Source organism: Malania oleifera, chromosome 7, assembly GCF_029873635.1.
Source record: "Malania oleifera isolate guangnan ecotype guangnan chromosome 7, ASM2987363v1, whole genome shotgun sequence".
In the NCBI taxonomy this organism is placed as follows: Eukaryota; Viridiplantae; Streptophyta; class Magnoliopsida; order Santalales; family Ximeniaceae; genus Malania; species Malania oleifera.
Window position 1 is genome coordinate 4,441,420 of NC_080423.1, and position 65,193 is coordinate 4,506,612.

The 65,193-nt window shown below is 36.7% G+C and overlaps 2 protein-coding genes across 4 annotated transcripts; both read right to left on the reverse strand.

Moving 5' to 3' along the window:
- Positions 1–4,066: 4,066 nt before the first annotated feature.
- On the reverse strand, positions 4,067–29,301 carry LOC131160641 (farnesylcysteine lyase). The gene is made up of 5 exons (XM_058116491.1): positions 28,571–29,301; positions 15,627–15,800; positions 7,624–7,983; positions 7,327–7,502; positions 4,067–4,505 (listed from the first exon to the last, which is right to left on the reverse strand). The coding sequence occupies exons 1-5, from the start codon at positions 29,087–29,089 to the stop codon at positions 4,247–4,249; spliced, it is 1,488 nt and encodes a 495-aa protein (XP_057972474.1). The 5' UTR covers positions 29,090–29,301; the 3' UTR covers positions 4,067–4,246.
- A 1,651-nt stretch (positions 29,302–30,952) lies between these two features.
- Positions 30,953–37,124, reverse strand: LOC131160642 (F-box protein At5g39450). Of its 3 annotated transcripts, none has more exons than XM_058116493.1 (3): positions 36,748–37,124; positions 34,523–36,433; positions 30,953–31,448 (listed from the first exon to the last, which is right to left on the reverse strand). In XM_058116493.1, exons 1-3 carry the CDS (start codon positions 36,761–36,763, stop codon positions 31,396–31,398), a joined length of 1,980 nt encoding a protein of 659 aa, XP_057972476.1. In that variant the 5' UTR covers positions 36,764–37,124; the 3' UTR covers positions 30,953–31,395. The 3 variants fall into 3 exon arrangements, with proteins under 3 accessions (XP_057972476.1, XP_057972477.1, XP_057972475.1); XM_058116494.1 differs by having other exon boundaries at positions 34,523–36,598; positions 36,748–37,025; XM_058116492.1 differs by having other exon boundaries at positions 34,523–36,455; positions 36,748–37,021.
- Positions 37,125–65,193: the final 28,069 nt, after the last annotated feature.

The window sequence follows — 65,193 nt, forward strand, 5'->3', positions numbered from 1 at the left end:
AAGCTACTAGTGCACTCGCCTTACTTAGCAAGCCCTCAGGCAAAGAGCATGCCTCGCCCAATCGTAACATGTTCTACATACATACATACTTCTATTATCATAATACATCATAATGTTCTGTTATTATACATTCATGCACATTCATTCTTGTTCATAACTTAACTTTGCATTTCGTTTCACTTTAAGTGACTCTTTTCCATTTACATCATTTACCTTTGTCATTTCATTTCACTGCCTTTTCATCGTCATTTCATTGCTTATCATTTCATTTCATTTCATTACTTCGTACTACAGCTGGTTTTTAACCATCATCAGTTAGTCTACGTAGAAACGTGCTAGATCTACTAACACAGCTCCTTTTAGTTGTCATCAGTTAGTCTACACAGAAGTGTGCTAAATCTGCTAACATGACTGTCTTTCAGCTGTCTTACATTTACATGGTTGCATTTAACATACACAGGCAACATTGTCCATATCATATTTTATTCTCATTGTTTTACTTACTTAGCCTGCATCTCATACATTTAACATATAATTTGCACAGATTCTCATGCCACACAATTTAGCAGTAAAATTCATACATATTTCTCATAAAATGAGTCAACCCACATTTAACATTTACATGCTCAAAATACACTTCATTTCTTACATAATTTCTTAGAAAATTCCTTTCACTTTCGTTTGTTTACTTTCACACATACATAACTATATCGACAATCCTAGGCTCAGAAAACATAAATTTCATGGCTGGCATTTTAAACCCACATAAAATCATATATACATAAATAACACATGTTCATTTTTTATTCATAAAAAACCTGATTTAATATATAAATTTCTCCCTTACCTTATTTCTTGAACTACACCGACAGGGACTCCGAAAAATACCTGCGGTGCTTACCCGGATCCTGATTCAAAAATTCTAATCCCATGTAATTTATCCCGAATAAAATATTATTTTAATATTTTCTAGGCCCATAAATTTTAAATAAATAAATATATCCTTAAATATAACCAAATTACCAAATTTCCCAAATTAATTAATTCATTTCCCCAAAATACTACTCATCTAGCCTTCCCTAGACTTCACACAGCTCCACACACCTCAAATTAACATTTAAACTAATATTTAATACTCCCACTTAATTTTCTAAATTATGCCTGCGGGGCCCAAAATTACACCCGCGGCGCTTACCCAAGTCCTGAATTAAAAACCCTAATTCCATTTAAATTATTTCTAAATAATATATATTTAAATATTTTCTAGGGTCATAATTTTCAATTTACAATTATACCCGCAAATTTAACTAATTTGCCAAATTTCTTAAATCTCACTCTCGCTTTGGAGTAGGGCCTAGAAAATCTCAATTGAAAAATTACCTATGTCAAAATAACGATGACGATGATTAGGATCACGTGGTGATACCCGTTCGCTGATTTAACAATAGATTTAAAACAAAATTGAGAAAATGGATAAAATTACCTTTCCCCAGGAGCAGTGCTTAAGTCGTTCCCACGATCAATCTGCTCCAATAGAAATGTCGGTAGCGGAACCAGGAATCCAACGGCACCTTCCGTTTCCCGATCTGCTACAAATTTACTGAGAAATTGAGAGAAACAGAGACGGAAACGGAGGTGGCTGCGGCTGGCAGGAATGAAATTTCAGGGGGTGGGGGGCCGTGCTGCTTCTGCTTTTCCTTCTTTCTTTCTTCTTCTTCTTTCTTTCTTCTCTTCTTATCTTCAGATTACTTTATATATATATATATATCTTATTTTAATTATTATTATTTTTTTAAATCCAATTCAATAATATTTAATTTAACAACTAATAATTTAGTTACTTAATTTAATTTAATTTTTTTCCCACGTCATTCCTTTTATTTATTTATTTGTTATTTTATTTATTTATTTTTTTCTAAATTATTTTAATCCTTTTAAATTTCCAGGTCTTTACAAGGTGGGCAATCATACTTATAATCTTTATGTTTGACTTAGCATGGTAGGTCAGCTAGTGCTAAGTCCAACTTATAAGTCGCACAATCCGATTATGCGGGGTTATTGCATGACAAGATTTATGAAGGTCCCAAGGATAATTTTATGTATGTATAGATATATTAAACAATTTACCTACACAGAAGAATCTATTATAATAAAATATGTTTATGAAGAAAAGCATGCATGTTACTAAATATATAAGTATATATATATGAGTACAGATTTACATAATTTACTAGTTAATTATTTAAAGGTTATAAGTTATGCTACTCAAAACTCATGTTGTCACACACTGACAATAATATATGTCATCTTATTGAGAGGTGTCTTACCCCAATAATCTTTTAACATTTCAGGAGATCCAAGGAACTGGTCTTATTAATTAGTGGGGTTTGAAGATAGTGTTGGTGAGACACTCGTATATATATGTATATAGATACATTTGATATTACTTTTGCCTGTAGTATTATCCTAATTTTGGGGGGACATGTGTATATATGATATGGTAATTCTAGAACTCTAGTATTGTATTCGGAATTTATGAATAAGTTTCCGCTGCATGTTTTAGTTGAAATATGGACAAGTCAATCTAGCACCCACTTGGGGTTCGGGATATTATAGCATGGTATCAGAGTTTAATATGTGGAAAAAATAATAACAATAATAATAATAATAATACAGCAGGATTTTTCAAATCATGACAGTATCATCTATAGATTTGGTCTATTAAGAGATTTTGACAGCTAACAAGTGTTCATCAAAGGGAAAGTGGAGAAGTTTATGAAGGAATATGATTATAAAACCACACATTCCACTCTTTGTTAAGCACATCCCATGCTAATAGCAAAGTTGAGTCGACTAATAGGTCACTCAATTTAGAGTTCTAAGGATGTGGCAGGAGCTCCTTTTAGAAGTACAGAATGCTTAAATAACTACTAGAAGAACCCACACGATGAGGATTCTTGTGTGGCCAATGCCTGTCCCTAAGCTAGCCTGTGTTTTTAGCTCACCCAGACCCAAAGTTACATTTTGCAAAAAGATAAGTCATCAGGAACACTATGCCTATTCTCTTCACATCGAAGCTAGGCATTGAAATATTCACCAGTTCTGCAGACAACTCCTTTGCACTTGAAAAACCTGAATCCACTAATAAACATTATATCAGAGGAAGAGGAGCCTAGGAATATGAACACAGGAACCCATTTTAGTGCATAGAAACATAAAACCACTACTCGTTGACCAACCCATTTAATTGCAAAAAAATATTAGCTGGTACTAAAATTTATTTTAGTAGAGAGACTAGAGAAAATTTTATCATTTGTTTAGTTGTGGGAAATAATTTTCACTTTCTCTATTTCTAGGGTTTCAAAGAATTTCGAAAGAGACAGTTTGTTTCTTCAAGTTGCAACATTTGTATAAAAAAAAAAGGGAAAATAATGATAAAATAAAAAATGTTATCACTATTCATTTGTAGAAAATAATATTTTTCATATAATTACAAAAATGTCATTTTATTTTTCAAATTTTTAAATTTGTATAGAAAAGTTAGAAACATTTTTTTATTATTTCCTAAATTTCTAATTTCTTATATAATATTTGAAATTGTGAAAAACTAGGTTTCTTTTCTTGTGCATAATCAAAAATGTAGAAGTGAAAAATGAAATTTGTTTTTCATAACTAATCAAACCCTTTATTTTCTACCATTTCAACAAATCTTGAAAAACTAAAAAATAGGTTGGTATGCTTATAACTCTTCAAATAATAAAAAAATAAAAATAAAAAACAGCAAATGAATTCCGCAACTAAACAAGCATTTAGCTGTTCCATTGTGAAATTGTCGAAACTTATTGGTTTAGCAAAAATATTAGGACAAAAGCACCTCTCGTTTTTTAATTATTGCTTGGTCATCTAAGTGAAATATTAGAACTCAATTGCATAAATATAGTCTTATGGAAAGATGATTAAACAACAACCATTCTGAAATCTTCCCCTGCAAAGCACATAGCATGGGTAAAAAAAAAAATAAGACACATAAAGAGGGTAAAAGCATGAGAAAATGATAAGTCAGTCATTTCTGGAAGTGTCATTGCATTTTAGATTAGTTACATATGAATCTAAGAAGGGATGCATGATTGACTAAATGCATCGTTTTCGTATTCTTTTGTTGAATTATAAAAACAAACTATTTGTTTAAGTACATGTTATTCAATCCCAAAAAGTCTTGCACATTTTCAACAACTATACGTCAAAATTACAAATCTAAATGCAGACCCCCTTCATCAGGGGTGGAGCTCTTCAAGTTTGATGGCAGCTGACCAAAAGACCTTGAAAGGATGAGTCGCGCTATATTCTCAGCTGCAACAGCACTTGTCTCTATGGTGCTGGCCGCATTCTCAAAAGCATTAATATAGTAAAGATGCTCACCATCCAATATAAATGGTGCAAACACTTCAGGAGCGCTGTAATGAGGGTATGCAGCCCAATTTATTCGAATTGTTTCCCTCCTTGCACTGGCAATGGTAGCAAGCAAACAGAATCAGCAAACTTATGCATGCCATTCAGAAATGCCATATGGCATACCAACAACACAGAATAAACCTACAATTGGATCTGTCAAGGAGAAGAAAAATGTCCACTCCCTCAGAACCAGCATATAAAGCTGCCCTGATAATCTGCTGACTTGCAGCAACATTTCAGATTGATAATTTTTGACCTCTAATGCTCAAACTGTTAGACTGGGGTAGCTTCAATCCATTCATCTCCAGAGAGATCTACTACTTCAAAAATCAGGATTCATAGCTTAAGGTCGTGCTACACTTGAAGGACATTTTGCAAGTAGAATGCTGCTCAGGCAAAGAGACCCCGTCTCCTTGTTTATGGTAATAATGGAGTAATTGTCCAGAAGCTTCAAATTTCAATAGATTTTAAGCTCCAAGAAGGTCTTCAAGGTTTTTGTAATGCTTTGGGTTTATCTGTTAATATTGCCAACAGTTTCCAATTTTCTTGGCTGGTTTTGATGATACTGGAAAATTTGATTTAATTTCTGTATATGGGAAAAAAGATGGGATGCTGTTCAAGCAGTATCCTGGAATGCCTCAAGACTCATTGCTGCTTCCTGTAAAGAGCTAGAGGATAAAGTCAACAAAATTTTTTTCATTGACTAATAGATTCTTGCCAGATGCTCCAATCACATCCTTTTTTTTGTGGGGCAGAGGGAGAGGGGGTGTTCTCGGTTGAGATTTTACCCAGGAATCTTATTGAAAGAGATGTTGATGAGCTTACAACTTTGCTCGAAGTTATCAACTCTTTTGCTCCCCAAATGAGGAGTGACTCAACGGTTTGGCTAGGGGATATTTCAGCCCAGATATGTGCATTTATATGCCTAGAGTCTTCTGCATTGCCAGTTGGTGAGACAGCTTTGGACTACCCTTTGCACTATTTATGGTGAATTAGGGTAGTGTCATAAAAAGTGGATGACTTTGTGCTAGCATGATTTTGGTGCTTTGGGAAAAGAAAAAAAAATGGTTTTATGAACTTGTGCTACGCATACTATTCTTTGGAATTTGTGGCTTGAGAAAAATGTGAGGGTTTTCAATGCCAAAACATCATCTTTCCACTTGTTATGGGATGGAGTTCTTTTCCTTGCTTCTTTTTGGGCGCATTCTTTGGCTAACTTTGGTGGGAATTTGGTTCTCTCCTCAAAAGGGTTTGGAGAGATACATTATTGGCCCACAATCTACCAGCTTTTACTTCTGCTGACCTAGCATGGCATCAGATTCATGGTTGCCATGAGGTCTTGAATTCCATTCTTGTTGCCTGCATTTATCATCAACTTGTTAAAAATTATCTTATTTCCCAAGTGGATATTGTTCATCATTTGTTTACCTCTCCACTTGCAATCAGGTTACCACATGCAGGATGCAAGGGAGTGTAAAGACTTGATATACATTGTTGCCCAACAACTTACCAACTTAAGCTTTTAGGCCAGTTGCCACTAACAACTTCTCCATGGTTTGAGGTTGGTTGCCATTTGATGCTCCCTTTGATAAATATGGGGAGGAGATTGTTCAAGAATCTGGTGTGCTAAAGGATGCTTTGGAGGCTGATATGCTCATTGGTACCAAGCTCAGATTGCCTTAAGCTACAAACTAAGAGTTTCCAAGGCCTTGACAAGCTGTGGACAGTAATTAAGTCATTGACTCTTCTAATCCTGATCCTTTTTTGAAGTTATTTGGATGCCAGCAAAAACCAGTTCATTTTCTATTCAAAGTGCTTTGAAGATAATTGGGAGTTAAGGTACGTGCTTGGTTGAGGTTGGTTTGAAGTTTAGTAATGCCCATGTACGGATTTAAGTTTTTTATATCTTTTCTCAAAAGACTGAAAAATGCAAACTCAAGTTATTTAATGGTTAAGCATGTCTCAAATACTTTCTCTTTTTGTGTGTGTCGGTCTCATACAGAAAATGGAGCTGATGGTGAGGTTGCTGAAGATGGCACGGGTTCAAGGTTCTTGATCTTTGGGCATCAGAGGTTATTTTCGCAGTTGATGGTAGATGCAGACTGTTGCAGTTGTGTGGATAGTGGAGAAGCAAGATTAAGTTCTCAGGAGGGTTTGGTGAGGGAAGTTTTTTGTATTTATGACTAGATTTCGAAGCTTTAGTACTAATCATGTGTATAGAGAAACTAAAAGGACACTAATTTTCTTGCTGGCTATTGTAAAACATATATCATTATTGTCTGTTTGATTCCTTTGTGTTTTTTTTTTTTTTTTCTTCATTTGTTTTTCAGGATTTTGGAGAAAACAAAATGATCATACATTTTTTCGCTCTCTCAATAAATATTCTAACCTACAACCTCCAAAAAAAGAAAAGGCAGTCGAATCCTCAACCTCCTCCATAGGTGCCAGGAGAGGAGCTGCTGGGCCACTAGCTTCCTGAGCATTGGCTCCCAAACCCCAAGTAATTCACAGTTCATTAATAAAGAAAAACTGGAACTTCATGTTGCAAAACAGAAACAAAACTAAGAAAAATTGAGAAATAGAAATAGGACAGGGCTTTGCATGCTAAAAGTTTTCTGGCACATCAAGACCTCATAGAAGGTCAACAGTCCCTAAAGAGGAAATTGATCAGGTATAAATTATTGAACTGAGATCCCTCCCAAGTCACTAACCTGCTAATTCTATTGCTAGGGTGAGAGCAAGCTGCACAATGGGGTACATCATACATGGGCTCATTTTGACACAAACAGTTTCAAAATAATTTCAGGGGCATTATGACTCCAGAGTTCGCAACAGCAACCAAATGGCAGTCATAAAGCTAGTTGGAAGACTTACCTGAAGATGTGATCTAGAATTGTATCGGACATCGACTCACGAGAGAATATCTTGTAAGTAATTTCTGTCTCATTGTACTGCTTGAGAACTGAAATGCTTGTGAATGGAAGGTCAGGATCCTCTATGGTGCCCACTAGCTCTGGAATTTCTGATATAGCTTCCATGCCAAAATATGCCTTCACCACAGCAAGCAACACAAGAAGGAGAGAGAGAGAGAGAGAAGGTCGAAATGAGTGAACGTGTAAACAGAAAAAGCCAACAAAGATGAAAGGAACCAATGACAGCTAGGACACACACCGGATTCAAAAGGCCCCTCACAAAGGTTGCATGTGTTCTTTGTAATTTCCTTGGAGGAATTGAAATTGGAGGGTTAAAATGAATATTCAACTCGTCCAATGGGGTACCAACCACTGTTATTCGACAAGTGTAACGGCTTCCTTTGGTAGAGTTAAGCTCATAATGGGCTCCAAGGTTAGATATAGATTCTATTTCTTCTTTAAGGTGCAATGCAACTTCTGAATTATTGATCAATCCAGCAGCTATCTGCCAGTTCCCTCCTTTAATTGACCATAATCCACCGCCAGACCCTGCCAAGGAAACTGCACCAGCAAGTCCACTAATGCTAACACTTTGGCCATAATTGATTCTTGTAATGACCTGCATAAATGAACAGGGTTTTAAATGACTACGAGTATCAGAATTTTCATTAAGTGGCTACAATTTTAATCTTAGAATTCAAAATTTGAACCAACTCCAACATTTTTTTAGAGCTGAGATTCACTTATATAGAACACTCATGAAGAATTCTTCTCTTTCAGAACAATCCAACATACCATCTCTTCCAAACAAAGTAGCCATCTAAACTTCGCCCAAGCTTGCCAAACACAATAGTTCCAAAATAAGGATTATTAGGCATGAGAATGAAGAGATAAACGATATAGTCTACTTTTCCCCAAAATTCCCCAGACAAAGCAGCAAACATTCTCTCATTTTCATATTTTATCACAAGGGCAAATAGTATTTACATTTTAGGATAAACGACTAGAAATCAGCAATTTATTTTCACAGAAAAAGTTTTGAAAACTTCAGCAAATGTTCATAGCACATTTGAAGTTATGCCAAAGTGCAGATTCTTTATTATTCATTTACTTCGGGCATAGGGGTTTTGGAGTAGGGGAGCTTCTATAGCCTATTCATTGAGGTATGAAAATAATCAAATATCAGAAACACCGACTCCATAGCCTTCCCCTACTCATTGACCATTTGAGAGCTTACAAAAGGGTGGGGTCCTCATACACAACAGAGATGGTTCACCATCACGTTTTCTCTGGGAAGGGCTCTAAAACAAAAAGACTGTTTTGAATGAACCCAGCATTGCCCTACAGGCAAGAGCCACCCCCCTTTTTTTTTCCTACATAGACCATGTCTCTATCCGAAAGGAATCAACTATCAACCTACTATAGAGAGTTCTGACCACTAGCATACAACCTTCTTTCAATACTTTTCAAACACTTTCAAGCTTCCATACATGCGTAAAGAGGCATAACAAACCTCTAACACACCACTCACTTCCTGTACATCCTAAATCATCATCCCAAGGCCATAGCGGAAAAACCTCATACATGTCTAATCAGTTCTGTTGAGTAATAGCAAGGCTGCACCTGGCATCTTAACTGCATGTATCCACCATTCTCACCGTGGGATGCTCCAAACCAGTGACTATAGAAGAGAAGAAGAGCACGACAATTGGCATGACACATTTCCATCCTTTTCATACACCTCCAAGCTTCCATACATGAGTTAAGAGGCATAACAACCTTCAAACCCAAAACTCCCTCCCTGTACACCCTAAATCATCACCTGAAGGCCTTACCTAGAAAACACTAAAACATGCCTCGTTAGTTCCGTTGATACTAGCAAGGCTGCACCTGGCATCTAAACCACACATATCCACCATTCTCCTCATGGATGCAGCAAACCAGCAACTATAAAAGAAAAGGAGGGTACATAACTCGCATAGCATATTTTGTTTGGGCTCCCCAGAACCCTTGGGTGTGTTGAGCGACCAATATTGTTCCTACATGTGTCCTTGACCTGCCAGAGCCCACAAAGAGGTTACTTTTTTATGCCCTCAATCATGTGAATTGGCAGAAAATGATTCATGTAGCCAAAGCCACCTAGTGGGACTTGAGTCTTGTTGTTGTTGGGTGTTAGAATGGTAAATTTACTTAAGTTTCTCTTTTGGTGATAATTGCTTTCCAATTGAAATTAGATTTGACAAGATTTCTATTCATTAAAATTTATTATTTTTAAGGACAGTTCCTACATTTTAAACTTTCTTAGCTCCAGAACAACTTTCAACAAAGCATTTTTATCACTGCTCTTATGTAATTTTTTTTAATAAATTCAATTGCTGTTGGTGTAGTTTCCACTATTGCTTACTACTTTTAATTATTGTTCATATCATTTTTAATATAAATATTCAAGACTCGCTGGAATTATTTTTAAATTGTTACAACACCTTAAGGCTTATGTGCAGCTTCCATGGATAAAATGCCTCTCTATGCTACTCCCTTTAAAAACACTGCTTTAGGTGCTTACACATTTTAATCCTCAACTCAGACAGTGTTCCAATTTCCACGTCATATAACGCATTTGCACTTTAATACCATACAGCTCACCGCAAACTTCTGTCAATGGAACAGCAAACAGCAAAAGATTTCTTTCCTTTTTTCAGGCCACAATTATTTCCTTATTTCTCTATTCATTATTTTGTACAGTTAGCATATATTTAGTTTACATGTATAGGGCTTGACAGATTATAGTTTACATGTATAGGGCTAAAATCATGCTAGAACTTATTTACTTTCCATGTATAGCATTCTTGTAAAGTCTATATATAATATACAGAAGTCAAGGCCAAACCATTCGGCCATTCACACAATACTTTGACAACTTCAATATTCTAATAAAAATGTACCTAGGAGGCATTGTCAGTACTTATTCATTTGTGGATAAATAGTCTGTCAGTTTAAAAAAAAACTGGTTGTAACTGGTACCAAAAAAAAGAGACATTAATGAAAAATCAAAAATACTTTGACATGGTATCAGAGCCTGCTGACTACTAATTTTTTTCCCCTCGAATTTTGTTTGTTTTGTCTTCTCGGTTTCGGAGGTGTCTCTCATTTCTTTGGCTGTTGTGGGTCTATTCTCTTCTGGAATTTTTTGGTTCTCTGTTTTTCGGTATTTCTGTGGCTGAGTGGCTGTTGGAACAGCTTTCTGTTGCAGTTCTGGACCTCCAGTGCTTCTCTGTCCTTGTGATTCTCGGCACAGCAGGTTTCTTGGTTTGCAATTTATTTTTAGTGCAGGCAGGTCGATCGGAACAGCTTTCTGTTGCTGTTTCTGGTGCTTCTCTATCCTTGTGATTCCCGGCACAGCAGGTCTCTTGGTTCAAGATTTATTTTTTAGTGCAGGAAGGTTGATCTTGGTTCTTTCTGTTGCTGTTTCTGGTGCTTCTCTGTCCTTGTGATTCTTGGCACAGCAGGTTTCTTGGTTCAAGATTTATTTTTCAGTGCAGGAAGGTTGATCTTGGTTCTTTCTGTTGCTGTTTCTGGTGCTTCTCTGTCAGGTTGATCTTGGTTTTCTTTATACCTGCGTTGATTTATTTTTGGGCTTCTTGATTTTCTGGTAGTATTTTTCTTTCAGCAGTCTGTTTTTTTTTGGCTTTTCGATTTTATCATTTATTTAGCATGGACTCCACACGTGTGTGCGCCAAGTTTACGGGCAACAATTATTCTACGTGGACTTTTCAATTTGAACTTTCCCTGAAAGGAAAAGATCCTTGGGGTCATATTGATGGCACGGATTGTGCACCCAATCCTGATAAATACAAGGATTCAGCGGCTTGTCCTTCATGGGCTGTGCTTGATGCTCAGATTATGTCTTAGCTTTTTGGCATGGTTGAGCCACATATTGCCCCCAACTTGCAACCTTATCGCACCGCTCAATCCATGTGGACTTATTTAAAAACAGTATATCATCAATATAACGGTGCCTGTCATTTTCAGTTAGAGCATGCGATTGCCATGTTTCAACATGACAATTGTTTCATCCAAGACTATTATTCAACGTTTCTGACTCATTGGAACGAATATTCTGATCTAGTTAGTGCGGATGTTCATGTTGCCTCTCTTCCCATTATTCAACATCTTCACGAGACTAATCGTCGTGATTAGTTTCTTATGAAACTCCGCCGAGTATGAATCCGTTTGCACTTCTTTGCTGAATCAGTCTCCTGTTCTTTCTCTTGGTGTTTGTTTTGGTGAGTTACTTCGTGAAGAACAACGGGTTAGTACTTGAGTTACTCTGGCACAATCTCATGGTAGTTCAGGGTCCGTCCCTATGGCTTATGCTGCTCAACGACGAAGGACTACCCGCACATTCTAGCACCTTGCAGTGTTTTTGCTACAAAGAATTTGAGCATATTGCTGCTAATTGTTCCAAGAAATATTGCTCTTATTGCAAGAAGAAGGGTCACATTATCAAAGACTGTCAAATCTGCCCATAGAATCATCAGGCCCAAGCATACAAACTTCTGTTATTGTACCCCCCCCACAGTGACTTTTGCAGCCCCTGGCTCTTCTTCATATGACTCCTCTATTCCTGCACCTCCTACAGTGAATTACTACACACCCAAAATGGTGCAATAGATGCTAATTTCGGCATTATCAACAATGGGGCTCCGAGGGAACAATTATACTGAACTCTGGTATGTGGACTCGGGTGCCTCTAATCACATGACGAATAATCCCACTACTCTGTGTCATGTTCGGCCCTACGCTACTCAATCTACTATTCAAACAGCCAATGGCAGTTCTTTGCCAATAGCTGCTGTAGGAGATGTCTTTTCTAAGTTCACTGATGTGTTTCTTGCTCCTCAGCTTTCCACAAATCTTATTTCTTTTGGTCAAGTAGTTGATAACAATCGTGCTGTTAATTTTTCTAGTGATGGTTGTGTTGTGCAGGACCAGGTAACAGGGGAGCCAATCGCAAAGGGACCTAAAGTGGGGCGCTTGTTTCCACTACTTTTTCCCGTTGCAGCACTTTCTCCAGTTTCTTCTATTACGTCTTTTGCTTGTAATAATGTTTCAAATCTTAGTATGGTGTGGCATCGTCGTTTAGGCCATCCCAATACTCAAATCTTATCTCATGTATTGAACTCTAGTTTATTTGGTAATAAAGAACGTTCTTCTTTATCTCTTGAGTGTGCTTCTTGCAAACTTGGTAAAAGCAAAACTCTTCCCTTCCCTTTGCATGCTAGTAGAGTTTCTCAGTGCTTTGATCTCATCCATAGTGATGTTTGGGGACCTTCCTCGGTTAGTTCACATGAAAAATTTAAATACTATGTGACTTTCATAGATGATCATAGTAGATTTACTTGGGTCTACTTTACTCACTCTAAATCTGAGGTTTTTCGTACTTTCACTAAGTTTTTAGCGTATGTTGACAATCAATTTTCTACTTCTATTAAGACATTACACACAAATTCCAATGGGGAATATTTGTCAACTGAGTTTCAGACATTTTTGGCTTCTAAAAGTATTATTCATCAATGTTCATGTCCTGCTACTCCCCAACAGAATGGACTAGCCGAACGCAAAAATCACCATCTCCTAGATGTGGTACGTACTCTCTTGATGGAATCCTCTGTTCCATCCTTGTTCTGGGTTGAGGCTCTGAAAGCTGCTACTTACTTGATTAATCGTTTACCTTCTCAAGTCCTACTCATGAAGTCTCCCTATTTTCGCTTACTTGCTAAGTAACCTAGTTACAATAACCTCTGTACCTTTGGTTGTGTATGTTTTATTCATTTACCTCCTCATGAGCGACATAAATTATCTGCTCAATCTATTTGATGTGCATTCTTGGGATATAATGTGTGTCAAAAGGAATTTGTTTGCTATGATCCTACATTACATCGTACATGCAATATTAGGAATGTTATTTTCTTTGAAAATCAACATTTCTTTCCTGTGTCCTTTGTACCCTTCTTTTCTACTGTGATTCTCCCCTCCTTTGAGGAGCAATTCTCGGATCCTCATCAAGTCAATTCCCATTTAAAACTAGGTATTGTGTATACACGATGCTCCCGCCCATAGTCTCTTCCGGTGGCTCATCCGATATCTGATCCTACCACGCTCCAGATTCAATCAGTTGCAGCACCTCTAGAGCCTTTAGTACGTTGCTCTCCTCGAGTGTTTGTACCCCCGGATAGGTATGGGTTTCCCTCTTCCAGTTCTGGCAATTCTGTTTCAGCTTTTGCTGCTGCATTGTCCAATTTAGATATTCCCACATCCTACTCACATGCTGCCAAGCATGATTGTTGGCGACAAGCTATGTAGGAAGAAATTGCCGCTCTAAAGGCCAATCAAACTTGGGACATTGAGCCTTGTCCTCCCACCATTGTTCCTCTATTTTGTAAATGGGTTTGCTCAGTCAAGGTCCGATCTGATGGAACTCTGGATCGTTGCAAAGCTCGCATTGTTGCACTTAGGAATAATTAGGAATATGGTGTCAATTATGAAGAGACCTGTACTCCTATGGCTAAGATGACTACTGTTCGTACGATTCTGGCTATTGCTGCTTCCAGTGATTGGTCACTACATCAAATGGATGTCAAGAATACGTTTCTTCACGGGGATCTTAAAGAGTGTATTTATATGAAGCCACCCCCGGGCTTGTTTCCCTCTCCGACTTCACATCAGTGTAAGCTTTGTCGCTCTCTTTATGGTCTCAAACAAGCTTCGAGGGTCTGGTTTGATAAATTCCGCACCACTTTATTACAATTTTCATTCAAGCAAAGTAAGTATGACACTTCATTGTTTCTTTGGAAAGAAGACATAGGTATTGTTGTTCTTTTGGTTCATGTTGATGATATTGTGATTACTGGGACTGATTCTGCTTTACTTGCTCAGCTCAAGACTCATCTCTCACTTTCATATGAAAGATCTTGGGTCTCTCACATATTTTCTTGGTCTTGAGGCGAATCTTAGTCCCTCTGGTATTTCACTCAATCAACATAAGTATGCTAGTGACTTGGTGGCTACAGCTGGTCTTCAAGAGGGTACTTCTGTTGATACTCCCCTGGGATTAAATGTCAAGTTTCGCAAAGAGGAGGGTGACTTACTTGCTAATCCCAATTTATACCGCAAGTCAAGCCAACTTCTTCAGTGTCCTTGTCATCTTCATTTGGCTGTTGTCCGTAGGATCATACGCTATGTTCAGGGCCCTTTTGCCCGTGGTTTATTCTTCCCTGCAGGCAATTCTACTAGCCTTGCTGCTTATAGCAATGCTGATTGGGCTGGTTGTGCGGATACACGTCGCTCCATCACTGGTTGGTGTGTTCTTAGGTGATGCATTGACCTCTTGGAAGAGTAAGAAGCAAGATAGAGTTTCTAAGTCATCGACAAAATCTGAATACTGGGCAATGTCTCTTGTTTGTTCTGAAATTATTTGGCTTTGAGGTTTGCTTGCTAAGCTAGATTTTTCTGAGACCGATCCTACACCTCTACATGCTGATTATACGAGTGCTATCCAGATCATGGCCAATCCTGTCTATCATGAGCGCACGAAGCATATTGAAGTCTATTGTCACTTTATCCGTGAAGCATTTGAAGCTCGTGTTATCACTCTACCACATATTTCCACTGAATTACAAATTGCTGATATCTTCACCAAGGTTCTCACTCGTCATCAACATTGCTTTCTAAGTAGCAAATTGATGCTTGTTGATCAACCCGCATCAATTTGGAGGGGGCTGTCAACAGAACAGCAAACAGCAAAAGATTTCTTTCCTTATTTCAGCCCACAATTATTTCCTTATTTTCCCATTCATTATTTTGTACAGTTAGCATATATTTAGTTTACATGTATAGGGTTTGACAGATTATAGTTTACATGTATAGGGCTAGAATCATGCGAGAACTTATTTACTTTCCATGTATAGCATTCTTGTAAAGTTTATATATAATATACAGAAGTCGAGGCCAAACCATTTGGCCATTCACACAATACTTTGACAACTTCAATATTCTAATAAAAATGTACCTAGGAGGCATTGTCAGTACTTATTCATTTGTGGTTAAATAGTCTGTCAGTTTCAAAAAAAAAAAAACTGCTTGTAACTGGCACCAAAAAAAAGATAGACATTAATGAAAAATCAATATAAGTAATAGGTAATAGAGACAGCTAACAGAATTTGAGAAAAAATTGTCCAAGAACCACACACAAGGAGTTCTTACAGTGACAAGCTCTTGTATCAGCAAGGGAGACAACTGAGCATCAATGAGCTCCTCCTGCAATGTGCGACCAGTGAGATTGTACAAACTCGACCATTTAAGCATCTCATCGACAGTCTCAAAGACTGGCCTTGATTCAAAACTAGCATAATACTTCAGGAAATTATCCACAGTCCTCTGCACCATAGTCATAAGAAACTTACAGTATGCAATATGTTGCATTTATAACTGAAAGGACCAATACACATTACATGCTGACTGTATGTTATGATGCACTTGCCCTTCATGAGAAAGTATATGCCATAGTTGTCAAATTGAGATTCGAATCTTGAATCAAAATTCCAATTTTGGTTGAGATTTGAATCAAAGTGTAAGTTTCAGTACAAATTTCCAAAATCAATTCTAAGTGACATGCATATATTGATACACAAAGAAGCAGCAAAATAATAAAATATATTTAAATTTTTACAATAAAAAAAATCATATTTCATTTGTGTGATTTCCTAAACAAATAAGTAAGATAATGAATTAGGAAATATTAATAAAATAATGAACTTTATGTTCTTTAGGAGAAGGAATCAAGAAAAAGTAATGAAAAAATGAACATTTAGTGTTTATCAACAATTTTAAAAAATAATATTCCATGCATATTCTTTCTTAGAATCTTGGGTTAAAAAAGAAGTAAATAAATAACCTGTGAAAATGATAATAGTTGAACATACTGAAAAAACAAGCTTTTGGATCTTAACAACATAACAAAACATGAGTACCATCTTAGCTGGTGAGTGTTCTGCCCCTTCTTCTCAGTGGCAGAACACAATACTCCTATAGTGAAGAATGGTTTTGTGAAGGCAGCATAAGGCTTAAAGTTCTATTTTCTCCTTTTTTTTAAGCACAAAACTGTCGTAGAAAACGAATGGAAAGCAATCTTGTAAAAATTAAAAAAATAAAAAGGAAATAAATGTTGTTTTGGGGGTTTTAAACTAGTCAGGTTTGTCAGGATATGACAAGTTCAGAATCCTGTGAATCGGTAGATTCGGATCGATTTGATGGACTCATATGGTGAATCAATAGATTCGTCAAAGATTCAACGGTTTTTAGATTCATCACTTCTGTTTTCCTTTTTTTTATTTTTGTTGATGCACAATGAAGAAATAGGCAATGACATTGCATTTGTGTATGTTGCTGGTTTTGTACTTTTTCATTCTCTGTTTTTGCAAAAAATTGAAAACCAGATTTTATGGTTTTTTAATCATTGTGGAAGCTTATTTCTCCAGTACTTTAAATATCCAGAATTGACTTTAATGGGCAAAATCATTCATTCTATAAAAAATTTTTACTTAAAATTAAAATAAAATGACCATATGAATTTAAATTTAATTAAAACAATATCCATAAAATTTCTAAAAATTTGAAAAAAAAATCACAAAAGTCATTCAAAAAAATCATTTTCATCATTTTTCAATTATCATGCAAAGTAGGTCAAACAGTACGCCAGAAGGAGGAGTGAGCTAGTTACTATGAAAGGCAGGAAAAGAGGTGGGGTTAGATCTAAAATAAATTGGAATGAGATAGTTAGGATATAATAGTCCTACATTTGCAAGAGGAAATTGCCCACAATCGTGTAAATTGGCGAAAAAAGATTCATGTAGCTGCCCTCACTTACTCGGACTTAAGGCTTGGTTTATTGTTGTTGTTTGTTTCAATTATCATTTATCATGTACCATAGAACTGTTCTTGGAGCATTAAAAAGTTAGAAAAAGTTAATTCATATTATAACATATATAATTAATTTTTATCTATTATTATAATATTTTAAAATTTATATTCTTTTATATTTTGTGTTATTTGATTCAAGGACGAAATAAACATGAGTACAACTATTCAAGTAGGTTTTTAATTTGTTTAAGTTTTGAAAATATTAACCAAAGAGGTTGTTAGTTTTCAATTTTTTAGTTTCAATTTCTATTTCTCATTTTCAATGTCCACTTTAGGTTTTCGTTCTATAATTTTTTTACAGTGATACCAATAGCCTCTAAATTAAAAGGCAGTTGTTGTACCCAAACATAAGTAGAGGTAAATAGAATCTAACTCGAAAATAAAATTTGAGTGTTGAATCACATATTAAAATTTGGCTCAATAAGAGTCATTGATTCAAAATTAAATAAAAGTGTTGTTGTTTCCAAATTAAATAAATTGGAGTCTTGTAAATGCATCAATATATGGTTTTGCTCCCACTGTGACTTTGCACAATATTAGGACTTATATTCAATTACTACTCATTGCTACCCAAAGACCAGGTTGCTGTAGGCACATCTGGGATCAGTCATACGAGTGTACAACAGGATCCCCCTCATCAATATCAATCCTTTAATGTGGCATTTGGTTCACCAAATTCAAGAACCTGGATTGTAAAATCTGGGGAATATATGATTCCCACATCTGGTTCAGAAGTATATTATTGTTAGGTTTCTGGAAATGTGACATCTTATGATTAATGATAAGGTAACTATGTTTGCTCAAAATATCCTCAAGTTGAATGAGGGATACTTCTCAAAAAAAAAAAAAAAAAAAAACATTTGTATATAGAACCTTAGCATGAAATTCAACAAATTAAAAAAAAAAGGGCAGCCCGGTGAACAAGAAGAACAATAAGTCATCAAATATATGAAGGGAAGAAAAGAAAATCTGGCATTATGTCAATAATGCCACCCAGTCTTGATTAATAATACCCTAAACAGCCAGCACTATAAGCACAAATAGAAGCCAAATACTGTGCTCTGTCCCAAAGAAGACCATTTGTCGTTCCCTTTCCAGAATAAATTCTAGCAATCCTTTCCAACCGAATTCCCCCTTCAACAGTACAAAGAGCACACCTCCACAACCTCTCTACACCCTTTCCCTTTCCAAAACCAACAAAAGAAATACTCAAAAGCTCCTCCACCAACTTGGGTATGCCCACACTTAACCAGGAACTCCCTTCCACAATTCCCTTGCAAATGAAAAGTGTAGAATTAAATGTGAAGCATCCCCAAAGCTACTCCCGCACACGAGACACATATTGGTGTTAACTCTATTATGGCCACCAGTCAAACAAATGTCTTTATCTTATAAGGAACATTAGCATCCCATATACCCCAAAAAAGAGGAAAGCATACATCAACATTAATTAGATGATAAAAGAAATATTTGCACAAGTAATCCCACGAAAAATCCAACATCCAAATTCTGACATCACTCCAATTGGAGATAAAACTACCCTCCAGCACAATGAACAAAGAAGTAAGCTCCTCAAACTCTTTATCATTCAAATGCCTTCTAAAATGAAATGAAAATCCCAAGAAGAAGAATCCCTATCAAAAATATGAAAGGAAGAAATCATGGCAAGAAGAAAAGACAACACAAACGAGGAAAGTAACAGGGCAATGCAGCTTCCCCCACCCAAACATCTTCCCAAAACCGAATACAATTGCTTCTACCCAAATGAAACTTTGTAAGAGAGAAAGAAAGGGTGAACCTGCGAAATGAACCTCCAAGGGCTCTTTAAGGAACTTCTAAAACTCATATTTGCATCCTACCCATTCTCTTGTAATTCGAATTTATTTTTTATTACTTTGTGCCAAAAGGAGAACGTGACAACCATTTAGCAAGAAGTGGTTTTAGACAACAACTAACCAAGACCCAAAACTCCCTCCTCCTTCAACCTACACACAACCTCCCACTTAACTAAATGATCCCTCCTCTCCCTACACGAGACCAAATAAAATCCATCCTAACCCTCTCCAACTTTTGGGCTACCCCTCCAGGAATCCTAAAAAGAGATAGAAAGTATAAAGGAATGGCAGATAAATAGATATGAGTACTTCTACCTATGAAAGAGAATAATGCACCTCACCACCCATCCAACCTCTTTGCTACTTAGTCACCACTGGTCCCAAAAAGCAAAAGAGAGCGACGGAGGTTCCAAAACCCTCTCATGGCTAAGATTAATTGCCCCAACGCCACTCTTGCCCAAGTTCGTTAATTGGTGTCCCCAAGCCACAGACTCCCCTCTTTGCAAAGGTAGGGGAAGGGTCATCAAATTGTACATTGCCTGACCCTTGTTTTATGAAGAGAGGCTATTTCCTTGGATTCAAACCCATGACCAATGGGTCAAAAAGGAGCAACCTTACCATTGAGCCAAGGCCAGCCCTCTCTTGCCCAAGTTAATTCTAAGACAGAAATCCTCTCAAAAATCTGCAGTATTGTGAGGATGTTGACAAAAGAGTCAACATGATCATTTGAAAAAATAAAGGTGTCATCGACAAACTCCAAATGAGAAACTACCACATCCTCCCTATCCACCTCAATACCCCTCTCATAACCCCGTATCTATCATTCCACTCAATGCATCCATGACAAGGACAAATAAAAATGGGGATGGGAGAACCCCTTGCCTGAACCCCCACCCCCCCTAGATGACCTAAACTACCCTCTAAGCTGCCCATTAAAGATTACTCATGAAGAAGCACTAGACAAATACCCCCTTTTCCAATTCCTCCACCTATCTCGAAATTCTTTCCTCCTAAACACCACATCCAAGAAATCCCACATAAGCGTCCTCATTTTGAACACAATATCCTTCTTTTTTTAATGAAGATCATGCGCCACCACCTCATTAGCCACTTAAACAGCATCCACAATCAACCCCCCCCCCCCCCCCTTTTTAAAAAAAAAGCACTTTGAGCAAGCAAATAGCATCAATAAGGACGGAATCCTACCTATTAGAAAGCACCTTAGCAATGATATGCACACAACATATTATACTAATCAGCCAGAAAATCCAACACCTTAGGCACTAAGGTGATAGATGTAGAATTTACATTCTTTCCCACCTTATTATTACCATGAAACTCAAAAACATCTTCATCAAAAACAATAATTAATATTAAAAAAAAGAGAGGAAATTAATTGAGGAGAGAAGGGAGAGAATGGGAGATTGGGAAAGAAATAGGTTATATAAACATGTGAGGTATTTTTAAAATTTTAAAATATAATAACTAGGGCTTTCTACTTTTTTGGTGGTTTGCCCAAGCTTGGAATTTGAATACCCACCTATTTAAATGGCAACGGAGATCCCAACATTTAAGAGTGTTTTGGAAATATGTACCTTCCCGAGAATGGGATTCTCAATTATAAAATGTGAACAAACGTGTAAACACCTAGCAATCAATGAGGATTCCCCAAAATCATTGGTTGAATCCCCAAATCAAACCCCAATAAGAGTTTTAGCTTGGTGGCCTCAAATCATCTCTTGACCTTTTCTTAGGCTACTATCATTCAACTAGGCATGCAGCTCTCTTTTGCACTTCCATGTGACGTCTTGTTATTGGACAATGACAGCACACATTTCGACCCCGATTCTCTCTCAAACTCCCTCACTCCATCTCCTAACGCACTTCCCACTTGAGCTTCCTAAGAACCACTAGATTCTCGTCTTGGGGCCATCTATACTACATCGACTGTCAAAGTACAACACAATCTTCCCCCTCTCAAGAACACCCTCTAACATTGGTGCCCAAGAGAAAACAAGGGAATCACCCCAAAGCTTGTAACACCCAACAAGCCAACCAAGAAACTAGGAACGTCTCATACTTAAATGATGCAATTGCTCCAGTCCTATAAAGAGAGGCCTGTAAGTGCCCTCCAAAGAAATATCAACATGCTTAACCAAACTCTAGTCACCATCAGTCAACTCCTTCCTGCACCCTATTATAAAACCTAGAACACTCCATCGGCTCCGCGTGTCAACCCCACTCTATATGAAGGCAATGGGACTGCCCTTATTCACACCACTTTAGAAGGGCATGATAGTTGAGCTACCTCATATTAGGGCGATCCCACCACTTCGAATCCTACATGAAATGCTCAATTACCACCTCCTAGCCCTTCCCACATGCTTATTTTTTGAGTCCGATCTTTGTTTTGATGCTGACTAAGCACTAGTATCTTATGTCTGTACTTAGCATGTGAACAAGACTATTATTCAACACACACATAAGGGAAAGGAAAATGGAAGCCAGAAAGGACTTAAAGTTCACATCATCTAGCGTATTCCATGAAGTATCAGAAGAGCAAAAGGAAGAAGAAGAAGACATGCTTATTCTATTTGTATTGCATTTAGATTTTGGTCTATAATAATGCATCTCATGCATGATGTGATTAAATGCTCAAAATGACCATAGAATGACCGTAAGGAATCAGAAAGACCATAGACAGACCTTAGGACACCTAAACTTTAATCAAAAATCCATTTCATAAAAACTAAAATCATATAAGGGTTTTTGGAATAACTTTAGAGTCAATTTTGGGCAAAACCTTAGGCTTTCACTAAGCTTAGTTGACCGAACCCTTCACGTTCAAATAATCTCAGTTGACCGACCATGCCATGAGGGCAAAGTTGTAATTTTATTCAAGCTCAGTCAACCTGCCAAATTTGAACTTGAAATGCTTAGCCGACTGATTACGCGCCAAAACTGCGCAATTGGGCACTTTAACCCGAGCTTTACGGCTTATATTTTTAATTAAATGTTCAATTACGTCCCATATTTTAATATAGTGCCGTATTTATCATTTTTTAGTTTTATTGCTAAATTTATGAATTTTTGGTAATTTTTCATCGCAGAAAAATTCCTGAGAACCAAAACCAGCACCTGTCCGTAATTTGCGCATAACTTTTCCGTCCGAGCTCCGATCGAGACGATTCAAATTTATGGAGAAAGAGGAAAAGATTATCTACAACTTCTGTGTTTTGGGTTTTGCGAGAAATGGGCTTCAAGAAGGTCAAAGTTGGCTGTGAACGCAGAGAGCAAAAATGAAGAAAATATATATATATATATATATATAGATAAAGTTAAATTATGATGTGACCCACCCATGCAGCCAAGTCGGGTCACTTAACTGGATCCGGGTCTAGGGCAAGCATCTGCACTTCCTCTTATTTAATCCCTTCTTTTCTCCCTGCTTCTTGTGCCCCAACACCATCTCTCTTCTCCCTTCCTTCTCTCCTCTTCTCTTCTTTCCCCTGCCCTCTGCTCTCTCTCGTTTCAGCTCTGTTTTCACTTTCTCTCTCTCATTCTCTTCTTCTCTGCTCCTCCTCCTTCTCTTCTTTCCTGCCTTACTTTCTCCCTCTCTTCTTACCCTTTTCCTCTGTCTTCCCCTTGTCCCCTTGCCGCAACACCAGCCCCAGCCTCTCCTCTTCCCTGCTACACAGCCGTGCGCCATCCCCACAGCAGCAAGCTGAGACCACCACTCCAGCCGAGAGCACCATCCTCAGCAGCCCAGCTCCACAGCAGGACAGAGCAGCCCCGAGTACAGCAACCAGATTCTCTGCACACGACCACCAGCCTCCAAGAAGAACACCCAGCTGCTCGGCCACAGTTCCTCAAGCCACACCAACAGGCACAGCAGCCCCTGCACAGCTCGGGCCTCTTTCTCTCTCACACTCTCTCTCTCTCTCTCTCTTCTTTCTTATTTTCTTTTCTTTCTTTTATTTTCGAAATTGCAACTGAATATTTCTTTTCTTTTTATTTAGTTATTTATTAGAGTTTTTGAAAAACTTGTTTGAATGAGTGTTAAGTAATTTTAATTTGTTTTAGTGAAGTTTAATTTTTATTTGTTTATGTTTCTCTTAATTAATGTTACCATTAGGTTTGAAGAATTTAATTTAGTTTCTTTTATTTATTTATCGTTCAGTTTAGTTAGGGTTGGTTTTGTTAAGGTTCGTGTTTTACCATATTCCGTTATCGTTTGAATGTTCCTTTTTCGTTGAAGTTTATGGTTGTGTTTAAATTGTGATTGAGGTTCAAGTTCGTGTTAAAGGTTTAATTTTTATTGTATGCGTTTGTGTCCAATTGAGTTTCCATTATTGTGTTTTAGTTCCATGCTCAAAGTTGTCATTTTTAATTAATGCATGTTTCAGTATTTCCTTAATTAGGCTAGGGTTTTCATTCTTGTTGTTTAATTTAATAAATGCTAGTGTTAGGGTTTAATGTGCGTGTTATTTAATTTGTTAAGAGTGAAATCAACAATCTTGAAATCTCATATCTGAACTGAGTTTAGTACATTTTTATTTTCGATTGGACGAACGTAACATTTGAGATTAAAATGCATTCTCTGAGGAGACGATCTAGCCCTTGGGCTTAATATTACAAGACATAACTCCTATACTTGGGATAACTTCCGAATTGCTCATTTTTTGAGTGAGTCACCGACTGACCATTCAAGCCCAGCCGACCAGTCATTAGGACAGCTGACCGAGTCTCGGTCTTTTGGAAATCGCCCAAGGCCAGCCGACTGACCATTTCCCCAATCGACTGACAGCTTCAAAAATTTGAATTTTCACTTAAGCTCAATCAACCGAAACCTAGGAAATTTTGATTTTCTGCTTTAGCTCAGCTGACCGGCGAAGCCCTCAATCGACCGAGCCCCTCCGGTCTAGGAATATTTTTAGAGCTAAACAGGTTTAATTTTTAATTAAACAAACTTCAAAATACCCTCCATGTCCCTAAACGGTCAAAATTTTGAAAACTCTATATATACCCCTTTCATAAGCATAATTAGTAACCTTGATTAGCCAATTTTTCTCTCAAATTTATTTGAGCTATTTTTGAATCAAAGTTCCCCCAAACTCTTTTTATTGCAAAAATCTTTTGTTGGGGCAAATTTTTTTCACACTCTCTTTACTTTTTCTTTTGATAATCCTTTTGGAAAGAGAGCATTTATTTTAAGGCATTTATTTTCTTTAAGCTCTTACTCTCATTTATTTCGGCATTTTGAAAATCATTTTTGAGAGTGTTTCCCATATTATTTCTTTGATAAATATTCATTGGGAAATCTCTTCGTAGCCTTTGAATCTTTGCATATCTATTGCAAGATTCAAAAGCTCGTATAGTATTTATTGTAAAAACATTTTTGAACATAAATCCTAACTTCTCCAAACATTTTTCACTGCAAATCTTTGTTGGAGAATATTTGTTACATTTAGATCTTTGAAGCTCTTATTGCATATTTCACTCAACATCAAAGATCACATATATATTCGTTTTTGCAAAAATATGCTTAAGAGCGAAAACCCTAGGTTATCCTATTAATCTTTGAAAAATATTTTTGGAGAAACATTTTATAGGGTTTAAATCTTTGAAGTTTTCATCATATATAACATATTCAAAGATTGCAAAATTATTTTTTAAACACCCTTACTCTCTTAAGCATAAATCATATCATATGAGAGTGCAATTTTAGAGCTTCAACAAATCAACGTGTACATCCCTGCTTATTTTTCAGAAATATTTTTATGTACAAAAATTGTCTTATGTACCAGTTTGGCTCAGCCTGTTGATTGAGCTGGGAAGTCTCTGCCACATAAAGAGACCAATTTTGCTCAGCCTGGTAATTGAGCTAGGGAGACTCCGTCTCGTAAGGAGAAACCAATTTGGGTCAACTTGGGTAATTGAGCTAGGAGGTGCACCTTCCTGTCAAATGGTGTACGACTTGGTTCTGCCCGGAAAGTGAACCGAGGTGTCTCCGCCTCATAAGAAGAACCGGTTGTGCCTCAACCCTGTAATTGAGCTGGGGAGACTCCGCCACGTAAGGAATACTGGTTGGGCTCAGCCCCATAATTTGAGCTGGGAAGTCTCCGCCCCGTAAGGAGAAGTGTAAACGGCTTCTGCTCCGCCCGTTTAAGTGAGCAGGGTTAGTGGAATCCTTGGTGGTATGCCCAAGGTAGGGACGTAGGCAGCATTGGTCAAACCTCGATAACAAATCTGTGTGTCACTCTCTCTCTCTATCTCATTTAATTTCTACACTTTAAATTCAGTATGTGTATGTTTGTTCATTTATGGTTATAAACTTTTTTGCATGCACACATTTAAGTTAAATGAGACATGTTCCACACATGTATGTCAGCACACATAGCTTAATCATTTTACATACACGACTATATTTTGAATGGGATTTGATTTGTGGTAAAATCGGCGCAAAGTTTAAATTAGCCAAATATTTTAAAACCCAATTCAACCCCCCCCCTCTTGGGATCACACCATAACTCTCACCACATCCATTGTATCTATCTCCTATCCACAAGCCCAAGTTGGAGGATCCACTCTGCACACCCCACTTAACCTTATTCCCATGCCTTTGACTCACACAGTTCAAACTTTACACCCTATGTCACCAAGGAGGAATTGGATTTGATCATGGAATAGATGCAGTACATATCCACTGATGCTGAATAAGAGAGGAAGAAGAGGGAGAGAGAGAGAGAGAGAGAGAGAGAGAGAGAATGATAAAGGAACATGGATAAATGACTAACCATGCAAGGAATAGCCAAACCAAGAAGCTCTCACAAAAAAAATCTATAAAATCTTGCCTATTGCATTGATAAACTAGAAATATTCCCTTCTGAAAATCAAGGGTGCCTTATTTTTTTTCATCTTTTATTTTGCACTATCCCATCCAACATCTCGTAATTTTGATGCATGGGAACTCCTTCAAGCTATCCAAAGAACTCCCCATCCAAAGGCTAAACATAGATATGATAATGCACAATTTTGTTACAAATTTCTATGAATATTGGACTCCTTCATATAATTATTACACAATTGCAAATTATTTTATGCTTGCATCTTTGCAAAAACTAAACCTGTTGGGCCCCGGGATTAGTCTTAGGGATGCATAGCATAATCCAACCAACCTGCTGGGGTTAAGGGGGGCTTACAATGACAACACACCTCAACCCCTGTAAATACCTTTCATTTTGAGCCTTTTGGCTCTCTTGCTAACCCACTCTCTCTCTACAAAATCCCCTAACTTGGAATTGTCCAAATTGCCTTCAACTACCAAAGTCTCTCACTTGCCACAATTCAAATTTAAGATTCTTACGCATTGATTCTTAAGGAATGCCTAGTTCTTCCTTTTACAAGTCTTTTAATCAAAATTAAAATGCAGACATGGAATACAATCACAAACCAATTTATATTTGAGTTTTTTGCTCACTTAAAATGAAGGTGTAACCTAAACACAAAATTACTTGAAGCAATAAGATTATTCACTGAGTGCGAGTCTTTGACTCTTATATTTAAAAGGTAAATTAAATAGCAAGTCCATGGAGTTTCATGCAATTACACTTAATTCCTTGATTTTTCATCAAGATTAGATCCTTGAACTTTTATGCTCAAGCTTTCACAAGTTCTAACACAAGTATGCCATAAAAATTGAAATGAAACTTCAAAGCTCTAATTGTCAAAATTAAAACATCAAGGAATTTAAGTGCAAGTGTGTGGAGCTCAGAGTTGCTCAATAAATTGCCAAATTTTGGAAAACGTGTCTGCCGAAATTCACTTGATTTAAGAGATAAGACTTTTCTCTGGTTCTTAAGGAATGCTTGGTTCTTCTTTCGAGGACCTCTACTAGATCCATTACTTGTGTACGACATGATGCCTCATCCCCTCTCAAAAACCCTTGCTTACAAGGCTTTGACTCCAAATTAAAATGCAGCCATGGAACCCAACCACAAACCAAGTCATATTGAGTCTTTCCCTCAATTAAAAACATGGTGTACCGTGTAACCCAGACACAAAATTAATTAAAGCAGTAGACCAGAAATTTGCAACTAAAGCCTAACCTTTTAATTGTTGCAATTTAAGGCCTAAACTATTATTAGTGTTGCAACAACAGAATTTCATCTTTGACAGAAATTTTGCATGTGACATTCACATGATCTTGAGAAAGCTTAGTTTAGGGCTTACATAAATAAAAAAATCTTCTGCACATGTAGGGTCAGGTTGGGACAAGGGGAAGGAGAAATAAAGAAAGAAAAATTCATAGAATAGTAGGTTCTAATTCAACTCTTCACTATGTTTATGAAATTCATAAGTAACTTTTACACATAGTCTATAGGATAACAACTGAAAATTGAGAAAATGGAACATTCAAATGACAGAACTAGGATACAAATCCATGTTCTCAGTGTTTATCCTATAACAGATTGGTATCATGTGGTTCATATTCTTGCCTGTATATATGAGTAAAGTGAATGATGAATGGATGCATGTCATATTTCTCCTTGACCCGCCATTGCTTACATGCCAACAAAAGGTCTAATTCGTTGAATGGCCCAGTTTTTCAAACCCCTAATTTCTCACTTGTCAATTGCACAAACAACTGAAACAATAGTCACATGCAATAGATGTCTGGAAGTGATTCAGCCAAGCCATGATGTTTAGCTATATAAGACTGCTATTGTTTAATCACGCCTTCCCTATTTCACGTGCATTTCACATGAAAAAATTCAATTACAGATTTAATTTCCATTGAATGGATTTCCCATATTGTATTGCCAACAATAGTTTAGGCCTCAAATTGCAGCAACTGAAAGACTAGATTTTATTTGCAACTTCCATAAAAATTATTTTTTATCCTTGTAATTAGGCATAAATGAACTTTTTGTGAATTGTTACCATACAATTTTTTTCTAGAGTATCAAATACTTTTGCACATAATAGCACAACAGGGAAAACTGTTCCTGGGGTGCGCATCACAACCGCAATTTTTTTTTTTTTAAGCAATTTATGGAGATATTAAATTCAAAAATTTTCAATATATATTTTTTTCCCCATTTTTCAGTTGATCTGCTTTTTATGAAACCCTTGAAATTAGTTTATCAAATTATGTATCTATGTTCTGAAAATGTTGTAACTAAATGAAAGCTTGTAAAACGTTGAGGGGTTTTTTGGGATATTAAGAACAACAAATGATGAAGAAATTTTCCTTTAATTAGTACAGATAAATTTGTATCTCCATATTATTGACATAAACTTGAAAATTATGCTCTATAAAATTGAGATGCATCGCTTTGGCGGCAGAATATAGATATCAGCAATATAAAACGCCAGAGAGAGAGAGCTAACCTCCACAAAGTTATTCATTCTGAAAAGCGAAAAACCATAGCGGAAGAACATGATAACTGAATTGGTGAGAGAAACAATCTTGTCAAATATAGGAAACTTCGTTTTAGAATTTAGAGTTTTGAATATGAACTTCCCTCCATCCCATATGCCGAAGGAGAAGGAAGACGAGGAGGGTTTCTTGATTGTGAGATTGAGGAGCTTGGAGAAGTTGAGGGCGTGGAAGTTCTTGGGGTGAAGAATAGAGGCCCCGGCTTCGAAGACGTCGCCTGCCACCATCACGGTGGCCATCCGCCCGCCAACGACATTGTGCCGTTCGAAGATTCGGATGTCACCGACAGGGGCAGTAGAGTAAAGGCGGAGGAAGTGAGCCACCGAGGAACCTCCGACTCCGCTTCCGATGATGCAGACGGGTGTCAGCGGGGGATTGGCGGAGGGTACTGAGGGGTCCGCTTGGGATTGGGACGATGAAGTTGCAAGATTCAGTAGGGAGAGTAGCGCGAAGATGATGATGGGAAGCATGATCCCTCTTCTGCAATGTCTCCCTCCTAAGTCCTATCTCTCTCGCACTCGTATGGTATCAAGCATTTGGACTAGAACAGAGACCATTTCCCATCACGTTATCAGAGTCAACCAGTGTCTAGCTCTGGCTGGCTGCCCAGAAACCGCAGGAAAGGAAAATAGCGAGGAGAAACTGAGAAAGTTAAAAATAAAAATTAATTAATTAATTAATTAAAACAATAATCTCCAAATATTATATTTATAGTACTAATCACTTTATATAAAATATTTATATCAAATTACGTTATTTGGTATATTTGTAAAAAAAAATACTTATTAAAAAAGTATTTCTCGAATTATTTAGAGAAGAAAAAAAATATTCCTTTTGTCATTGTAATATTATTAGTGACGTAAATTAATCCTTATGTACTTTTTTATTATGTATTTATGATTTTGAACATTGTTATAGCTTTACATTTTTAATGCTTATCAAATTAGAGTAATTTTTTTAAGTCAATACTTTTTCATGAGTGATTCAAAACGATCCCAACCGGGTAACAATCTCCCGATCTTCTAAGGTGATGTTCCATAGTGCATTTTATTAAGGAAAGGTAGGAGACACTGAACATCTAAATTAGAATAGGTGTTTTTAAATAGGAAAAAAAAAATCAATGGTGTCTGAGATACTTCAGAGATTGAACTAATCTATTAGAATAATAGATTTGTCCCTCCATCCTTCTTCACTTCAAGTATTAAGGTATAATTTCATATGGAAACCTCTCAATGCTCAAATTTTGACAATTTTAACTAGAAGAGTCTTGAATTTACCACCTAAACGTTTATTTTTTGAGAGCATGTCATTTCTATTTTTAAAATAGGTGTTTTACTTTCAATCAACAAAAAATAGGTCTCAATGAAAATTTTCTGTTTAGATTGGTCCCTCATTACTAATAAATTTGTTTGAATACATTAAACTATTTTGATGACTACAAAATTCTCCACCCATTTACTTTGAGGAGAGAGACAATGAAATAACTTGTATGGACTTCCAATTTGTACAAGATGAGTCCACATAAAATGATATTTTGATCATTCTTACCAAACATTATTTAATTTGATAATTTGACTAAAAATTGAAATGATATGAACTTATTTTGTTTATTGCCATTCCAACTAATTGTTTAATTAATTTGGAATCAATCTTAATCTTTTTTTGACACATATCGACCGATATCTTTGTTATATTGCTTAATACTCTACATGCATCATTTCATTTCTATCTTTAGCGTGCATATTGATGCATTTAACCTCATATTATCACATAATTTGGTTTTGATGTTGAGCTTATCATATTCAAAACTGCTTTTATTTTGATTCTATTCTGGTCACACTTGGAATGTATGCTTAAAATGGAAATTAAGGAATAGGGGTTTGAAATAACAGAGAGTGATTTTTAAGGGTTTCGGATATCTTCATTAAAATTCACATTGGAGATATGGGAATGGCAATTTGGAATCAATCCTCAAGTCCTACTAGGGTTTAAGCTTCAAAACATTGGTATTTTCAAAAATTTCGAGAAACAATTTCATGGGAAAGTCTGGGGTTTTCGATGCTCGAAAATTCCGGTTTTGTTATCTAGCAACGTGGGAATCAAATTCTAGAGCCCTGTTCTGCATAAAGTTTATGATAATGCAAGATGAAGTTGGTTGAACTGAAACAGAATAGTGATTCTAATTCTTTGGTGATTGTAGTGATCTCCCTGCATCACACTAGAAACCTATGAGTGATCCTGTAAAACATTGGACTTACTAAATTCAGATGGAGCTTTTAAGTATGTTCCTTCATGCCATCACTGAGAACAAACTGAACTAGCAAACTACTACATTTACAAGGCAAGGAATTAAGTTCAGCTTTTATGACTTCAAGTTTAAATGTAAATGCATAACAATAAGCAAATAATTTCAGGACATGCTAAAATTGCAGAAGGTTGAACAAAACAGAAGTGGCCCTTGCACCCAAATCTCCAATGGAAATGCATGGAGAAACTTCAATAAGATCGCCGAAGGAGGTATTTTCGCTAATTTTTAAATTAACAAATCAGGTTATATGACAAAACCTGGAATGCTACTATGTTCCACCCAAACACAGATGATTACATCAGACTTTGCACCATCTAAGAGGGATGAGTTCACTGAAATTTTGGCAGCAGCAAGAGCATTTGATCACATCGACAAGGATATATGAATTCACAGACCATGGAACCATCTGCTGCATCCAAAGAGCTTCCAGCATTATAAGGAAGCCAGGTAATGGCATTGGAACAATCATTAAGTCTGTTGAGTATTATTGCAAGCCTGTAGATGTCTAGTAATGGCTCTTCCTGTCGAAGAAAACATTAGACATTACCTCACAAATGCTCGTTCAACAACTCCGAATAAAAAGAAATTCCATCACAGTTATGTGCTAGCAATGTTGCTGAACCAATAAATCTTAGCTGCTAAGCTGAAGTCCAACTCCAGGGTCACTTAATCAATGGAAAACACTCGATTTCAGAAAATCTTGCTTAAACTTAATCTCTGGTGCCTTCTGTCCTATCAGAAATTAAATAAGCTGTGTAATATCATTTTTGCATGAATTATAAATGGTATGAGTGTGAGACATCTATGTCTACACATTTGAAATTATGTAGTGCTACCAGGTTACTCAACAGAAAATGACATTTTTTATATTTGGACGAGCCAGTTTCCCTGCTTATGGAGAATGATTTAGACCATTTAGTACAAGCTTTTTGTTTATTAGTTTGACTTCAGTTGCATGAAGCAGCATCAGAACCTGGATCTTAATTTCCTTTATAACAGATGAAGCCCAACATTATAAACTACAAGCACTTGAAATGTTTCAAGAAGAAAACTTCCTAAGAATGTTAATTGTTCATTATTGACCAATCAAATGGACCATATACCCAAACAGCAAGTTTCTTTTTCTGCAAGACAATAGGAAAAGACAAATTGAAAATATTGAGAATAATAATTGAAAATCTACATCGCGATGGACTTTCAGAGACTACAAGTACCGTGACTGCCAGAAGCTCAAGGATTTAATAATACTGAACATCCTCCACAAAAATCATAGTCAGGCATCTATCCTCATTGTTTTTGTCTATGTTCTTTTCTAATTGGCCAAAATAACAAATTTCTTTCAAAAAGTGAGCATTAACCTCAAATAATCTGGGGTGAGGCAGAAGTGTCAGTGTTAAAGTGCAGGAAAAATTGTCTTCTGAATTCTGGGCCTTTACAAACCTTTCTGCTCAAACAAGATTCCCTCATAAGACAGTAACTGTCTTCTGGATCTCATAAAAATGCAGGGAGGGTGTGGGGGGAGACCTTCACCCTGTTTTTATAAAAATGGATGGAGCAAAAAGAGTTCGGCCTTCGATTAGAAGTTTTGATCTCATGTCGTATTTTTCCAGCTAATCCTATTGACAAGGAAATATATGCTGAAAACCTCTCTCTTTTGTTTGGGTTAGCACCATAAATTCAACACAATCAAACTCTGGATTGATTTAGAAGGCTGGCAAGCTTTCCCCTTGTTCTCCCAGGAGAGCCCCACAATCAGCTAGCACAACATCTTAACCATGGCTTACATCAGCTCAAAAACTGCTTCCACAGGCAGTAAGTTTTTCAAGAAATTAAACAAAACACAATTTTCACTACTATGTCCATGAGACTCTTTAGGTTTTCAGCTTCCAAGGCTACAGATAAGGCCTTAGAAGACATTCCTTGAGTTGACAAACAGCAGAATTTAAGTTCAATTATACCTTATTTTACCTCTATCAGCATAATCTTTAAATCATGAACTTCAGCCAACTTCATTTCACTCCAAGTATGTGATGCAAAACAAAAAGGGGAAAGGGAGGGGAGATAGAGAAATATTATCCTAGGGCATATAATAACAAATGAATTCATACTTCAAATCACCTTTTACAATCCTACTACAGGTGCATATACACAGGAACATTAGACATGAAGATAGGAAGTGACGCAAAAACGAAACCTGAGACATTAAAAATAGGAAATAAATTAATCCTATTTAGATGATTGTTCAATCTTATTTGGGTCTTTGACTTGGGTCTTTCTTTTAGGAGGTAAACCAGCATTCTTCTCTTTTGGGGATCCTGTGGTGGAGAATGTCGGTAACAGGCTAGACTGTTAGAAAAAAGATCCTTTATTTCCTTATAGGGGATTGCAACACATTTATTAATGCTTGCTTTCAAGTATTCCCATTTACTTTTTGTCCCCTTTTAGAATTCTTGTTGGGGTTGCTGAAAGATTGACAAGGATGATCGAGATTTTCATGGTTTGGTACGAGTGAGGACAGGAGGGATCATTTAGTTAGTTGGCAGTGGCTAGTTTCGATGTACTAACATTTCAGTGATGAATGAAGCACAAATGTTATGGAGCTATGCAATGGAGAGAGGATGCATTTACCAGTGACTTGAAAATGTGGTTGTCAGAAAGGATATTGGCAGGCAAAGGAATTTTGTTGCCTTGTAGGAAAGGCCTTAGAAAAGCATTATGAATGGTTTTAATTCTTTTGATAAGATGAGCTTTAGAGTGGAAGAAGGAAAATAAATAAGATTTTAGAAAAATAGTTAATGTGGGACAACTCTATAATGAATGTTCTCCAAGACCTATATTCCAATCCATGCCTCAAAATGCCTGGGAAAAATGCTACTTATTGTAAGACGGGTACAGATGACCTAAGCTGAACTTAAAAGGATAAATTTTCATGATTGAAATTTGGAAAGTTCAACCTTGCATGGATGGCACAGGGTACATTTCCCCAAGAGTATCCAAAATTCCTCCACCATACCAACATACAGCATGGTTACATGGATCATCCATATGCATGCAAAGATCCATGGACATTCTTGCAGAAACAAATATACATGCAAAAGTGAGAGAGATCATACCAACTCTTAAGCATATATACGCACTTCACAAAATAAAGATGGGTAATGGCACTGCATGCAATAAGTTAATGGATGTGATAGTTGGTGGAAATGAGAGTTAGGTGTAAGTAATTCAATGAAATTAAGAGGATAAGAAGTTACCTACTAAGTGGCAGGTTCTCTATTGTTCTTTTGAGTAATAAAGACAAGAGTTGGGTGTGAGTTTGTAATACATCAACAATTGCATAGCGGACAATGCACATAAACCTCTTAGAAAATTAAATTAGATGGCACAAACAATAGCTTGTGCAGAAAGACCAGTCCAGGGCAACCATAGGAGACTGAGGATGGGTTCATCAAATTTATGAAACAACTTCCTAGTGTGTATCACAAAGCAAACCTACTAAAAGGATGTCCAAGTAAAAAATTTATTTATTGAGATAAGAAAAAAAAACAAAAAAACAGACAAGATCAATGTTCACTGTGGGTTATAATTGGCAAACCTTGGGATAAACAACTCGAGGTGTTTGGGAAGCCAGCAAATACATTCGAGTAGGATTTTGTTAAATATGAGAAGTTTGCAATCGGAGGTAAAGCAGGCACCCGTTCACCTTTCTTCAATAGTTCTTGCAAGTTAAGCCTCTGCAAAGTCAAGACAACCCTGGACTCCTTCCAGGTGAAGGCAAGCAATCCATCATGAATCACATAGAGTGAACCAGGCTTTGAGCCAGGATATCTGAAACCATACCCATTAGCAATGCCCTCCCCTACAAAAGCACACTTCACATCCACGGGGAGGGATTCTCCATCAGTAACCCAAGGGAATGGATCTGGCGAAGGCTCATCAACATTCGCTATAAACATTGCTGATCCATTTGGATGCAGAACATAATGAGTACCTTCTAATATTTTGGTTGCAATTAGAATTTTTTGCCGCTCCAACTCTTCATAAGAGAGCAAAAGAAAGAAAAGAGCCTTCCCAGGCTTGTCTTCAGTAGGCCTCCCAGGTGGCCAACCAAATGTTCCTCCCCATAAACCAGCATACTCTTGACCCACATCCGGCACCCGCATGGGCAACTTGTAAAGGGCGAATCGACTATCGTGCATGTTTGGCCATGCTCGATAAGAAGATAACTTCACAGTAGAGGCATGTAAGGTAAGTCCAATTGTATCGCCTGACCTCAGAAACTCCTGAAGCTGTGCAAGCTTATTCTCACTGCTTGAAGCACCGTTCTTCAGACTTGTACGACGAACATTGATTGGGTCAGACTTCCCAAGAATCTGTTTAAGGCCATTCCGAAAATACACTCCAATCGTTTTCCTTTTAGCACACTGTGAGCGACTGTTGTCACCACTGATTGAATTTCGAAAACCACTCGACTGGTCAAATTTCTTCCTGATCTCACTCAATTCCAATAGGGTAGGATCAGAAGGTGGTTCTGGAGCTGCCTCCAGATCAGTTTTACCCCCACCAATCTTATACATTTGCAAAAGCAACAACCTGCGTTCAGATAAGAGCTCAACATCTTTCTTAAATTTCTCCTCATCGTTCCTCAATCGAGGAAATAAAGGCCCATTTGCCAAATCGGGCACCTTCAGACGAACTTGACTAGTAACAATATCAAGCAGCTTCCTTCTGTCGCCAAAAGCCAACCGGCTGAAGGGCACTATCGACACAATCTGTCCTATCATCCTTTGTGATCTCGAAAGCCCACTATCCGATCGACAAACTCTTCTTGATGGCTCGCCATCTGTATGGTGAGAGCCTTTACTATGAACCAATTTTACCACATTTCTGTGTTGCCTAGGCTCAACCTCAAGCAACAGCACATTGCATGTCTTGTCAACCTGTTTGACCAAACCAGGATAGAAGTAGTTAATCTCATTCTCCCTTCCATGTAGGAAAAATGCAGTAGAGCCATCAAATCCACCAAAAATTTCAAACACGGGCGCCCATAAAATGGGGCCATCTTCGATCCCCAATGGCCCAAGCTCCTGCGGGATGATCCGGCAACCAACAATGGAAACGAAACCCGGCATGACATAAACGACATTGCCAAGCTCTGGATTCTGGTGAACCCATATTCCAATTAATGGCTGAACGCTAACTAGAAAGCGGCAAAGCGCCTTGTAAGACGAAACTCCCTGCCGCCACTCAATCATGTCTCGAAGGGGAAGAACCCCTACCATATCACATTGGGTGAACCACACCTTATCGGAGGTTGCAACGCCGTAGAGGCTCCGACAGCACAGGCTGAGATTACAGATATCCCTCGGCAAGAGGGACCGAGAGATGATTGCCAATATGTCATCCGGCAGAGATAGAATCAAGCTCGAGCCGCAAGGATCCGACGGCATCATAATCGACCCCCAAATATGCGTTTCTACGGCACGAATCGAACAACACTCCGCATCTACAACACGAACCACTATGTACTAAAACAAACATCAAAATTAACAAAAATCACATATAAAAAATCGCCTTCCGAAACCCACGAAACCCTTTTCTCAAATCAGTAATGAATGACTCCAGGCCTGGAAATCAAACTACTCATCTTCAAAATCTTCAATTTTTGCACCTATAAAGCACTCACGGTAAATTTAGGATACAGTAGGTCAAGTCTTCTCCAGTGAATCAAAGTTCAAAACCCTTTTGCTTTCTCTCCCACCAATGAAATTGCAGAGGAAAAAAAAAAGGAAAATAAAAGGTGAAGATAAACGGTACTACCTTCAACAGCATCCATTATTTCAATTTTGTCATTTGGGTCCGTCCACCGCCGTGCCAGCCAACCAATCCTGAAAAGAGCTTGGAAAGTAGCAGCCCAGTACCGGAATCCATCAGGCTGTCACCGTAGTTTCCCTGTGCTCCATCGTTCTTCTGAGGGGGGCCATGACTCGACGTTTGAAACGAAACTGAATTGGTTTGGAAGAAATAAATAATTGAGAGGATTTGCAGTGATGACTGATGAGTGGTCAAAAAAGGCTTTTGGGGATTTTTGATTTTTTTTTTTTTGTTTTAAATTTTGTTCTAGGAACTGGCGTGTGGTTAGGAGAGAATTTTCAATTTTGTGTCTGCGTTCCACGTGTCTCCTATTTTTCAAAACCATTTTTGTGTGCGTAAACTAAAATATAATGTGATTCTATTAAAGGAGATGTGTGCATTATTCCTTTTTTTTTTTTTTTTTTGGATTCATCTGGGTATCCACAACCGTCAACGACGTCCGTTTTACGGTCCGTCCCACCGGTCATGACTAATCCCACGCCCATGGATCCGGCCCCACATCACCACGAGGAAGGCAAACCAGGAGCTCAGGGGAAGAATCGAACCCGGGTGGCGCATTGCTGACCTCGTGAGAGGCACACCCAGAATCCGCTCGACCACTTGAGCTACGCCCTGGGGGCATGTGTGCATTATTCCTTTACCATGAAGAAAGATTACAAACTAGTGTCTCACAGACATGACGCGGTGGAAAGGTATCAACACGTAAGAAGGAGTATCGAAGGTTCAATTTCAGATAAATATACTCACGGATCCAGTGGTATCTATGGATGGTAAGAATTTACTATGTGAGTCAACGGACACCGTGAATAGTGAGAGTTCGCTATGTGAACCAGCGGGGATCTTGGATGGTGAAATTTTTCTATGAGTCAGCGGGGACCTTGGATAGTAATGGAGATGTGTCCCGGGGGTCAAGTTAGCCGAACTTCCAGCTGATGCACGGAAGCCGTATCCGCATTCCGGACTTTACCTGATCAGCGATACCTAGGGAGAGAACGTTAATCTGTTGGTTTGGTGCCGCACCAGGGAGTCTGAAGAGCTTGTTAGTGGCTGGAGTTCCTATGTAATAAAAAAAAAAAAAAAAAAAGATTGCAAACTAGTGATTTTGGGATGATTATATTTTGAGATTTTATGTTTAACTAAAGAGGGTGTGTAATAAATAAAAAAAAAATTTGTTTAATGTAAATTTAGAATACCTTCTACCAAAAAAAAAAATTAAAAATGCAACTTTATAATTAAAAATTTTCAAGAACCATTTTTTTTTTGGAGGGGTCAATTGGATTTGCAAGGTCCACTTTTAAAATTTTTTTCAAAGGAATTGTCTTTGTCTTGTCTTAAATTTCTTTTCATTTTTTAAAGATATATTTTAATATTTAAATTTGACTTTTGTTTATTAATTCTTCGTTGATTATAAGCAAACATTTAATAAAAAATAAGTGAAATGACTACAAAACTTAAAATAAGATCAAAATGAAATTTATAAGTGGCAAAACGAGTCGAAACCCAATGGGTGACCCGTCACCCGTCTGTTTAAACTGGAGTTGGGTTTAATACAAGTTGACCCGTTGATGACCCGACTCATTTATTAAGCGGGTTAGGTGAGTTCGGGTCAGATTTATGACCCATTTTAAAATAAAATGAATGAGTTTTTTTTTTAAATATATATGTTATTTTATATAAAATGTTTACAAAATTTTAAAATAATAAATTATATTTTTTAAACGAGTGACCCAGTGTGTGACCCGTTTATTAAACGGGTGGGTTTGAGTTTATATAGTAGTCACCTGTTAATAAATTGGTCAACCCGAACCTAAACCCATTTAATTCCTACTTGTTTATGACCCACTCGAACCTAACCCGTTTTGTCACCCCTAATGAAATTTATAATAATTCTAAAGATTTGAAAATGGTGAAATTCATTCAAAAAATTACTTTGTACTGCTTTTTTAGAGTTTTCCATCTACCATGGGAATGTTCTTGGAGAATTAAAAGTGATTTTCTAGTATAATATTTGAATGTAATTATTATAGTTAATTTCCATGATTTATTGCAATATTTTTTAAAAATTATATTTTTATACATTTTATTATTTTAAGTGTATTCTAAACTTATTACAATATTTTTAAAATTTTATAGCCAATATAAAGGTTTTTTAACTCGTTTATCTTAATTTTTTTGTAAAAAAAAATGTTAGCTCCTAGAACGCCTTGCCAAAGCCTCATATGCCTCACGGTCATCACCAACCACAATGTCATGAGGTTTAAGTTCTCATAGCACGCCTTAATACTATGATAGCGCATGAAGTCGGTCATGACACGTAATTCAAATATGTTAGTTAATCTTACGAGTGTGTAAATAAATTATAACATGCACCACACAACAAATGACATACACGAGGCAATAGTTTTGTGTAAGAAGCACCTTTCAACTTATTCTTATTCAATATATTTGAAAGAACACCATGGCACATTCCCTCATATTGTCACATGTCACCCATGTCTCATATTTATGTAGTTCACACCCAATTGTGCAAAGTCAACAATTGTCAACCCCAACTACTTAGGTTGAGATAGACAATCGGCATTTGTCAACAAAGTATAATCGACTGTCTCTTCAAATATATGGCTAGAAACATTGCATATCAACCCATGAGTTATCATTTCAAATAAGCTTGCATGTTAGCTTTTGACGGAAAAATAATCAATTAACCATCATGTTTGATCAACATGTCAACACCACAACTTTTGTCATTAACACTGCACATAGTTTGTTGGTCGCACCTTGTGTCATGCATGATTACTCTTTAATAATGACTTATCCCTCAAATCCAAGCAAGCACCGTGTCAATAAGATACTTGACACGTACCTAAGCTAACCATTTAACCATGTCAACCGAAACCAGCAAATGCAGCAACTCTGTCAAAAACCGTGCACGACCATGTTCATGTCTAACCATGACGAGTAAATCACGTGTTCCCACATTAGCAACATAAAGTGTTTTTAATTTACTAAATGCCACAAGATAACCCATGAAAGACTATCTATTCTTATTGCCTTGGCATATGAGTTAACAACTCCATATACCTTGTCATGACAATGGTAATCAAGGGCTAGACACACAACCACGAGCCCTACCATGACCCTTTATTTGTTTACTAATGCATTATTTATTTACCATGAAGAAAGATTGAAACTAGCTGGTGCTTTTTTAGGGGTTGAAATTGTAATGATTATATTTTGTAGATCTAATATACACTTGGCAAAAAGAAAAAAGAAAAAGCACACCTTAGTGAAAATTTTCAAGAACCACACTTTTTTTTTTTTTTTTTTTTGGGAAGGGTCAACATTTAGGAGGTCGACTTTTAAATTTTTTTCAAAAAGAGTAATCTAGCACTTATTTTTATTTTTTCATTTTTAAGATGTGTTTTAATAATTAAAATTGACTTTTGTATATTAAATCATCATTCATTATATACTGACATTTTATTAAAACAAGTCAAATGGTTACAAAACTTAAAATATAAGCAAAATAAATTTTCTAATAATTATAGAGATTTGAAAATGGTCAAATTCATTCAAAGAATTACATTTTACTGTGTTTTTTTTTTTTTTCATGAATCGTAGGAAGTTCCTAGAAAATCAAAAGTGATTTTAAAATATAATATGTGAATATAATTATTACAATTAATTTATATGATTTATTGTAATGATTTGTTAAAATTATATTATTGGACATTTTGTTATTTTAATTGTATTTTTTAACTATTATATGATTCAAGGATGGAGATGGGCATGAGCTTAATATGCTTTATAATTTATTATAATTTTTAAAATATTAACCAAACTAGTGACTAGTTTTCAACTATTGTTTTTGGATTTTATTTCCATGATCAACCTTTATTTTCTTTTTTGGAATACTTAAAATGCCAATTCGTCAAATGGAAAGTTGAGAAGGTAACTATATGTTTTAACCAACTTTTACCAAATAAATTTTAACCTTCTTAAATGACGACTTAAGTATCAAATTCTAAACTTTTTACGATATCTTTTAAATTTATAGTTAATAAAGGTTTTTTAACTTGTTTATCTTCAATTTTTTTTTTTTAATGTTGACTCCCAATACACCTTGTCAAGGCCTCATACCTCATGATCATCACAAACTACAATGTCCCGGGGTTTAAGTTCCCATAGTACATTTTAACATTGAAATAACACCAAGTCTAACTTGGTTAAGAGATTGTTTAGAACCACTTATGCATGAGTGCTTTTCAAAAAAGTGTCGAATTTAACCCCATTTGGGAGCACTTTAAAAAAAGTACTTACAATATTATTTCTTAAAATAAGTTAGGGGTAGCCATGGCAAAATGGGTTGAAACTTGGCAGGTGATATGTGATATGCCCATTTAAATCGGGTTCGAGTTTAGTAGAAGGTGACTTATTTATAAACGGATCAATCTAAACCCGACCCGTTTAATAAACGAGTTAGGTGCGTTTGGGTTGGGTACCCGTTGGATGACCATTTAATTTGATATATATATTGTAGTGATTCAATTAAAATTAAAAAATAAAAATAAAAAAATAATCAATTAATTAATAAAAGAAAGAAAATAAGGAAAGGGAAGATAAAAAAAAGGGATTTCAACAGACTTTGTCGATGAATCCCTTGTGTTCGTCGATGAAGGCCCTTCAGTGGTTCGTTGCCAAATTTTAGAGCATCGTCGATGAAGAGATCCAGAACGATCGAAAAAGTAAGACACTGACTGGTTTGTTATTCTGATCTTTGGGATGACTAATATTTCCGCAGGATGGGAAAGTGCTATTATGTCTGAAGAACTAGCCAAGTCAGGGCTTAGACAACCCAATATCAATCTAGAACAAATTTAACTTGTGTAAAATTATCATAAAACATAAACAAAGATTTCTGATGTAGAGGTTCGTCCTTTGGACGCAACTGCAGAGCATAGTTATTGAAACAAATAATAATAATTGAATATATGAAAAGCTTTTAAAAGCTTACTTCATAAATTTCTTGATAAACTTTATTTACATGACAGAAATTCCTAGGGATGAAAGATTTGAGAGGAGAGGGAGAAGAGATATTTGGGTGAAGCTCGAGGCGTCTTAGATTCTTACTAAAGAATCCCCAAATTGATGCGAGTTCCAAATGAAATTGAACTCCTTATTTATAGACTCAAATGCTCGGACTTCAAACACTTTGAAATCCGGTATGAGGTAGTGCGGGTGCTCATTGGGCCCCATTATCCACTAAATCAACACGAAAATCTTACAAAACATATGAGCCAACACAAAAAATAAAAAATTTTAAGAAAATGTGACAGCACATGGACGGCTGCATTTGTGTGGAGATCCACCACCTTAACTTAAAAGACTCAATAAAAAATAATAAAATATACAATCCTCACACCAAATAGTGAGCAGGCGCAAAAGTCTTCAAATTTCTTTTGAATAAAGGGACAGTTGGAGCAAACTTTTGATAAAGTGGCCGCTTCTTTTGACAAATGAGTAAAGTGATCTAACTGCTTTTGATAATTCTGGCGAGAAGTCATTTTCTTGAAACAAGTTTTTTCGAGGAAACTTCCTTTCGGTCTTTCTCAATAAATTTATACCAAGCATCAATGTCTGACCCGAGGTAATTGAAATCAACGGCCTTGGGTGAAACTTGGTCTTCTGATGAATCAGAGTCGTCTGATTTCAATTGAGTAATCATCTTAAGTAATTTCTCTTTTGCAGAGGATTTTGACTTCCTTGATGATACTGTTGACATAGTATCATCTTCTTCGTAAACCTTCTTCTTTTTGTCTTTTGATAATGGAGCTTCAGGAGTAAGAGACTGAGCTAACTAGGCCCTTACTTTTCCCTCTGACATAGTAAATTTCTCCCACCATCTAACTTTGAAAATTCTCCGTATGGTTTCGAAGTAAAGATATGAACTTTCTTCTCGATGAACTATTGTAAGAACCCGAACCGTGAGATGTGGGTTTATTATGTAAAAGAGGGGTAAGAATGAAATTTTGCAGAATTTTTCGATGAGACCATAATTCGTCGACGAAGGTAGAAGGTATCTCGTCGACGAAATTTAGAGATTCATCAGCGAGGAAAAGCCGAAAGGCGGAAGTTGGAAATATCAGGATTTGTCGACGAAATTTCTTTCTCGTCGACAAAATCCCTGAAGACTTCGTCAACGAGAAACACCAACTCGTTGACAAAATCCCTCGAGTCAAAGGCCTATAAAAGATCTTTTGGGCGTTGCTTAGTTGCTAAGTTTGGAAATCCTCTCTCTCTCTCTCTAAGATTCGAAGCTCTCTCTCTCTCTCTACTCGATTGCTTCACCATTTGTCGCCGGAATCGCAAATCCAAAGTTACTGCGAGGATCAGTGAAGGATTCTCTACGTTTCTAGCAAATCGGAATCTCGTTTCGAAGGATTTCGAGTTCGGGCTAAAATCGAGGTAAGACTCGGTTTTCATTTCTAATTCGGTATATATGTAGTGGTACGAATTGTAAGCATGTATTGTACTGTGGTTTGTAGGTTTTTGAGTCTCAGTTCATAGTTTTGAGGACCGTAGAGTTTGTAGTTGGATTTTGGGTTAAGGTAAGGGGATTCTATTTATATCAGTCCATTTTTGAAATCAGGGTTGGTAAGCTTATAGGCTACGATTGTATGTATGTTTTGGTTACTTATTTGGGGAAATCTATCAGGTAAAAATACAGGATTTTCGGGTTACAGTTTTCCGAAAAAATTGGGGATTTTGGGTATCATCTCTACTTTGTTTGAAAAACTTTTGGTTATGCTAAAACTGTATTTTTGAGGTGACCGTAATCCATATTTGCATAAACTGTATACTTGAAATTGTAAATGATATGATTTGCCGTAAACCAAATAAGTGTGGTATGTATGGATGTATGGATTTGTTCCAGGTATTTGTAAAATAGTTATGTGGCGGCTAATTACCGTACGCTGAAATGTATAGGAATGTGAGTTCAAAAATGATTATAGGGATTTGTAAAATAGCCATGTATTGGTTAACTATCATGGGCAAGAGTGGCTGGCTCTATATCGGGGGTGTGAAATATCACCAGTATGTTTCGGCTGGTCACCAAAGGGTGTGTTCTACACCGTATGTAGCAATGTAATCACTGTGGGCCTGAGTTGTCGCAGCGTAGTTGTGCATGTGGCAATGTAATCATGGTGAGACTAGGTGACCTTGTGTAGTTGCGTATGTGGCAATGTAATCACTGTGGGCCTAGGTCATCACTTCGTAGTTGCATATGTAGCAATGTAATCGCTGTGAGACTAGGTGACCTTGTGTAGTTGCGTATGGAGCAATGCAATCACTATTGGGCCTCGGTCGTCGCAACGTAGTTGCGTATGTAGCAATGTAATCACTGTAAGACGACGAGGTGACCTTGTGTAGTTGCGAACTAGTGTGACGACACTAACCGTATGTTTTGGGTATCGTATGTACTGGAATGGCTTTTGTGAGAATACTTGAACTGTATGTATATGTATGAAACTGTATGGAAATGTTTCGAAATGTATCGTATTTTATAGTGTTATGAAGTATGTAAAATAACACTAGTATGCCACATATTGATATAACCTATTTTCTCCCTTACTGAGAGGTGTCTCACACCGAATATATACAAATGTTTTTCAGGTCCTTCAGGTAACCGAAACTAGCATCCTAGCATCTGGAAGCGGGGAGTGTCATTTAGCTACTACTAGTGCCTGGTAGGTACGAGTTCTTGTAACTGGGTTGTCGTGATGGATTTTGTAGACGCCCGTAGTATGTATGGTATTCATAAGGATGTATATCCTTGTATGGCATATACTCTGGTATGGTACCGTTTATGTATAGAAAGACCATATTTCGCTGCGTATTTTGATGAGTGGATGTTTATGTGTATGTAAATGGGACATCCGTTCACCCCACGGTGTCGGACCCTCTTTGTATGTTGTATCATGTATGTTTTTATTGATACAAAGACAGGTTAGGTTACTAAATTCACACCTGGGACCCACTCACGGGTTCGGGGCGTGACAGATTGGTATGAGAGCTAACAAGGTTGTTAGGTCTTGTAGACTTGGTTAGAAGTATTGATCTTTACATACCAGAGTATAGGATGTAGGAAATGGGTAGTGTTGGTCAAGGGTTGTTATGATGCTAGATCGGGATGTGTCGGCAGTATTCCGTGTTTTTCTTGGAATGACGATTCCAGTAAAGGCAAGGCAGACCATTAATGGATTCATATCGGTGTGACGGGATAAGCTTGGACCTGTGAGAGTAATAGTTGTAATGATTAGGTCTATGATTGTAATAATTGCGTACGATATAGGAATTCTAACCGATTCCTATTCTGTTTTCAGAATAGAGCCCAAGGATAATAACTTGGAGAGTGGCTTCGAGGAGACGGCAAGCGATGAGTCTCCTTCTATGTCTTGTGGTTTGGTGAGACAGGTGATCAGAGAGATTGGGCGGAGTGTTAGGAGATGCGAGAGCTATCCTACTGATGCGGGGTGTACCATTGAGAGGTTCACATGCATGCACCCTCCGACATTTATAGGAGAACCTGATCTGATAGTGGCGGAGGACTAGATTGAGAAGACCGAGAGGATTTTGGGAGTCCTCCACTGCACTGAGAAGCAGAAGGTCTTGTACGCTACCTTCCAGTTGACTAGGGAGGCAGGGCGATGGTGGACAGCGGTGAGCCTGCTTGAGAGGCAGAGAGCCAATCCATCTGATATGACGTGGGGCCGCTTCAAAGAGTTATTTTTCGAGAGATACTTTTCGGTCTCCACTCAGGATGCGAAGGCTGATGAGTTTTCGGGCCTGATACAGGGTACTTTGACGGTGTAGAAGTATGCTGCCAGATTTATTGAGTTGTCTTGATCATGCCGTACTTGGTTCCAAATAAGCATGAGAAAACTCGGAGGTTTGAGAGGGGTCTGAGGAAAGACATCCGCCGTCTTGTGGGGATGCTACAAATCCGTGAGTTCTCTGTCCTGGTGGATAAAGGCACCATAGTTGAGACCGACCTTCGGGGAGATGAGGTGGTGCAGGTTCAGGGGAAGAGGCCAGTATCTTCTGGACCTCATAGTGGGCATCGGCAGAGTCAGTGGAAGAAGAAGAAGAATTACGGCTCTGGTTATCGGCAGAACATCGAGCGGTTGAGTTTTCAGGGGGATCCATCCTTCGTACCATGCGCCAAATGCCATAAATGGCATGATGGCGAATGTCAGCCATTCTAAGGTGTTTTCTACAATTGTGGCAAGTCAGACCACATGGCTAAGAGCTGTCAGGAACCGAGGAGGATTATGCCTGCACAAAGCCAGAACCGTGGGAGTAATCAGATGCCTCGAGGGAACCATCCGGCAACCACGACTCTGGCAAGAGTATAGTCACTTACTCCAGCAGATGCGGAACACGCTGGGAACGTGGTGACAGGTACCATATTATTGCTTTCGAATAGAGCTGTTGTTTTATTTGATTCGGGGGCAACTCATTCGTTCATATCTGCTAGTTTTGTGAAGTTGTGTGGGGTTGAGACCCAACTTTTGGATGAATGTTTGGCTGTGGCTACGCCAATCAGGAATATAACGATCTGTAGTAGGATGTTTGGAAACTGCCCAGTAGTGATTCAAGAGAGATTGCTACCGGCGAATCTTGTAGTATACGACATGTCGGGTTTTGACATCATACTGGGGATGGATTGGTTGTTCTCCAGCTATGCAATGATTGATTGTCATAAGAAGGTAGTGGTGTTCAGACCTCCTGGGGAGCAGGAGTATGAGTTTGTGGGATTGTACGTGCGTTTGATGCCACAAATTTTGTCGGCACTATAGGCGAGAAGGCTACTCTTGGATAAATGTCAGGGGTACCTAGCTTGTATGAAGGAACCGCCATGGGATGAGTTGAGACTCAAGGACATTCGGGTGGTCAGTGAGTTCCCGAATGTGTTTCCAGAGGATTTACCCGATTTACCTTCCGATCGTGAGGTGGAGCTTGCGATAGAGTTGCTGCCTGGTAAGGCACTAATCTCTAGAGCTCCGTACCGGATGACTCTAGTAGAACTTCAAGAGTTGAAGGAGCAATTGCAAGAATTACTGGACAAGGGATTCATTCGACCTAATATCTCGCGCTGGGGAGCTCCAGTATTGTTTGTGAAGAAGAAGGACGGGTCGATGTGGATGTGCATTGATTACCGTGCAATTAACAAAGTGACTATGAAGAATTGTTACCCTTTGCCTCATATAGATGATCTCTTTGACCAATTGGAGGGAACACAGGTCTTTTCAAAGATCGATTTGCGATCAGGATATCATCAGGTGAGGGTTAGAAAGGAGGATGTAGTGAAGACTACTTTCCGAACCAGATATGGCCATTATGAGTTCTTAGTCATGCCTTTTGGGTTGACGAATGCTCCGACGGTGTTTATGGATCTGATGAACAGATTTTTCCATGAGTACCTCGATCGATTTGTAGTGGTATTCGAAGAGTTCGGAATAGCATGAGTACCATTTAAGGTTGGTACTACAGATTTTGCGGGGGAAGAAGCTCTATGCTAAACTGAAGAAGTTTGAGTTCTGGTTCAATCAGGTCGCGTTCTTAGGCCATGTGGTGTCTAAGGGCGGTATCTCCGTTGATCCTAGTAAGAATGAAGCTGTGGTCGATTGGGCTAGACCAAAACGTGTGAGGAGGTTCAGAGTTTTCTGGGACTGGCGGGTTATTATCGTGTAAGAACCCGAAAAATATACAAGGAATTTCTGCAGATTTTTTCGACAAAGGCAGTAGACTTTTCGTCGACGAAATTCAAAGGTTCATCGACGAAGAGAAGCTGAGAGGTCTGGAAAATTTTAAATATCAGACTTCGTCGACGAGGCTGCCGACATCCGCGACAAAATCCTTGACTTTTCGTCGACAAAGGTACTTTTCGTAGACGAAAATCAGGCGGGTCAAAGGCTTAAAAAGGGGATATTTGGTTTCTTCTTCATTAAGTTTCTCTCTCTCTCTCTCTCTCACTTTCTCTCTCTCTCTCTCTCTCTAAACTCTCTCTACTCTCTCTCTAGATTTCCTCGCCAGTTGTTAATAGAATTGGAAATCTGAGGTTACCACGAGGATCGTGGAGGGATTCTCTACAACGTTTATGGATCGGAATCTCGGTTCGAGCGTTTTCGAGTTTTGGTCCAAAATTGAGGTAAGGCTCGATTTTCATTTTTGGTTCGGTATATGTGTAGTAGTTTGGATTATAAGCATGTTTAGTATTGTGGTTTGCACATTTCGGAGTCTCGGTTCGAAGTTTGAGGGCCGTAGAGTTCTTGGTTTGGTTTCGAGTTGAGGTAAAGGGATTCTATTTATATCAGTTCATTTCTAAAATCAGGATCGGTAAGCCAGTAGGCTACGATTGTATGTACGTTTTGACTACTTATTTGGGGAAATCTATCGGGTAAAAACATGGGATTTTTAGGTTACAGTTTTCGAGAAAATTGGAGATTTCGGGTATCATCTCTTATTTGATTGGAAAACCGTTTATGTTGTTTAAACTGTATTATTGAGGTGACCGTAATTCATATTTGCATAAATTGTATACTTGAAATTATAAACGATATGATTTGCCATAAACCAAATAAGTGTGGTACATGTGTATGTATGTATTGTGTTCCAGATATTTGTGAAAAACAGCTATGTGGCAGCTTATTACCATTCGCTGAAATGTATAGGGACGTGAGTTCCAAAGTGATTCCAGGTTTTGTGAAATCGGCTAGGGGCGGCTAATTACCATACGCCGAGAGTGGCTGGCTCTACATCCAGGGTGCGAAATATCACCAAGAGTGGTGGGCTCTATATCCAGGGTGTGAAATATCACCAGTATGATTCGGCTGTTCACCGAATGTAGCAACGGACCACAGTGGGCCTAGGTCGTCGCAGCGTAGTTGTCACATGGTAATGTAATCGGGGTTAAATAAGGTGACATTGTGTAGTTGCGTATGTAGCAATGGATTCACTATTGGGCTTGAGTCGGAGATCTTCGTAGTTACATGTGTAGAAACGTAACCGCTGTGAGATTGGGTGACCTTGTGTAGTTGCGTATGTAGCAATGGATTTACCATTGGGCCTTGATCGTCGCAGCGTAGTTGCGTATGTGGCAATGTAATCGCTGTGAGATAAGGTGACCTAGTGTAGTTGCAAATAGTGTGACGACACTGACCATATGTATGTATGTATGTATTTGAGTATCGTATGAATTGGAATGGATTTTGTGGAAATAATGGAACTGTATGGAATTGTATGGGAATGTATAGAACTTGTTTTGAAACTGTACGTATTGTTTCAAACTGTATCGTATGTATGTGTTATGAAGTATGAAAATGACATTGGTATGCCACACACTCATATAACTTGTTTTCTCCCTTACTGAGAGGTGTCTCACCCCGAATATATACAAATTTTTTTCAGGTCCTTCGGGTAGCCGAAACTTGCATCCTAGCATCCGGAAGCGGGGGTACCTGATAGGTACAAATTTTGTAACTGGGTTGTCGTGATAGATTTTGTAGACACCCGTGGTATATATAGTTTCTCGTGGGTATGTTTAACCCTGTGTGGTATAGACTCTGGTATGGTACAGTTCGATGTAAAGAAAGACCGTATTTCGCTGCGTATATTGATGAGTATGGACATGTGTATGTATGTATATAAGGCATTCGTTACCCCACGGGGTCGGACCCTCTTATATGTGGTATCATGTACGTTTTATATTGATACAGAGACAGGGTAGGTTACTTAATTCACCCCTGGGTCCCATTTCAGGGTTCGAGGCATGACAATCGTCGGTTCGTGGAGGGATTCTCTAAATTGTCTGAGCCTCTGACACGATTGACTAAGAAGGGAGTGAAGTTTGACTGGACTAGTGATTGCGAGCAGTGCTTTTTCGAGTTGAAGCACCGGCTGGTTACCGCTCCAGTACTGACCATTCCTTTAAGGGATGGGAGTTTTGTGATTTATAGCAACGCGGCGCTGAAGGGTTTGGAATGTGTGCTTATGCAACAGGGTAAGGTGGTAACTTATGTTTCTCAACAACTTAAGGAGTATAAGAAGAATTACCCTACGCATGATTTAGAGTTAGTTGCTGTTGTTTACGCCCTAAAGATCTGGCGATACTACCTATACGGTGTTTAGTGTGAGATTTTCACTAACCAAAAAAGCCTCAATTACTTTTTCATGCAGAAGGAACTGAATATGAGGCAAAGGCGGTGGCTAGAGTTGATTAAGGACTATGATTGCACGATCAGTTATCACCCGGGAAAGGCTAATGTGGTAACAGAGGTGTTGAGTCGGAAGTCAGAGCATGCAGCAGTAACTGCAGTTGTAGCTCAACATCATGTTAGACGGGATCTGGAAAGCCTTCGCGTGGAGTTGGTGTCTATTGATCACCAGGCTTTCGTTGCTAGTTTGGTAATCCAGCCGACCTTATTCAAGCGTATTAAAGCTGCGCAGGCTAATGGTGCAGAGTTAGAGGAGATTGTGGAGAAACTGCAGCAGGGTTTGGCTGCGGATTTTAACATCTCTAACAGAGGTGTGTTGAGGTTTGGAACCAGACTGTGTGTTCCAAAAGACGATGAGATCAGAAGGGCGATTTTGGAGGAAGCACATCGTTCTTTGTATACGGTACATCCGGGTAGTACAAAGATGTATCGGGATTTGCACGAGTCTTTCTAGTGTAGTGGTATGAAGAGGGATATTGCCCGATTTGTGGAGCAATGTCTGACGTGTCAGTAGGTGAAAGCTGAACATTAGAGGCTGGCAGGGCCGTTGCAACCCTTACTTATTCCAGTATGAAAATGAGAGCATATTTCCATGGACTTTGTTACTAGATTGCCATCAGCACTTCACGGGCAGAATGCTATTTGGGTAATTGTGGACAGGTTGACGAAATCTGCTCACTTTGTACCTATGAAGGTCAGCTATCCTTTGAGTAGACTGGCAGACCTATATGTGCATGAGTTAGTAAGAATGCACGAAGTTTCGGTGTCTATTGTTTCAGATCAAGATCCGAGATTTACTTCTCGATTTTGAAAGAGTTTGCAAGAAGCATTAGGGACGAAGCTTACTTTCAGTACAACATTCCACCTCCAGACCGATGGACAGTCGAAGAGGACGATACAGATCTTGGAGGATATGTTACGGGCTTGTGTATTAGACTTTGGTGGTAGTTGGATTCAGTTTTTGCTACTAGTGGAGTTTGCCTATAACAACAGCTTCCAGGCTAGTATAGAGATGGCACCGTTCGAGGCTTTGTATGGTCCGAGGTTTCGATCTCCTTTGTATTGGGATGAGGTCGGTAAACGTCAGGTTTTTGGACCTGAACTTGTGCAGCAGCCGTCTGAGAAAGTAGGTTTGATCCGGGAGAGGATTAGATTGGCTTAGAGTCGGCAGAAGAGTTACACAGATGTTCGCCGCCGCGAGTTGGAGTTCGAGGTAGGGGTAAAGTATTCCTTAGAATCACTCCGACGAAGGGAGTGATGAGATTCGGAATGAAGGGCAAGTTTAGCCCAAGGTATATCGGACCATTCGAGATACTCAAGCGAGTGGGTTCGGTAGCTTACAGGATTGCATTACCTCTAGCACTTTCGAGGGTCCACGATGTGTTTCACGTATCCATGTCGAGGAGGTACGTTTTGGATCCTTCATATGTTATTAGTTATGATGAGTTAGAAATTGGGGATACTTTAGCGTATGAGGAGATACCTGTTTAGGTTCTGGACCGTAAAGTTCAGAAGTTTTGTACTAAAGAAATACCGTTAATAAAGGTATTGTGGCGAAACCACGAGGTTGAGGAGGCTTCTTGGGAACTAGAAACGGAAATACGCTGGAAGTATCCGAAGTTGTTTTGAGTAGTATTTGGATAACAGGGTGGTATGAGTACATATGTATGTATGTAATACTCTGTTATCGTATTGTATTTGGTGGTTAGTCTTTGGGAGAGTCCTATTGTATTGTAAGCTCCCGAGGTCATGTATGTATGTGACCACGGTATTCCTCCACCATAAGTGAGGGAATGTATGTATGTATTGTAACGGGGCTGCGTATAAATGGCCGCCATATTCTCTAGAGTACGTATGTATGTATCATAACGGGGTTACGTATAAATGGCCACCGTATTCTCTAGAGTATGTACGTATGTATTGTAACGGGACTGCATATAAATGGCCGCCGTATTCTCTAAAGTAGGTATGTATGTATCATGACAGTTTGGTTTCGCTTCAGAGTGAGTATGTATGTAGTAGTATGAATGTGTTTGTAATGAGAGATTGCAAATTTCGAGGACGAAATTTTTGTAAGGAGGAGAGATTGTAAGAACCCGAACCGTGAGATGTGGGTTTATTATGTAAAAGAAGGGTAAGAATGGAATTCTGCATAATTCGTCGACAAGGCCATAATTCATCGACCAAGGTAGAAGACTTCTCGTCGATGAAATTTAGAGATTCGTCAACGAGGAAAAGCCGAGAGGCGTGTAATACCCCAACCTCGAAGGGTCTAGGATATTTACTTTTTACTATTGATTTACAGCGAATGTAAATAAACTCAATTATTATTAAACCAGAGCGCTAATTATCCATGTTAAAATCAATTATTTCAGAAGAAGAAAAATTACACAAGCATAAATATCTAGCATCATACTAATATTTCTAATCAATCTTTATTTTTTCTATCCCCACCCGCATGCTTGCTAAGCCTGATTTCCGACATGCCCTTCAGAGTTATCTGAAATAAAAATATGATTGGAGTGAGACGACGCTCAGTAAGTAAATAAGATTATTATTAGTGTGTGGCCAAAATGAATTTTTTAAAAATTTCGTAAAACAATATTTAATACTATAACTTCAAAACTGCTTCTAGAATAAATATAAATTTAAATATTTTTGCATAAAACTTTTACTATTAACTATAACAGTAAAATTTTATAATCATATACTATAACTGTTAAATTAAACTTTTAACTTTAAAACTGTAAAAATATTTAATGATAAACATACATATACTTTTCCTTATACATTTTTTTTAGATCGTCATTTAAGCACAAGAATGATAATTTTCATGTAAACTTACACTTATCCTTCAAATCATCAATAACTTTGTATACGTAATTAAATATGTATAAATATATATTGTAAAAACCACCCTTAGGTCTATTTGTCGTAAGTCATGTTTACCCTTATGACTGGGTTGTGTCGTCCGAGGACTGGACTTAGCTGGCTGGCCGACCAAACTAAATCAACGTACGTAAATATTAAATGAGATTTTCCTTATTAAGTCCTAACCAAGAACCAAGTGTGCACTTAGGAGAAATCCACTAACATAAATAACCACTTTGTAAACAGTGTGGGTGCACTTTGATCCGTTTAAACTTTAAGCTGCGGTACCGAGCATCTGTAACTTTGAACTTGCTTTGCCATAAAGGGTTTTAAAATCATCTTATTATAATTTATGCAATTTAGAATAATCTCGTGAAAATCTCATTTTTACTCATATTTTCATCAATAATTCAACGTAAAAATAAACTCATGCCACACAATTTTTGTGTTAAAAATATATATAATTTTTTTTAATAGAAAGAAATGCTGAAAATTTACCCAAGGGGATTAGAACATTTCTTAACCCAAAAATAAATGCAAGTATATTAAAGATAGAACTGGTATAATTAAATATACGTAAAATAAATCATGAAAATTTTATGAAACTAAGTAACATAATTGAAATTTACTTACAAAATAAACTCGGGTATGAATTTTAAATAAAAATAAAAAAAACTAATATAATCAAATTTACTTACACTTTTCTTTTACCTTATGTTACGAACACAATAATTATCTCTAAAAAATGAGATCGAAAAGAGTGGGTGAGTGAGAACTTACTCAAAAATTCTCTCTCCACCACTAATTTTTTCACTCACTAATCCTTCTCTTCTTTGGAAAAATTGTTGTGAAAAATGAAGGTTGAGAGCTTCCTATTTATAGGAAAATTTTGGAGAAGAAATGGAATTTATAAAAGTGTGGGGAGATTGGTGAAATTATAATTTTTTAAAATTAAAGAATGGGCAAGGTATGGGTTGAGTATGGGATGGGGATGGAGGTCATGTGGGAGTGCTTGCCACCATTCTCATTAAATAATTTTTTAATTAATTACTTACCTAATTAATTAATTAATTAGTTAATTAATTATTTTAATCATTATTATCATTATTTTTATCATTGTTATTACTTTTAAACTATTTTTAGTATTTATTTATTTTATTATTTATTTTTGAAAAAAGAATTAAATTTGAATTTTGAAAACTCATGTGGGCCCCACACAACTTCATGACCAAAATGGATCCTACGTAACTCCAATTATCCTTATACGATTTTATGAGTCCTATATAGTTTCGAGACTCGCGTAAACCTCCACACGGCTTCGGGACTCATGTGGTGTAATGACCCAAATTTAAAATGAAATTTAAATAATAAAGAAAGGGAAATGGAACCGGAAACAGAAGGAAGCAGTCTTCACGTTCATTGACGACATTGAACTTTGGAAAGAATAAAGGAAAAGGGGAGTAGCAGAGCTTCGTCGACGAATACAGGGGATTCGTCGACGAAGGCTTTAGAAAATTCATCGACAAAGACTGAATTTCGTCGATGAAGGAATACCGAGAGGGGGTTTTGAGCCAACTGAATTTCGTCGACGAAATTAATGAGAATTCGTCGACGAAGGACGGGCTCGTCGACGAAATCCACTATTCTATAAATATGGGAAAATCTGGATTTAACTTCTTAATTAAGCTAACTTCTCTCTCGCTCTCCCCTCTCTTCAGTGTTCTTTCTTTCTCTCTTCAATTCAGGGTTAGATTTACGCCAGATTGACAATCCGAAGTCACCACGACGCTCCTAGGGAAGTTCTCTCCAAATCTTCCGGAGCGGATCGTCGGTGAAAGTAAAGGGGAAATTATCCCAAATCCATGGTAAGACTTTTTACTCAATATTTGGATTTGTGATAGTTGAGAAAAGTATTATACGCATTAAAACATTAAAGTTTAATACTGGGAGTTTTTGTTTCCATGGGTGTTGATTGGGAATGTTGGGAATCATCCCTAAGTTGAGGTAAGGCTTTTAAGCCGAATTTGACTTAGTGATAGTTATAGAAAATGTTGTACGTACGAAAATACTGAACTTTAATAGTGAGAGTTTTCATTTTCAGGGTGTTGAGTCAAGAACCCTGCGGGCGCGGGGCAATTTTCTTAGGGACTTTCTAGGAATCAGGAAAGTGGATAAACTAAACTAATTCTTTTTGAAAATTGTATGTATATATTTATAGCACTCATTTTCAGGAAAATACATATGTTTATATCTATGATTTATATTTGAGAAAACCCCGTTGAAAATGATGATATATTGAATACGTGGAAAACTTATTTAGTGTGGCAGGAGTAGTAATGGTTGTGAGATACTGTTTTTCTGGAAATGTGATTGTGAAATGGAAAACCGGCGCATGGGCTGTGATTTTGATATATATATATCCGACATACGGGCCATGATTTTGATATATTTGCCAGCGTACAGGGTGTGCTATGATATGTTTGCCGGCGTACGGGCCCAGCTATGTGATTTGTCAGCGTACAGGATGTGTTATGTGATTTGCCGGTGTACGGGCCGAACTATGATAAAATGTGTAATACCAGTGTACGGGCTGATGAATTTAATGATACACTTATATATGCAAAATGATATGATTGATGTGGAAATAAATGATATAAGATATCTATGTATCACAGTTTCAATATATGTTATATGATATCAAAACCTGATTGGCTCGGTCTAGGCTAGCACTTACATGGTACTGTTGCTATGTGTCCATGGTCTTCGTGATCATAATATTTGTGTTAATGCCACTGTACGAAGTGGTGTGAAATTGGATGGTCGATGTGGTTATTAAAGAAGTGTGCTGTTATCACCCCTGGTGTACGGACCAGGTCAGGCAGACCCATCGGACCTACAGACTAGACAATCGACTTGGCAGTGGTCGGCCAACCATTGTCAGGTCCCGCCTTCAGGCCACACAACTTAGTCATGTGGGGGTAATACATGACAACAGCCAGCTAACCTACGAGGATTGTTTTTATGTTATTATTATTATGTTATGAGATGAGATATGCTTATGAAAATGCAGTATGTTCTGCCATGTTTTGATATATATCTATATATGTTTTCTCATATTCGATAAACAGTATTGAATGTGTTATATATGGTATATTTAGTCACTGAATACTCATGTTGCCACACACTGGTATTAGTTTATTTCCCTTACTAAGAAGTGTCTTACCCCTAAATTTTACAAACTTTTTTAGCAGCCCCTGATAGGAGAGCGGGAAAAGCCTTACTGATCTAGAGTTGTTTATCTGCCCTCTATGAAGGGTAAGTTTTTGTAGGGACAGTTAGATTTTGTGGGAAATGTCCCTAGATATGATTTTTGGGACGTATATACTGGGATACAGTGATTGTAGTGACTCTGGTATTTGTAGTCATATGATGGATGTTTTGTAATTATAATATTGTGGAATATGAAATGATCAGATGCATGTGATTGTATGTTTCCTGCTGCTTAGGCTTCTGCTATATGTTCTGATGTATCTCTGGTACCTACGGGTCCACGTGGATTGTGACCTGCTGAGCTGGATTATGAGATGTGTGGTATTGATTTTATGATGATATTATTATTATAAAAAAAAATATGGAAAAATGAGCAGGTTGTGACACGTGGGCCCCACACAGTCTTGTGAGGATACCTATATTATTATTATTTTATCATATATTTCTACAAATTATGTCACTTAAAACATTATTTTATGTACTTATTTACGTATATAAAAAGTGTCTACCTTGTTTTATCCTATGAAATTCCATTTTGACCAAGCCGACTTCCAGGGAGCGATTGAGCTGCAATGGTTTCTGAGCACTCGCTAAGACAAGGCCTTTCTTAGGCATCAAACATGGAATTAAGAATCCTACCGAAAAACACTTCTGTATTTATATTAACTTAATGACCATTTTTATTATTTTATTATTATTGTGCTTTAATCTTATATATATTTTTGGGTCATCACAAGGCGGAAGTTGGAAATATCAGGATTCGTAGACAAAATCCCTGAAGACTTCATCGACGAGAAACACCAATTCGTCGATGAAATCCCTCGGGTCAAAGGCCTATAAAAGATCTTTTGGTGGTTGCTTAGTTGCTAAGTTTGGAAATCCTCTCTCTCTCTCTCTCTAAGATTCGAAGCTCTCTCCTTCTCTCCTCGATTTCTTCACCGTTTGTCGCTGGAATCGCAAATCCAAAGTTACTACGAGGATGAGTGAAGGATTCTCTATGTTTCTAGCGGATCGGAATCTCGTTTCGGAGGATTTCAAGTTTTGGGCTAAAATCGAGGTATGGCTTGATTTTCATTTCTGATTCGGTATATGTGTAGTGGTACGGATTGTAAGCATGTACTGTACTGTGGTTTGTAGGTTTTGGAGTCTCGGTTCGTAGTTTTGAGGACCGTAGAGTTCGTAGTTGGATTTCGGGTTAAGGTAAGGGGATTCTGTTTATATCAGTCCATTTTTGAAATTAGGGTCGGTAAGCTTATAGGCTATGATCGTATGCATGTTTTGGCTACTTATTTGGGGCAATCTATCGGGTAAAAATGGGGGATTTTCGGGTTACAGTTTTCAGGAAAAATTGGGGATTTTGGGTATCATCTCTACTTTGTTTGAAAAACTCTTGGTTATGCTAAAACTGTATTTTTGAGGTGACCGTAATTCATATTTGCATAAACTATATACTTGAAATTGTAAATGATATGATTTGTCGTAAACCAAATAAGTGTGGTATGTATGGATGTATGGATGTATATATTTGTTCCAAGTATTTGTAAAATAGGTATGTGGCGGCTAATTACCGTACGCTGAAATGTATAGGGACGTGAGTTCCAAAATGATTCCAGGGATTTGTAAAACAGCCATGTATTGGTTAACTACCAATGGAGAAATGATCTTCAAAATTTTGATTTTTGAAAAATTTATTTTTGATGCATCCTGAATATCGTAGGTATGATCTATGATAACAGAATTGGTTTCAATTAAAATCAATTCGTAAAAAATTCTTTCCTTCAAGGTGGCTGGAGTATCAAAATGACAATTTTTAACAAATCTCTTTTTGATAACTTCAAAGGGGGTAGGTGCTTCCCATTCAGGCTCAATAGGAAACAGATTTTCGAATGAATTTTTGATAAAGTAACCTTTTGAAAAATTTTAAGAAGGAGAAGGTAACCATTGTGGTGAGGGAGCTTGACCACCCATAATTTCTCTGAAGGATGGAGCTTGAGTAAGAGGTGGTCTTATAAGGGGCAAATAACGGTTAAAGGTAAGAATAACTTTTGACGGTTTTGTGGCTTTTGAGGAAGTGGCTTCTTTTGAGTAATAATCAGTGGCTTTCTATCATCTGGCCATTTTTACCCTGAAGAATATCTCTTGTTAAGAAATCCAAAATTGAATTTGAAGATCCTTTGATAAATTCAATTTCAAAATAAAAAATAGAAAGAATTGTCTGCCATCTGGCAAAAATTTGTTATGAAACCAACTTCTTTACATCTTTTTCTAAAATGTCTTTTGCGCTTTTACAATCAATTCTTAAAAGAAATTCTTTGTTAAATAAATCATCTTGAATTTTTTGTATATATAAAACGATTGATAAAATTTCTTTTTTAACTTTTGAGTAATTGGTCTATGGTCCTGACCAGCACCAAAATGAAACCTAACTAGGGTCTCTTTTGACTCAATTCTTTGCTTAAGAATTCCTCCAAATCCCATATCAGAGGCGTCTGTTACTACAATTATAAAGGCTTTTGGATCAGGTAAACTAAGGCAAGGTAGACTTTTGACTAAATTTTTAACTTTGATAACTATTTGAGTATGTTCCTTAGTCCTCGTGGGTGGATTCTTTTTTAATCTTTTAAATAAAAGTTTTAATATAATTCTAATTTTGGAATAAAATCTGCCACATAATTTAAACATCCTAAAAATCTTTGTAACTGATTTTTGTCTTTAATTTCATTTGGAAATTTGTTTGCAAATTCTAATGATCTTTGTATTGGAGTAATGGTATTTTGATAAATATTATGACCAAGAAATCTAATGTTAACTTGGAATAGCTTGATTTTTGTCTGTGAAACAACCAATCCATTTTTCTTAATAACTTCATAAAATATATTCAAATGTTTAAAATGTTGTTCTAAAGATTCCGAGTATAAAAGGACATCGTCAATGTATACTATAGTAAATTTTGTATAAGGATTAAAAATTTTATTCATAATATTTTGAAATTCTGACGGACAATTCTTTAAACCAAAGGGCATTACATTCCATTTGTAATGTCCAAATGGCACCGTAAAAGATGTCTTGTATTTGTCTTCTTCAGCTATTTGTTTTTACCAAAATCCTGACTTCATATCAAATTTTGAGTAAATTACTGCAATACATAACCTATTGAGTAAGTCTTTTTTATTAGGTATGGGATACCTAATCCATTGTAATGCTTTGTTAAGAGGTTTGTAATTTATGACAAGACGAGGTGCTCCTCGCTCAATTTTAGCCTGATTTTATACATAAAATGTCGAGCAACTCTAAGGAGATTTACTCTTTCTTATTAATTTTTTGTCTAATAAATCTTTGATTTCTTTTTAGCAATATTCCATTAATTCATGATTCATTTGTATTGGTCTTACTTTTGTAGGTATTTTGTCCTCACTAAAATTTTTTACATATGGTAATCGTACCATATGTTTCTTTCTTGACCAAAAGGCATTTGGTAGATTTGAACAAACTTCTTTTTCTACTTTTCCTTTAAACTGTTCAACCCTACTTTTGATTTTTGGAGTCTGGATCCTTACTTTAATTTTTTTATGATAGATTTCTTTTGATAAGTGCTTAATATGTTTTCTCTTTTGTTTAATTAGATTGACTGCCAAATCTTTTAAAGTATTAACTTTTTTTTCTTGCATTTTTTTCTAAAAATTCAAACGTAATTTCTTAACCTCATATTTTTGTATGAATACCCTTTTCATCAACTTTAAATGGGTAAATTAACGTAAAAAATGGTGTTCTTAAAATAATTTATTGTTCAATTTTTTTGAAAAGTATGAAAGTTGTTTTGAGACATATCTCATTATTACGTATATGAACATTCGTGATTTTGTAATCTATTCGTAATTTTGAATTGTTAGGACCATATAATTGAGTATTTGTTTTTTCATAGTAAGTTGTTGGTATTAAACCTTCTTGAATACAATTCATATCAGCTCCGGTGTCTATGAGGGCACGGGCTACTAAAACGAATGTCTTGTTAATGACAATTTTAACTTTAGTATACCATTTATGTATATTAACTTTTGATAAGTATCCTAGGTAGATTTCTTTATTCTTATATACCTGTGTATATTCTACTTCATCTTCAGATTCAATGATTTTTTCAATTTTAGCTTTTCCTTTTTCTAAAGTTCTGACTTTAAATTGTAACGTTTGCATTTTAGTCTTAATTTTGTTAATTTCATTCTTAGTAACATTTACTTCTCTTTGTAAATCTTGCATAGTTGGTTGATCATTCTAATTTTCTTTTACTTCTTTATCACTGTATCTTTTAATTATTTTTGCTAAGTTATAGCCTTCTTCAATTTTTGGTAATTTAGATTTTGTTAATCTTTCTTTTAATTTTGCTAAATATTTACTTCTTATTTTTGGATCTTCTATATGCTCGATCATCTCAAGCATATCTTCACTTTCTTTTGAAATAACATTTATTTTGTTAGTGCATTTATCACAACAACAAAATCCAATTTCTTCATTACAAGCTTCTTCTTCTGATGAAGATTGTGAGTAATCTGATGAGGTTTCTTGTATATTAAAAACAACTTCTTCTCATTCAAATGAAGACTCAAATGATTCAGACTCAGAGGAACTGCTTTTGATTAAGGCAATCATTTTCTTTTTAAGATCTTCTCCACAATTTAATTCCTTTATTTCTTTCTTAACCCTACAATATTTTGAATAATGTCCTTTCTTTCCACATTTAAAACAGGTCATCTCTTTTATCTCTTGATTTTTGTTTTCCTTTATAATGTTTTGTAGGTTTTGAATAATTCCTTTTCTTTTTCTTCTAGTATTCTTTGTTGTAATTCTTATGGTTTCTTTTGGCTGATTTTCTATAATATTTTTTATGATGCTTATGTCCTTTTGAAGGGGCTTGGATTTTCTCATACCCGTATTGAGTACAAAAATCTCTCAATTCTCCCTTGTTTCTTTTAAATTCATTCTTCATTTGAGATTGTATTTTTAATTCATTACATAGTCTAAGACCTTCATGATTAATGACACTTGTAATTTGACCATAAGTGATTCTTTCATAATCTGTTCCTAATGTGTCTTTAATTCTTTCTCGAACTCTTTGAGCAAACAACTTTGGTAATCCTCCTATAAATTTTTCTTTCCAAAATTCACTTCTTCCATCTGGTCTACTTAAAACTTTTGCTAAAAATATATTTTTGTACCAAGAAAAGTCTAATAATTTTGGACAAGTAAGATTGACAGGTATGACACTATTCTTTTCAATTACTTCATTTGGTTCTCCTACAAAAGCTTTTAATATCGTCCACAGTAATGCTGAAAAAACATCATTGGTTTGGACTTGTTGTCCATTATCTTCTATGATTTTAGTTGCCGTATAAATTTTTGCCTTTTCATATTAAGTAAGATAATTAGCCCACCATGATCTTAATGATCTATTAAATCCTTGAACTAATAAATCTACAATAGTAGTTTTTGGGGTCTTTTTGTCACTATAATTGTAGGCTGCTGCTACTAATGTCATTTGTTGTAGAATTCTTACAACTTGATATTCCGTAAAACCATCTAAATTCCATTCGTAAAGAGATCCTCCACTAAAACTTCTTTCTTCCTTCATAGGATCATCTTCAAATAATAAACTTGGAAAAGTTGGCTTCTTTTAATAAGTTATTTGACTTTTATTCTTCCAATGATTTCTTATTTTGTTTATTTCATAATTTTCTTCCTTAAAGTTATTTTCCAAATCTTGAATAACTTCTTCTTTACTGAGAACATTTAAATTACATTTTTTAAGCATTTCTTCTATTCTTTTCATAATTCTTCTTCTTTGGAATCAAATTTGAAATCTAAGTTTGGTATTGAAAAAGGTTTAACTAATGATGGTTGTTTGATAACTTTACTTGACTCTCCATTTTCATAAGTACTTTTTTTTATAGTCTTTCTTCTATAAGGGTTTCTATTCTTGTATTCTAACTTGCAAGAGATTGTAACATTTGATTTGTATAGTTGTTTTGACTAACTAATTGATCAAATTTAGTACCAGTATTCTTAGTTTCTTTGTAAGGTGATGCAACAATTTCTGATCCTTTATATGGATGAGTTGAGGTTACGTAATTATTTTCTAATAATTTCCACTTATTATTATGAATAACATTAACTTCTTGTTGCTTCTTTTTAACATAAGTAAAGAATAAAATATTTCTCTTAGTTCTTTGCATTTCTTCTAACCATCCTTCTTTTATTTTATCTTTCTCTTCTTCACTATATGTTTCAAAAAAATTATCTCTATTCTTCTTATTTAACTTATGTTTATAATCCGCTCGTAAGATATCCATTTAAATCGAGTTCGGGTTTAGTAGAAGGTGACCTATTTATAAACGGATCAATCTGAACCCGACCCGTTTAATAAACGGGTTAGGTGGGTTTGGGTTGGGTATCTGTTGGATGACTATTTCATTTGATATATATATTGTAGTGATTCAAAAAAAATTAATTAATTAATTAATTAATATAAATGAGAAAATAAGGAAAGGGAAGATAAAAAAAAAGGGATTTCAATAGGCTTCGTCGACGAATCCCCTGTGTTCGTCGATGAAGACCCTTTAGTGGTTCGTCGCTAAATTTCAGAGCATCGTCGATGAAAAGATCTAGAACGATCGAAATTATCAGGCTTAGAGTTCATCGAAAAAGCCATTCATTCATCGATGAACGGCTTTCAATAGTTTATTGACAAAGGCGCCATTATTCGACGAATTTGACCAGGTCAAGGGGTCTATAAATAGAAATTTTGTTTGCTTCTTCATTAAGAAACATGATTTCTCTCTCTCTCTCTGACCCGCGCCCACATTCTCTCTCTCTACAATTTTTTGCCACTCGTTGACTGATTTGGCGATCAAAAGTTACTACGAGGGTCTAGGGGAGATTCTCTACAAGTTTAGCATAACAGATCTTTGATATGAACTTTTGGGCATTACTCCAAAATCATGGCAAGTAAGTTATTTTAAGGCTTTATGGTTGTTGTGAACTATAAGAAGGCCTAGGAAATGATTAATGGTTGCTGATTTAGAGTTTGTGTTGATTTATTTGGGAAAATTGTGGTTTCAGGATTTTGAACTGCAAACACCATAGGGCATGGAGTTTGGGGTTTTCAATGGGTTTTCTTGTAAGTCAAGTAAGGGGATTTGTCTTACATCAGTTACTTTTGAAATCTAAACCAGTTAAACTGTATTTTATGGTTTCGGGAAAATTAGATTTTTGGGGCATGGTCTCCATTTTTCTTTAAACTTATATATTCTTATTATATTAAAGATTAGAGATGCTTGAACTCTTGCTTTTAAATTAAATGATATTTTCCGAACCATTTATTATATTATAGCATATTTAATCAAATGAGTGTGACATGAGATGGTAAATGTGAATGAACTGAACTTGTAACAACCTGCTATTTAAATGGGTTTTTTTTTTTTTTTTTTTTTATACCATAACATTTAAAATGCTCTGATACCACACTAGATTAAGTCCAATCATCAACCTAAGCAGCAAGGAGCACAATCAAATAAATATAACCATACATAGTTATATACAATACCAGAGTATTAAATTGTTTCCCAAAATATACATATATGACTATTTCCCAAAAATTTCCTCAGCTTGCTAGGGCAAAAATACTTCCAAAAATACTCACTCTAATACCAGGGCAATACTAAGGCTCCTCTATCTGTGAGCCTGATCTGCTCACCTACATGGATCACCTGAAAAATGTTAAAGTAATTGGAATAAGCCAACACTCAGTAAGACGAAATATGTTATTGCTGGTGTGTGGCAAATAAGTTACAATACTATGAAAATTTGTTTCTATATAATCATGTATAATTGGATCTGTAAATGCAGTACAAATAATAGAAACCACTACCATTTCCATGTTGCTTAACATATATGTATTTTAGGTTTCTACTCAAAATACTTCTAATGTACATAAGTATATTCTCTGTCTCTATAAATCTGTATATACGTAATAGTAACTGAAAACTTCCCTGTGGATAACTGTGTGTCATGATTTAACTCCTCATGGCAGGGTTGAGCGGCTCGTAGACGGGATCTACCCTGGCTGGCCGACCAGGGTAAACCACTATACTCCCTCGGTCTGATTTGCCTTCCTCAACCCATATCTGATGGGGAGCCTGTTCATGTTAGGGCACTATACAATCGACCTACTACCACGTATTATCTGAATAGGTGGTTGCACTCTGTAAACTGTATGTAGCTACAGTACCGTGCTCTGTAAACTGTATGGTTCAACAAGGTTTGATACTATATAATACATCTCTATATACAAATATCTGTTTTACCATGATTTTGTAATAATTGTATAAACCATGACGCTATAGCAAACTGTATCTATATCAACCGTGTTTCTGTAATTAACTGTAAATCTGTATGTCATGGTACTATAAAACTGTATAATCATGGTATTTCTGTAATTGCTGTAAAATATATTTATTGTCTGTATATTCTGTAAAACACATCTCTGAAAAATACTGTAAAGTATGTTTCTATACTATATATATATATATATATATATATATATATATATATATATATATATATTCTCAAGTCATACTATAATTTTAAAACATATTAATCATACTTGATAAACTGTATAAGTCTCTACTGTGAATGATACTCTGGTGGAACATTTATAATTTATACTGAAATCATACTCAAATAACCTAACATAGCATATTTCCCTTACCTGTTTCCTACTAAAAATCCCCTACTATAACGGGTCCAACACCTGCAGGGTTCTCCACTCAATACCCTATAAACCATAAATCCCATAACAAAATATTATTATTTCTACGTCTATTACATTTCTTACAACTACTGGAAACTCAAATTCTGAATAAAACACCTAACCTTGGATTTGGGATGAATCCCAACTTCGTTCCACCGACGATCCTCTCTGGTA

Bases quoted from the DNA above. Each gene is read 5' to 3' on its own strand.
- LOC131160641 (XM_058116491.1), bottom strand. From the start codon at position 29,089: ATGCTTCCCATCATCATCTTCGCGCTACTCTCCCTACTGAATCTTGCA. The intron at 7,984-15,626 runs GTAAGAACTCCT...TCATTTATGCAG, and splicing joins TGATACAAGAGCTTGTCACT to GTCATTACAAGAATCAATTA. The intron at 4,506-7,326 runs GTAAGTCTTCCA...TACCATTGCCAG, and splicing joins ATTCTAGATCACATCTTCAG to TGCAAGGAGGGAAACAATTC.
- LOC131160642 (XM_058116492.1), bottom strand. The intron at 31,449-34,522 runs GTTTGCCAATTA...TTTCTTCGACAG, and splicing joins CTCGAGTTGTTTATCCCAAG to GAAGAGCCATTACTAGACAT.